The following is a 72,089-nucleotide window of genomic DNA, read 5'->3' on the forward strand; positions in this document are numbered from 1 at the left end:
TAACTACTATAAAAGAAAATACAATATAATCTTTTACATATTTTTTTTTTTCTTTCTTTTGTTACACAAAAATTTTATAACTCTCCATTATTTATTATAGGAGCAAAAATTCATTAACATTTTATTGTATACCCACGAACAGGCAATGCTTTTGTGGGATGTTTTTGTTTACTATTTTTACTATTAATATGTATTTCATTGCTATGTAATTATGCTTTATTTTTTGAATACTCTGTTTTATCATTTATGTTTATTGTAAAAAAATAAAAATTAAATAATTTTTAAAAATCAAATAATAAAACTGTCATTTAGTACTTGTTAACTATGACAATTATTATGCGTCAATTTAAAACGCATAGAATGTTCTGTTTCCGTTGGAACATCTGAATGAAAAGTATATTGAAACACTCTTCTGCTAAAATGCAATGTTCTGTAAAAAAATTGAATCAATCCATCGATTTATTTTTTTTTTTTAATACGTCGTTTTTTTTGTAAAAATAAATATTTGCATTCTTGTTATTTACCCAAATATTTAATTTTAAGGGCCATTTTCAACCAGTTGTAAATACTATTTGAAAATGGAATCAAGTTGGGGTAGAGTGGGAATCGAACCACGGTCTTTGGTCCGTGAGTCTGAGACATTAGCCATGAGACTACAACCCGATTACTTTTCGAGATTTGCGGCCACAAATACGCGGAACATAAATTTTTATATATCTAGATTAAATTAATTTTTATATAATAACTTTGTAAAGCGTCCCTAGGTATATTACAAAAATGGTTCATTACACGATAATAATAATAGTATACAGTATTACCAATTGGAACTTCTATCACGACAAAAAAAACACCCGCTGCATTCGTTTATATTATAGGTACAATTATCTTCCTTTTCAGTACATTTAAATTGCTGGAAATAATAAAGATTTTTTGGTAACCGAATTAAATTCAAAGAAAATTATAAAAACTGGGCCGGGCCTATCTTGGAATAAAAATATCGCATTACTTACAAGATTGTATCGAATAATTGCAGTACAACATTGTATGTTGGTTGGTTGGTAAATGCATGGGTACAAATCATTACTCGTAATCTGTTGATATATTATTACTTGATTAAACGAGGTACAAATAATCGTATGAGTAATCGAAATTAATGTCATATTAAATTTAAGAAATATTTAATAACCTTCAACTGGATACATTTTATTGATTTCTTAAAGTACATACTCATTTATTACATTTTTAATTGGAAGAATTTACTAGAACAGAAGAAAATTTTCTTCGTCTTCATCTTTTCTATAGATCTTATGGGTCTGTTTGTGCTGCTGTTTCCTCTTGGGACGCAGACTGCCAGCTATCGCGCTACATCCTCGGAGTCTGCCTTCGAGTAATTTTCCCTCTAAGTGCGATACATAGAAGTCTGTCCTCCGCCCATAGAATTAAGAATAGCCCTGAAGGAGCGTAGAATCGTATTTTAATACGTCGGACTGTGTGCAAAATTCCCCTCGCTTCGCCCCACTTTCACCGCGCGCCTTCGCGAAGTCAACGTGTAATGTTGCCAGATGGGAAAAAATATAATCACAACACAAATATAGGGTTAAAATGAAAACAATTTCTTTAAAATTTTATTGCACACGCGGGAACATTGATTGACACAACAGAGTAGAGATAAGTAAAGGGTCATTTAATAAGAGTAATTGAATTAATGAACTTTGAACTTAAAATATAAAACAATTTTTATTTTACATAAAACGGATTTTAAATCATGTTAAATTATATTCTATGTTTTAAAGATAATGTCGGTCAAATGTCCACCACGGCGTTGTTTAATCCAAGGTCCAATTTTCATTAGTTCCCTCATTAGATGAGCAAAGTAGGGTAAAAAAATTACTGTACTATTTTACATAATTTACGTACATTATTTATCTTCTCCTGCATGCTCTGTCTCAGGGTACAATTTAATCTCCCCCAAGCGCAGGTATGGTTTCCATCGTCTCCTATCTCTGAAGATCCTTCTACAGCTTCCGCTTTCTCCTACCATACTCCGCTCCTCGTTAACACAATCTAACCATCTCTCGCTTGATCTGCCTCTGGACTCCTTCCATAAGAACTTTTGTTGTATTATTTCTATGAAACCCGGCCATCGCAGCCTTTGTAATGTACAGAAGTCTAAATAATAATTGTTTCATTTTCTACTAAATTCTAAGTTCACGATGCTTTTTTTTCCTTTGTTCCATTTTCAAACGTAGGTACTTCTAAATATTTTACTTTGAATTTTCCGTTAAAAATATGCAAATTTGTTTCCTTCGCTTTGTTTATATTTTACGTTGATAATCTCAGTTTTTATCATGAACGTATTTTTTAAACACTTAGTCAATAAGTAAATGTAAATCTAACAGTAACCTAAAAGTTAAAAAAAAAAAAAACCTTTGTCATTTTCTATTACATTCCCTTTCGTATTAAAAACTCACGATATTAATTTTTGACCTTAAGAATTGCTTTGCAAATCTTAAAAAATATAAATATTCTGAATTATAAAATGATTAATGGAAGTGAAACCGTCTACCGATCCAAAATATTAACCATTAATTAAATTTATGAAGTGAGTGATTTTATAACTTCATAATAAAATAAAATTACTTGACTTCTTGCGATTTACCCAAATATTTCAAATTTGGTGGCCATTTTCGATGAGTTGAAAATAACTAACCGCAGGACCACAAGTCGATTCAACGTTTAGTTTTCCTATTGGACACAAAAGAATTTTTACCAAAAATACAAAATTAAAATCACTTTATTTCTTCCAACCAAACAATAAAAAAGAGGTTTTGTTTATATCATTTGAGTTTCTAAGCTTAAATGAGAAACAAAAATAGATACAAAAATAGAACTAGCAATACCCATGTGTATCTAAATTAATTAATATCTATACATGTCTTTAATGAGGAAAGGGAATAAAGAGAAAGAGAAAGATAAAGAGAAAAGATGAAGAAAAATAATGCATATGGTGTTTCAGGGGTGATTTTAACAAATATTCTGGAGAAATATCAAGCGTTGACTTTGACAATAAATAAAGAGGAAATAAAGAGGGTGCATTTCAGAATTTTCAGAAACCAAACATTCAAAAAGTAAATTTGTCTAAAGCTAGTAAAGTCCTCCAAAATCAACGTGTGCTTTGTGCTGTACATATTTTTAACTAAAAAGTTTAAAAACGCATCAATCCAAGCGTGATGATTTTTTAAAAATCTGATATAAAAAACAGAAAAAAGTATAATCGTTTTAAATTTAGTTACCATTCAACAATATTTTGAGTTTGTCCAAATTTTTGTAGACAAGGACTGGATTTGACTTCCTGGGGAGCTGTTTATATTAACATATTACAACAGAGATGAAGAACATTTAAGAGAAGGTAATATAGATGTCTAGGCATCTACAGGGCCTATGACCTGTCAATGGCTTATTTAAGTGGACAAAGCGGCTACTCAACATCCACCTGGTCCATGAAGAAGTATAGAAATTGAAAAATAACATTTTCTAGCGTTGCCTTGTATGTAGGTTAAACAATTTAATTAGATGAATCTCACTCGCATAAATAAAGGTTTTAGCTCTTCAACTTCACAAACATCGACAGATGAAAGAATTGAAGGAATATAGATGTTTAAATATAGGCAGAGTGGTGAATGTTACACAGTGCGTAAAGTGGCCACTTGAACCAGCCATTGACAGGTCATAGGCCCTGTAGATGCATAGACTTCTATACTACCTTCTCTTAAATGTTCTTCATCTCTGCTGTAATATGTTGGTTTCCATTTTTAGTTATTATACATTATCTTGTTAATCACTTTAAGGATGCAAGAAGACTTAAATAAAAAATATTTTACCTACATATATTTTAGAATATATTTGAAAATAAGTTAAATAGTTTTAATATATTTTTATACAATTAAAAATATACCACCTGCATTTAATGAAAAATGATATTCAAATTTTGTTTGAATGAATTCGATACTTTTTAAATACACCGACACTCTAAGTAGGAATGAGTCGTATAAATTAGTTTAAACCACGTTAGAATTTACAAAGAACTTATGTAAACTTCGTATGCACACTATAATAATAATACTTTGCCGCGGTAAATCTATACCTGGCTTGACTCACTACTCTGAAATCACTTGAACTTTAAAAGCTCTCCACCGTATCAAATATCAAGAACCACGATATAAAAAAATAACAAGTTTTACATGAAAAAATATTTTCAAGATGAATTTTCTAAACGCTTTCGACTCGCACGCATTGCTGACAAGATTTTTCAATACCTGAAACCAAAGCCTTACAAATGCCTGAATAGTCTCAAACTTTACACACTGTTGCTAGAAACATAAACAACCCTAGATTTTTGGTTTAAAAAAAAAGCTAAGCCCTATTATGATGATTATTTTTCTTGTAAAAGGTTCAGTAGGTACCAGCAGGTCTTCTGTTTATATAATATTTTGTGGTTCTGAAACAATACCATGAATAATTCAATTCTATTATGGATTAAGTCTTTTAAAATACTGGGTAACCTTTTAAAGAGAGTTTTTTTTTTCTATAATTTTTTAAGTGGGTGATATGTGAGATATAATCAATATGTTAACACCTTTCTAATCTTAATTATATACTTTGTTGAATAATTTATAATAAATTATTTATTTCATTATTATCATATTTTTTTAGGTATAAGCTCCTTGTTTAAATTAAATTATTAAGTACAGCAGACATGAAAAAAACATGTAAAAAAATATATAAGTCTCGGTGTTTACAAGACCTACTGTTATTGGCTGGTTTAAGTTGTCTACTACTACTAACTACTTTTTGAATCATATATCAATAAAATTACCTCCAAAGCATTGTGCATGTTAGGTTTCATAATTCGAATGAGTAAACACTTTGATAATCCAAAGACCCTAATTCCATTATATTATACGTTTGTTAGAAGCCATTTGGAATACGCATCTCAGATATGGAATCCCTAGTATTCCATATATACAACAAGAATATAAAATATTTTAAACAAATTTATAAAGTACCTAAAATACAAAACCAGTATTTCTTTTGTATCAATTCTCGCTGCCTCCAGCTACTATGGAATCACTTCTTTACAATACCGCAGAGTGTGTGCGGACCAACTACTGCTTCACTTAAAAAAAAAAATATTCTCACATCTCACAATATCTTCGAGATTTACACTGGTTAAAAAGCCCAGAGAGAATAAAATACAAACTTTGCTGGACAGTATTCAAATCCGTTTATGAAATGGCTTCGAGATACTTATCGGACCTTTGTATTAGGGAAAATACATGCCAAAGAAAATCTACTCTTAGATCAGCATTCGATTCAGGCAGAGGAAAACTTGTCGAAATCCGGCGCTCCCCAAACACTAGATTCGGAGATCGTGTTTTTGCTGTTGTCGGCCCCTCTGCCTGGAACCAATTGCCTTCGAGCTTACGAATCTTTAACAGTCTCAGTCAGTTCAGATCCCAACTAAAATCTCACTTCTTTAAATTGAAATACCCTCAATTTTAAATCAGAAAATATAATATGTCACTTTAGCTTAGTTAGAATGTAAGTTTAAGTATACAATTGTAAAGCGCCCTTGAGATTATTTTTCACAAAAATGGCGCTATATAAATTAGCCAAATATTATTATTGTAATAAAGAGCCTGTCTACAAACATTTGGATATAGGTATTCAAACCATTTTTAACTAAACTAACTGGTGTAAAAAGAAGTATTAAGGTTGTAAAATTATTTTCCGGTGTTGCCTAGTAGGTGAATTGGTTCAGCCGGATGAATCTCACCCTCATGATAAAGTTTTCAGCTCTCTTACTTCACAAAAGTCAAAAGATGGAAAAGTTGAAGAAATGTGAACGCTTAAACATAGGCAGAGTGGTGAATGTTACACTGGGTGTAAAGTGACCACTTAAACCAGCCAATGACAGGTCATAAGCCCCGTAAATGCATAGATTTCCATATTCCCTTCTCAAAAATGTTTTCCCTCTCTGTTGCAACAAAATTTAAAAAACTGTTTTTTTCACATACAATGAAAGCATCCACCCCTTTTCCGAAACTGTTCATAAAGACTTGTGTCTTTCTTCGTTTCACATTTCAATATATATTTTTTTTAAAACTAAATAAGCGAAAATTGTATATTTATTTGCAATCAAACCGCGAAAATAGTTTAAAATTAAATAGCGAAAACAAATAAACTTTAAAAGCTTTCATTGTACCCCTCACTGCAGCATTGTCAATTTGTGATCAATCAAATACACATAGTCAGCACAATCACCTTTTTCTTATTTCCCAGTATGACAGTGGAGGAATACAGTGTTAGTTCCAAATTGAGACCGCGGCCGCACGCTCCAGATCCCGCCTCGGAAAGGAAAAAGAACGTAGTAATACAAACAAATCAAACAACGACACAAAAACCCAAATATACATAAGAAACATTAGAATATTTTTTTCGCATAGGAAATCTACTGCAAAAATCATATTTTCTAATACCACATACAAGTTAAAAAGGTAATTGAATTTATTTTCCTTTTCATTTTTATGGCGAACTTACTCCAACTGACCTTAATGAATATTTACATGTTTTTGTTAAAAAGGTTTGGCAAAAAAATACAAAGGTTCTATGGCAAATTGAGTGGTTTATTAAAATATTTGTTGCAAATTACTGTATATATTTATATTTATTACGATTGTAGGTACGAGTTATTATTATTGAGTGTTTGATCTCGCAATGGGTCAGATACTTCTAGATTTTTAAAAGAAGTTCAAAAAGTAGTTTTTTCCTTTTTCGGGTTTATTGTAAAACGTGCGAAAATCAGTGACCGTAGACTAAATCTAATTGCCTACCTGTCCCAAAAATATATTCAACAATGAACCTGTTATTTTTCCCAGATAATAAAAGTATGTCACGCTGGTATATACAATGACAGGTTCATATGGCCTATGTACTGTATACCTGGGTTATTAATTGTGATTCTCCCATATTTCCCTTTCAGTCTATCGCAGGCCCTTTCTTTCTCGAGGAGAAAAAATACGCTCATTTAACGCTACAGTATTGTGAGGAAGATCAACCCTCGATATGAGAGGTAGGTATGAGATATGTATGTAGCGCATTCAGTTCTTCCTCGTAAGCCATCTGCCGCGTTAAACGCACCCACCAGAAAAACTTTCCTATCAACCCTGGGAACCTCAGATCCACAGCGTTTCCCACGATCAACCCTCCTGTATATTAAAATGAAGAGCAAAATAATACATAAGTTACCCCGCTCGGGCAAGAAGTAAAATGTGCGTCTGTCCTCGTCGCTCTCGCCGGGCCGGCGGCCCGTCTCGCTCCCTCGCGAGGCGCGGGGCGCACACGTGTGCAGCGCACCTGCCTACCACTTGTGGAGAGGTTTTTTTGTACAACTTATCTCGATGCTAAGGAGAATTCTCGCTGTTTGGCGAGGATGAGATTGAAGGCTATGAAAGTTTGGTTGGGCCGTTCAGAAACAAAGACAATATTTTAATCACCTGAATGTTTTCGTACCCGAGCATATTTTTTTTCGTTGGTAAATGTCTACTTTTTTAAACTTAAATGTAATCTTGTAAATGACTTTTTTGATAAACTCTAAATACTTGCAGTTATGTTTCTTCCCAAATATGTTCGAATATTCACAGATGCCCGCGTTACCCTCCCTACTCTGCCGTGATTGAAATCGGGTCAACTTCTGAGGGGAGATCACCCCTTCTCCGCTATTGACTTATATCCACGAGTTCGTTCCCCTATCCTGTCCGTTCCCCTAACCTGTTCCGTTCCCCCAACTCCCTACATACGTAAACTACAAACTATTGTTAAAGCTTTCACGAAAAATACACTTGTCTTAAAAATCACCTGATTCTTGTTACACTGAGGATAACAATATAAATATTAAGGTTAAAGTTTTTTTGTTGGCACGCGTTTTATATTAACAAGAAGTGTATATATTTTTTCCAATTGATTTTATCAAAATAACGTTGAATATGATAATACTGCGTACTATTAAAATTATTTACACGTTTTAAATGGTAAGTAATATTGATTATGATATATTTTATTATTCTTGTACGAATGAAACTTAGCCGGTGAAAAATAAATTAAGATGAAATATAGTTATATCGGAGCCACCCCCGACCCGTGAAGGGGTGGAGGGGGTACGGCGTGCCCTTATAAGGCCGCGACAGTGCGGGTAGTCCACATTCCGCCACCGACAGCCGCTTGTATACCTTGTCTTATCTCGCGCGCCAACCTATGAATATTCAACATGTCTACTTACGCCGCAAACGAGTTCCTCGTTTCATCGAACAACTCGATGAACGACAATATTTACAACAGCCAGAAGGCGAACAAGTCTCACAGAATTAAGTCGATTCTGAAGCCGCTCCTGAGGATGCTGAGGAAGAGTACCGGAGGGAAGAGGAGGCGAGGGTCTTTGGATTCTGATTACCGGAGCCAAGAAGAGCGCTGCCAAGAATGCGGGGACAATTCCGCCAATGAAGAGTTGGAAAATTCGCTGCTTGATGAACTTCGCGGTTGTCAGCAAGACTCCGCAATCTTCGTAGCTGACGAAGATGGACAATGGCGCCTTACTCCCGTTGCCCAAGGCACCTGTGTTCCTGTTCACTTCGCTCGCACCGAGGCCGGCACCTTCTTCTGGACCTCCGCCCGCCCCGACTGCGACGTGTCCCCCGCCCTCCACTGCTACACGGAGTGCCAGCAGCCCGCCCTGCAGACCAGGGACCGCTGGGTGCAGGCCTAAGTCGCCCTACCCAACCTCGAGCTTTTAATTTGTGATATCAATCATCGCCATTTGTTCTCCCCGAAACTCAACAAGTGCGAACGTGATTACTGTCTTCCACGATGAACTTTTTTAGATTAGAGATTTATACATATATTTTTTTACGATTTAATTTTGATAATAAGCGACCTGTGATTTAGATGTAATTAATTCTATAAAATGCCTGAAATTGCTCAAGTAATTTTCCTCTTAAAATACGATACAAAAGCTTTAATTTGAATTTGATTTATGAATAGGTGTAGGAATGTGATATTGTATAGAATTTAGTTTAGGGGAATGCCCATTTGTTATTATCATTAACTATTACTGATTGTGATTGTGATTATATGTACGCTTTAATTTTTGTATTATTATAAATCAATGTCTTCCAAACAATTGATATTTTTAAATAAAAACATGTCTAAAATACATTATCTTTTCCTTTCAAATTGACTACCCCATTATCACCTGTGTCACATAGCAAAAAATGTGATTTATAGCTATCGCAATTTAAATAAGAATCCACCTGTGATTCCTCGAACAAGGATAGCAACACTATTTAATGCACATTTTTAATTTATTATACGTATATGTACACTAAAAAATATCATACTATATATATTTCATAATAAATTAATACATTTCACTTTTGTAAATCCACGTGATAAACTTTTGATATGAATAAAATTAAATAATAACAAGCTAAAGTTCGGAATCACAAAATATGGTTGTAATTAATCAATCAATTAACTAAACGAAGTCTTCTTTTGATATAACCTGTTATTAGTATTCATTCGGTTTGGAGTAATATTTTTTCCAATTGGGGCAAATAGCCGCCAGTGGCGACCGAAGAGATTTTTTCTACCTCGCCGTCTACCTGACTGAGATTGTTTCACCTACCAGAGGTATATAAGAATATTGGTCGAAAATGCACTCTAATCTCTGGTGCATTAAGGCGGTTTATCCGTTACCGCACCCAAAAGGACTTGGGTCGTTTGTAGGTCCGTTAGTGGCGTGAGCTGAACACGTGAATCGCCCGGGGCTAAAAGCTTCTTCAATATTGCTGCCATGCTTGATTGTTACTGAGGTATTTCTATTGTACTAGCAAGATATATTGTGTAGCTTTACCTTAGTAATATAAGCTTTTCTCGCTGGGACAAGCTCAACCCTATTGTAATCCGGAATTGGAACATGTACAAAATAAGTTTTGAGTGTTCAATTGATAACAAAAATATTATTATGTGTCTGAAGAAGAATAATAACGCAACGTCACATAGAATGGTCAGGAATTTATGGGCTTTTTATTATACACAAGTACTCCCTGAAAGTTCTGAAAGATTCATGAAAAATGCTTTTTTACTTTAATACATATTTTTTTCTTTAAATATTTAGTTGGTTGAAATTAATGTCAATGGCAGTGGCGCGTATATATAGTGCCAATAAAATGATGCACTGGCCTGGTCGTCTTACATAGATTTAAGAAAGTATTTTTTTTTACATTAAAAAATGTGGTACAAATTTGTACTTTCATAGAAATGCAATAGAAAATAGTTTTTATTTTTTCAATACGATCTACTTACAAAAATAAATGTAAAATTGGCATTATATTCCAATAACAAAAATATTGGGAAAAAAAAACTTACCTGCTATCATAATTCTAATATTAAAGTTTGTAAAGAGTTGTAATAATAATAAATAACACAATTAAGCTGGAGACTGATCTACGCAAAACCGATCCCTAGAAATCATTTTTTGAAGGTAAATAATTACTTCAAAATGGCCAAAACTACTCAAAAACGTCCTAATATTATATATGGTTATGAATGCATTACAAGTGCCCCTACTCAACACGGATTTTTTAGCGAGTCGGAGCAAGTTCTCAGACATGGGTCGTTCCTGATTGTGTCGCTATAAGCTGTGTCTCTGTCCTTAACAAATATATGTATAATGTTATTAATAAATAAATAAATAAAAATACCGACAATTATAAGTTACATCAAACGCATTCTCATATAAGGGATACGAGTATATGAGTTATGTTACACCAAGAAAAAAATATACCGTTACGGAGCAAAGAGTTGAAGTAACAAAAACGAAAAAGATATGCTGTGGTTGGTGTATAAATACAGTACCCTATGCACCGTTCGGTGCAGAAATGGAATGATGAAGATGATTTTATTATCTTTTTCAAAAGCTTGCAATTTGACACATATTCCTCGAGCTGATTCTGTACAGTGCGTTATTGAGCAGTAGAAAACAACATTTGGACCAATGAATGAGCCTGCAAACAATAACCAATGAATGACTCTGACGGTAGCCTATTATTATCATTCCAAACTAAACAGCTAACAAATGGTTTGTAATATTCCAAAATAACTTTATGCCCAATAATTTTACATAAGAGTTTGGCCTTTAGAGACGAAAATCTTTTATTACAACAAATAAAGAAATATTCTCGTAATAGAAACGTGTTCAATTCGTTGAACATTCTGTATGATTTGTAACAATAAGAATATTATTGTTTAATCTCTCGTGGGTCCACAAAATGTTCTTACAGGGCAATCTTGTGTACCTAACGGCGACAGAGATCCAACTGCACAATAGCTATCTTTCCAATAAAAAAAACCCTCACAATAAAAGACTCAATTAAAATATTTCAAAGCAATTTTCAAAATGGGTTTTGCTAACTTAAAATCCGTTTAGTAAAATATTACTTTTTATTGTGCTGATTTTCATTCGTTGACTATGTATTAATAATGGTATTATATTATATTGTGATAATAGGTTATTGGGTGGGAGATTTATTTTTGATAAACTTTATTTGTATTACATAAAAGGTTGCTGTTGCTGTTCTCTATTTTTATTAATGATATTAAAAATTCGCGTTTTTTCTTATTCCCATATGACTTAGAACTATTTTAGGGGGTAAAAACTGTTAATGATTTTTGTACTCTTCAGGCGGATATAATAAACGTATCTGAATGGGGTAAACGAAATAAATTATTGTTAAATATTTCAAAATGTTCAGTTATGTCTTTCATCAGGGCCCTCAAAACGCTTTTTTCCGCTATAGAGTGAATGACAAGAATCTTTTGCGGACTTCGAAGGTTAAATAATAAAAATATTTGGCTGATTTATAGAGCGCCATTTTCGTCAAAAATCACCTCAAGGGCGCTTTACAATTGTATACCTAAACTTACATTCTAACTAAACTAAAGTGATATATTTCCAGATTTAAAATTGAGGGCATGATAGTCTTAAGAAGTGGGATTTTAGTTGGGATCTGAACTGACTGGGACTGTCGATGATTCGTAAGTTTGAAGGCAATTGGTCCAGGCAGAGGGGCCGGCAGCGGCAAAAGCACGATCTCCTAATCTAGTGTTTGGGGAGCGCCGAATTTCGACAAGTTATCATCTTTCTGAATCAAATGCTGACCTAAGAGTAGATTTTTTTTGACAAGTATTTTTCCTAATACAAAGGTCCGACAGATATTTTGGAGCCATTTCAGGAAGGCATTTGAAGATCTGGGCATTACTTTTATGAGTTCTCTGACATTTCATATTCAGGGCTAATATTATCCAAGGCTTTATCCCACTGAGTTTCTCCAGGGTATGCTTGGTTACAAAAGTTTGAAGACCAGACGGAATGTGTATTGAACTACTCATTTCTTTCGATTGTTGCGCGGTATTATTGACAACCCTGCAATTATGCAGAGCATTAGCTTTTAAGTTCCGGATAATTACCTTAGACAGCGTCATTATAGACTGCTCCACGTTCCAATATACAGGACCAACCTTCCAATGGTTATGCTTGTTGGAAAGGCTATATCCATGTTAAACAATATAACTTTGGAAATTGTAATTTTTCACGCCTCTAAAAAAGTTTTTTGTTATTATATTATCTTTATTTTTTAACATATTATTCTCAAGATATTATGCTTACTTACGTATGATTTTTAATTCCTAACTGATTTTTTATTATTATTTATATATGCATGAATTAAGATCTCTATTTTGTAACGTACATACATATGAATAAATAAAATTGAAATTTTATCAAATACACTTTTGCGATCTTATTTTTTATTTACCGTATTTATTACATTTTTACAGTGATTTTCTTTTAGTCGTTAATGGCCGTATCAAAAAATGGGAAACGAATTGTGGTAGAGTGGTTTTCGAACCTCGGACCTTCTGATCCAAAATCTACGACACTTGCAACAGGAACAGAACCCGTCTTAAAATTTGTGTAAAACCCGTTTGAAAAAGTGGACACTTTACACACTGTAACATTGACCATTCTACCTATGTTTAAACATCAACATTTCGTCAACTCTTTCATACGTAGACTTTTGTGAAGAAAAATACAATTTTTTTTATTGATATGGCTACGCCTGAAATAACTTTTCAGTTTTTTACTTATTTTCATAGCAGTTAGTTAGATCAACAATATTTTGAGCATGTTCGTAAGATCGCAGACATGGTTGGATTTCACTCCCTGGGAAATTATTTGTATGAAAATTTATTGCAAACAGAGGGGGAAAACATTAACTATGTAAATGCATATACTTCCATGTTCCCTTCTGGAAAAGGTTTTCGCTCTCTGTTACAGTAATTTTTGATCTTAATAACTCCCGGGGGAGTAAAATCCAGCCTTATCTATAAAAAAATGGACATATTAAAAATACACAGGGTGTAAAGTGGCCACTTAAACCAGCCAATGACAGGCTATAAGCACTGTAAATGCCTAGACTTTCATATTACCTTATTTAAGGTGATCCCTTTCGCTGTTGTAATTTGTTATTTGATTTAGTTAATTAATCAAAAAATATAAATGTTGGTTTATAAATAAAACCGGACAATTATTTCGTAGAACTGTATTGTGTCGTGCACACAAAACTTTAAAACATAAAAATCCATTTTTTTTTCTTGGTCTCCAAACTTTCAAATTGCGATTTCTCAAAATTATATTTTTTGGGTTAGTAACTTTCGCCTGAACGGCGATGATATGTTACTAAACTTAAAACCCACTTATTCTCTAAATCATTTGAATAAATCCGTAGCATGTGACAACAAAATAAATTGTTTTAATAAATTACAAATTTAAAAGCTTCAATTAAATTAATTTAACAATAGAATCACCATGTAAAGCGCCCTTAAGGTATTTCATTACGAAAATGGCGCTATATACGTTATCCATAAAAATAATAATAATAACAAAATCAGGAAATTAACGACTGATGCCACAAGGGAAGCTTTTGTAGATATACATAACACATCAATACATTATTACTTCGAATATTTATGAATATCATTAAAAAGTATTTTTTATTATTTTATTTTAGTATTCTTAAGCCAATTATAGTATACCACTGCCATGACTTGATCGTATTCAAGATCAATGGTTTTCAACCGCTGAAGTCTTCCATTAACACGTGGTGCTGCATTCCAGAATGCGTCTACAAAATAATAATTTAAAAAAACATTCCGGGGTTGGGATTATATTATCTATTTGGCAGATCGGGCCACATTTAAAAAAAATACAACATACCTTAATGTGTTATGTTTGTGATACTTTTGAAGAATTGAAAAACATTCTTGAGAATTTAATTATTATTGAATTTACATTATTGTTTTATGAAAAATTAAATAAGTGTATTTTTAAATAATAAAATATCCTTTATGTAAATATGTATTTTAAGCATGAAATGTTTTAATTAGAATAAATTAAAGCGTTAATTACTTAATAACAAAAATGTGAATTAAATAACATTTGATTTTGCTGAATAAATTACACACATATACGTATTTATTGTAAATGCAGTTGTTTAGTAGAATTCCATTCGAATTATTAAATTAATCTAGGTATATAGTTAACTCCATAAAGTAGAAAATGATGTTTCTTTTGAGATATCTTAATTTTAAGAAACTCTTGTTTAGAAAATACAAATGAATGTAAATCGAACACCCTCTCTAAATACAACTACGCGGCCTCTGTGGTGAAGTGGTCAAGACGCTTGATTCACGCACGGAAGGTTCTAATTTCGATTGCCGGTGAGAACTCAAAAAAATTATGTGGTTTTTCTCAAGCCTGGGTGTTGTGTGTTGTAATTCACCACTGTTATTTGGTCTCCTAGCCTATTGTGGTGTAAAAAAAATAAAATATACATATAAAATAAATATAAATATGTACAAGTTTTTACTCTATTACAGAGGTAGAAACGTTACTATAGTTTATGTATCTACATACCATATTCTGTAATTTTATTATTTATGTTTTGAACCAATTTTGATCAATAAAAAAGTCATCGTTGCTTGTTAAAATACTCCCCATAAAGTATTATAAGCAGTGTGCCCCCATAGGTATTTCAGAACAGGAATTATTTTTAGTACATAAGGAAACTTAGTTAATATTTAGGTTAGTTACATAATGAGATAGTTACATGTTAAGACGAAAGGCGTCATATTGTATACTCTTGTATATATTATATTTATTTATTCATAAAATACATACAAATTATTAAAAAAATTCAATAACGTATCCCAAACTTTATGCGGTCAAGGGTCGTGTGTTGAGTTGGGATACAACATAATGGAAAGTGGAAGCACGTACATAATTAAATAATTGCACAAATAAAAATGAAATATTATTACACAAACACACATATATTTCAAAGGGCATCTGGACAACAGGCTCAATAGTATTTAAATCTATGCAATATCTCGCAGCAGTCTCCTGCAATGGTCTCTTCCCTTAGACAAAATCCAGACTTGTACACTCCTCCTGAAAATGTCTTTCGTTTTGGAGAACTTAATATTATGTTGATCCAGTGCATTGAACGCTCATGTTGTGTAAACTATATTTTAAATATAAAAGTATAATTATAACCGATTTTTCAATTTTTTTGGATACCTGACCAATTGTTATACAGACTTACACAATTTAAAAAATTTACAAACTTGAAAAGTAATTGAATCTTATGAGATTTTTTGATATGTGATACCCATATAATTAAGAATAGTCCAGAAGGAGCGTAGAATCATATTTGAATACGTGGGACTGTGTCCAATAATTTCCCCACTATGCCTCACTTTCGCAGCGCGCATTCGTGATGCCGACGCGTAATGTTGCACGATGAGAAAAATATAATTATAACACAAATGTAAGGTAAAAAAAAGCAATCTGTTAATTTCTCTAAAATTTTATTTGCACGCGGAAATATTGATTGACCAACAGAGTAGATAAGTAAAGGGTCATTTAATAAGAGTAATTGATTTAATGAACTTTAAACTTAAAATACAAAACAAATTTTATTTGACATAAAACGGATATTTTATATCATGTTAAATAATATTTGATGTTTTAAGGATAAAGTCATTCAAATGTCCGCGATAGAGCTGTTCCAATTTTCATTAGTTTTCTCATTAGATAGGCGAATGTGCGGAAAAACAATGTATGATAGGTGCCCTAATGTCGAAATTAGAGCAGAATGCAAGGCTGAGTTAAGCATTATCGACAAAATTAAGAAAGGTCTTTTGCGATGGTTCGGTCATGTGGAGCGAATGAATGATGAAAGAACGGCTAAAAAGATTTATGATGCGAATGTGTCTGGTTGTAGAAGTCGAGGAAGGCCGAGAAAGACATGGCATGATCAAGTACAACAAATTCTTGAAAGTGGTCATGTGAAAAGTCGGAATAATCGACGTGCGTGCATGAGAAGATGTATGAATGTGAAGGAAGCAAAGGAAGTGTGCCAGGACAGAGTGGTGTGGCGTTCTATCCTCTCTGCCTACCCCCCTGGGGAAATGGCGTGATGGTTAGTTAGTTAGTTAGTTAGTATTAGATGAGCAAAGTAGGGTTAAAAATAATACTACCCTGGCAACACTAACGAAATGTTCATTTTGTTTCTTCGACAATCTGACAGATGGAAAAATAATTCCATTTTTAAGTAATCCATTTGTTACATACCCATTCATTTGCTAATTACACATGAAATGTGATTGCATCCTGTTTCTTTAAGATCCCAGCTGTATTTGTATACTTCAAAAGGACACAACACGGCATAGTTGAATTCAAATTCGAATTCAGTTGCGAACTGAGCGTCGTCTACAAAGAAACTAATGTGTCAAAACGTACACCTACTCATTTATGAGTAGTTTCGTCGCCTTCTGTTTGATGTGCGTATGCGGTTTCTGGACTGTTCTTAATTCTATGGTGATACCAATGGTTTCTCTTTTTTGTCAATCTTTTAATTTAAATTATTTTTGATATTATTATCATTATCATTATTTCCCTTTCCGCATCCAGTGATGGAAAGGGCATTGCATTGGACCACCCAATGCAGCGTATTTCGATCATCTTTTACATGAAGGTAAGTTAATCGGTCTTACGCTTCAGGTGTCCGTCCAGGTTCCGTGAAATATAGCAGCGTAACACCACCCATATAAACAAATGTTTCATGTCTATCCTCCCTGGAATCTGACCCAGTATCACGGTAAGCGAACGCGCCAACCACTACACTACGACGCGGACTTTTCTCCACTCGATTTCCTATTTCGGTATTATTATCTGTGAGTAGCTACCGAATTAAATTACACTAATCCAGGATTCTGGTTCTATTTCACAAACACAACGGCATTCTTCATCCTCCCGGACACATTCTATAGATTCACCTATATAAATCCATTGATATCCATGCGTTCTGTAGTTGCAAGACGTTTTGGGATATTTATTTATTGTACAGCCCCTTTGAGGTGATTTTCAGAAAAATGGTCAAAAGAAAATTTGAAATAATTAATTTACTACCGAGGTATAACCGCGCCGGATAAAATAATCTTATCTCAATTAAAAGTAAAATACACTAGTAGAGAACCTCAACACCTTTAACGAGGCTTAAAAAACCTCAATTTTAGCCTGAAGGGATGAGAATTGGAGAGGTACAAACCTCAATACAATCAGGATCGGGATTCAAGACCATTAGGGCAGGTAGGAGGTGCATCTTTATCTAATTGCGTAGGACTATTTCGACGTTATATTATATACACGTCATCAGAAATGCATCAATAAATCCTAATTGATTATCAATGATATTTGGAGGTTGAGCTGAGTCATGTCAATAATCACAACGTGACAGAAAATAAAACTGTTTCTGATTATCAAACAAACAAACCATCACGCCGTTTCCCCGTAATTATTACAACTTTTCACATATCCATCTTCAAGTATTTGTTAGATTCAGTCATGCCATGTCTTTCTCGGTCTTCCTCGTTTTCTGCATCCATCAACATTCGCATTATAAATATTTTTAGCCGTTCTTTCGCTTAACATGTGCGAACCAATGCATAACTCCTTTCTCGATTGTTTCGATAATGCTTATCTCAGCCTTAAATAATGTACGAATCTCGACATGTGTGCACCTATCTTATATATTTTACCACACATTCGCCTAAGAGATCGCATTTCGATAGCATTCACCTTACTTTCATGCTAGTTTTTCCAATTCTGTATTTACTCTCATACATATAAGATCTGTAAAATGTTAATATTTTGACCGCTTTTGGATAACTAAAGAACCTATTTTACGTCTGATTCTTGACTTAATCGAAATTAATTATTTATTTGAAATTCGGTTTTTTTACTACGAAATTTCATTATTATTGCAACAAATGTTCTATATACGTTGCGATTGGTATCCTAATGCAGTGCCTTATGCACCGTTCCATCAGATTTGTCAGGCAACAGGCATGTCAAATTAAATATCCAGGTTAAATGATTGACATATCAATACGAGTACATAACACCCAATGGATTAAACCAAGTAAATTTCTGAAGTGTAGGTAATGCCTTCTCGGGTGGACGAACTATCTTTCAGATTTTAACAATAATACGTATAACTCCACCGACCATCTTAATGAGTAGATGAAAAAAATGCAATTCTCGTAGAGATTTGAGCAAAGTATTGTATCGCAATTAGCTTCAAGCATGAAAAGATCTCTAATCGTACCCATTTCGACATGGTGGGTAATCGAAGCACTCCGTTTTCGCCACCTGCAATGCTTCTATTTGCTTTAAGATTGGTATGCGCAAATACTTTAAACGAGTTCATTTTAAGTATGCATCTTGAATTTAGACGCCAAAGGATGAGTGGAAAACCAATACGTGTAAAACGTTTTCTCGGAGGTTTAATAACAAATAAACATCGGGCGGTTCTGTCCTCGTTCCCAGCCATATCAGTGCCTGTCATATAGTATTATTATGTAGGTAGATATGATACACGAGTACCTACACACACGAGCACACAACGTTTGCCAAAAATAATATTTCATTTCCCTTCCTTTTAGACTGTCGTTTCAAAACTTACGCTCCACTAAAGATTCACGCATCTACGATATTCCCGGCTGGACGCAAAATACCCACGCGGGGTAAGATACGATTCGCGGCTGTCTTATTTCGTTCCTCGAGTATTTGAGCGAGACGAAGAATGAGCGGAGACGGTTCGAAGAGGAAGAAGTAGTATGAAGTTGGCAGATGGCGTGTGCACGAAGCTAGCGAGCGCACGTCAGGCAACATGTGCGCTTTTTGTGCGCACATTATGTTATAATGAATACATTTCCATGGGGAGAACCGTGGGAACGTGGGAAAGATCTCGGAGCTTCTGTTGAAAAAACTCCATTATAAGATGGCCTTTGGAATAAGGGGGAGGAGTCGTCAGACCCTTCATGGGTTCAATCTTTTTGTAAATCCCCTATTATAAGAAACATCCCTTTTTTGTAAATGGGGTTTTATTGCACCACGTGGAAATAAGTTTACGGGCCAATCTGACAAAGCGTGAAGATTTTAGGCTTGAAAAAACATTATTGATCGTGCATTCGAATTTCTTAAGAATTTAGATGAATTATTTATTATACTCCGTTTGAATACCGAATACAAACAGTTGTTCTTCTGTTACCAACCGGAATCTAGGATCGGATCACTATGGACCGTAACTTTATTCCCTTTTTTACAGTAATAAAACACACTCATGGCGTAGTCAGGTATGAGGTATGACTGCTATTTAATTCTAATCATTTCTTACTGCTCGCGGTCACTACGTTCATTTTATTATTAATCGCGTTCCCACAACTTACAGGCAACAATAAACAAATAATTAGGGAGAAAGCAACTTTTTTTTAAGTGAGTCAATAATTAGTTTGAAATATAAAACCTCCATTATTTATATTCTGTAATTTTCGTATTATTTCAATTTCTATTGACTAATACTGTATATTAATAGAAAATAATTACTGTTGACATTGATTACTTGGCACACAAATAATATACAATATTATAATATGTGCTAACTGAAAATTTATAAATTTCTGAAAATATAAAGTGGAACATGGACAGAAGCAAGCGGCACCTCAGATTCGTAAAATATGCAATGGCCTTATATTTATGAAATCAATTTGTTTGATTTATACATTAGGTACTTACTCTTTTGCGTTTTCAGCATAGTTTATTCTATGTAGTTTACGATTGCTTATTTTCATGAAAAATGCAACCAATTATTTTTCATGTCAGCAATTTTGAGCGTATCTGAAATAAGTACTAGGTATCTACTACCTTCATCAAAACCCAGCTAAGCGAAGAGGATCTTTGGGTGCTGCGGAGGAGTGAGGAGTATCGGTACATAAAGCGAGCTACTCTCTAATTGCGAAAGTACGGAGTATGGACATGGACGTGGACATATCTAGCAAGTAAGAAGTAAGAAGTAAGAAGTGGATCTACGCGCACGGCGCAGCGGAATCACTTCGATTATTACAGATACATAAGTACAGATTGAGTGCAACGCTCTGTAATTATGACGGTAGTAATGGGTTGAGCGTGTGTTTGTTCACTTTGGTAGTGTAGTGAATGGGCGTGTAGAGGCACGCATAGTATAATCTGCTCGTGCCATCTCTCTCCGTCGCCGGTCGCCGGTCGCTTCCTGCGATCCGTGGGAAAAGTGGCAGGTGCGAGTAGAGAAACATCGAAGGAGCTCGGTCCCCGCGTCCCTCGCCCCCCGCCCGCCCAGCACACATACCTCCGCATCCACCGGTACCCTACCTACTGCCTACTGCCTACTGCCTACTGCCGGCTACCCACCGAGTAGGCTGCTGCCCTAATACGTGAGACATTTTTTACTACTGAGTCACGCGAGTCCCTTTTGTATTGGTCTCGATTCCTGATTTTTTTTACATAAATTAAACGTGATGCAGGCAATAATATTGGGATATCTGACCGTTTTGTGAGGATAAAACTTTTTAGCGTCTATACAAATGAGGAAAGATGTTTTTTTTACGCAATAAAGGTTTAACGTTTTACCGCATTTCAGAATTGAGTTGGGAACTCAATTCTCTACTTACGAAAATTCGGTCCAACTCTTTTTCAAAAATAATAATTTGAGTTTTGCGGTAGTATTGATGACTCGGAATCTGAAATTTTCTAAATTAATTATGTCAAGACACGGGTTCGAATAAAACTTTTGATGTTGAAAAAAGTTGGATCCCTCCATACAAATAATAACGTTACTTCTCTTAGGAAAAAAAATATCAAAGCCGACTAGAACATGATCATAGTACCAAAGATAAGGAAAAAATCAGACTCCCATTCTAAAAAAAAAAAACGAAGTGACAAAATTCAATTTTATGTAACGCAGTATTGGAAAAAAAAATATCAAAATTCAAACTTCTTTGTATTTAAAACATATGTGTTAAACAGTTTATAAAGAATTTAATTGCATAAGAATAAGAGGTAATAATTACAGCACATATTAGAATACGTTTATGTGTGCCCTACTTTAAGATTCAAAATATAAAAATTATATATCCGATTGGTTGAACATCTTAATTAATCATAATATTTATAAGTAGATATAAGGTTATTTGCGAATCCAGAGCAACGTACATTTATATTGCTTTGAGAGAAAACGGTAGTCCAAATGTTGATCCGAACGCTAAAAATCACGATGGCAAACATCTCTAATAGGTAGGTAGTAGGTACCCCTGTGAAATGCAGGCCATTAATAATAATTGCTCCGTTTCAATGAGAAATTCTACTCAAATAAGCCAACTAATTACTGCTGTATGAACTGCAGACAGAAAGTGTTTTGTTGCATTTTGGTCGCGCGGCGACCCCTGCACCGAGTAAATAAATACTAAATTTCTGTGCATTAATAGCGACGCGTAACGCGTGTGATACGCGCGGGCCGCCGGGCACACGAATCGTAGTGCGCTGGTCACAATTCACAATACCAGGTAATTACTAACTAAATGTCACCTAGCGAGGATTGGATCACTGGCCAAGGGAGGTCATTACCAGGTGCGCCATGCGCGCATTACCGTGAGAACCGACAACGAATCATTTTTAGCTTTATTTGAAAAAACGCCTTGTTCAAAACATGCATTTTTCCCGGAATTATAGGAAAAATATTATTTTATACTCAACGTTCAGTGATTTAAAAACAATTTGCGAAATCATCTATTTTAAATCGTTACTTGTCAAGCGACTAACAATAATATGCTATGTTTGGATTTAAATATTACATGTGAAAATGAATTCAATTGGTACCTGCGTAATTTTGCATTTCAAGTTAAATATTTTAATTTATAAAAAACTGAAACTGTACTTGAAAATATTGTAAACCTAATAATAAAGATTCCGTTAATCTATCAGAATTCAAACATGGCAACATATTATGTTTATTTAATACCTATAATAAAACCACACATTAAAATGATTATACATTCCTGTTTAAACATTCAACGTGTTCCCACGAGGCTTGATCGGTTTTATCAGTAATTTTATTTAAAATTGAAAGATACCCGTGACTCACGTTTCACTGCACCCTGAAAGTAATGATTGCCGTAGAGCCGACTTATTTACACTTTAAGCTTAAACGGGAATTCTTTTAGTTCAAGTACGACCGATAGCCGAGCACCTGTCTAAATAAATTTTACGTAAAAATGATTATTACAAATGATTATTATTATTATTATTAGGGATGGTGAAATCAGCGAGAAATAGTACATACTAAAGATTTTTGACAAAAAAAGTTATTTTTCTACTAACTTATACCTACTTTAAATGGCATGATTGCCATTAAATTCATAGATCATGTTTGTCATGTAAACGATTTTACATAGCAATTAAATGGTATCTTAAGTTATTATTCAATATCAAATAATATTCATGTTATCACCTAATGACCTGAAATAATTTAGATTCACAGCCTCATTTGATATTGTAAATGCGGTATCAAATAAAATTGTTTTCTAAAACGGCCATTGTGCAGAGTGTCTGAATATTAAAAATTACTTAAAACAACTGGTATTGAAAACAGTTAAATGTAATGAGGTTTTAGCAAATATTGGTTGGCAGTTTGTTTTGAAAAGATTATTGCTTTTTGGAGACAAAAAAATATGTATTTTTAATTCACCAATAAATGTAGATAATATAAATCTATATTTAATGATAAAGCTACATTTAGCTGAATATTTTATTTACTTATATATGATACACTCATATATTTCTTCACCCATAAACGCTGAAGAAACTACTATTTAAGTGGAACACAGGCGCCGCAGTAAGCGATTTACGTTATGATTATTGACTTTTACAATGTTGCGATAAAAGTTGTCTGATATTAAAGTCAACTTGGAAGTCTCGGCACCTGTTAAAATTTCCCACGGAAGAGAAGTAGCGAACAGTCCGGTCCGCATAAAATTTCAATTAATTAAATGTGACGTCTTGTTTTTAAACTGTGAAAATATAAACGTTTAAGTGCTGATACTCATTACCATCACTCATCACTCATTACTCATTACTCATCACTCACCTACTTATGACTAAAGTATAATTAGGTGTTAGATCCAAATATGTTCCTTCATATATAATTATATTATTATTATAAATCATAATTCTCTGTGAATTTCAGCACGGTCGGTTTTGTAAGAAATCGCATTAAGAGTACGTGTAATCAAGTATCTACTTACCGATTCATCTGTGTCGATTTTAAGGCTTAAATTAGGATATTTTTTAAACAAATTTAAGTTATGGTATCATTTAAAAACTGTTTTATATACCTAGTTAAATGTCTTTTTTTTACAGAAAAATGTAGGTAGGCACGTACTTTTAGTTATTGTTTTATACAAATTAATATTATTTTACCAATATTTAATGAAAATATATTAAACTTTATTTATCTCGGCCATGCAATATATTAGTGTTGTGATATATCAACCCTTGGGTTCGATTTTTGACTGGGTAATGAACAACACATAAAAAGTGTTTTTTTTACTAAAATATAATACTAAACTTTAACCACTACTAAAATTATAAATTATTTCATAGTGCCGAGTTCATTAAAACACTATGAAATAATAATGCTAAAAAATGAAGGATTTGACTTATGTCGCATTTGGTATCAGAATTTACTAAAAGGCGAACAAAGCTGAAAAATGATTCGCCAAATTTTGATTTATAATTTAATCTTCATTTGCACCTCATTCGGGCATGATTACTAATCTTCGTTACCTCATTATCTTCAACTGGTCGTGTGGCAAGTTACTCTAGCCACCGGCAAATCAAGAAAGGCCTGCGGGCAGGTAAAATAAATAATAATCCCATGTATTATGTTGCGAATACTCAACTGTAATAACAATATGGACGGGCGGTGTCAGAAGTCACCTCGTGCCGTGGTACGGTTACCAACTACCAACTACCAACCTATCGGTGTACTGTACTGGTTCTGGGTACTTAATACACCGGTGTTCTGGTTAATATGCCCGCCAGGCGGTGCCGCATGCCGCACGGCCCGTACGCCGCGCCGTGCCGCGCCGTGCACGAGCTCCATTATATTATTATTATGCACCTATGTCTACCGTCTGCCTACTGCATTGGATCTAGGGCTTCTAGCAACCGTTTCATTGGATATACCGGCTTTAGGTTATTTTCACTTGCAGATAATTAGATTTAAATGAAAATCGGCAAATCTCACTGATATAACTAAATAATATACTCGTTAAACTAAAAACTACCCTTTCCTACCGGCTCCACACGTTGGTAATATATCCGCATTCAATTAAAATCGATAGATAATTTGTAAATTTAGATATATTTTTTCAAACCTTTATTTTTAAGGATGTGTAATATACCTACTACTGTCTCCGTCGATGATTGGCTTAATATAAAAATAATACTTTATTTGCCTGTCATGTCACTTCAAAACTTTTTACGTTTATCTTTTTTTAAATTTAGTTTATAGTTTATTTATAGGTTTAAACGTTTATGATTTTTTTAAATAATGTCTTTATTCGCCAATGTTTTTGTTTTAGTAAAAAAGAAATATTTGCATTCGTATAATTTACCCAAATATTTCATTTTAAATGTAATTTTTAACCAGTTGTAAATAACTCACTATTAGAAAATGGGAATCAAGTTAGGATAGAGTGAGATTCGAACCAAGGACTTTTGATCTGTGAGTTCGAGACACTAGCTACAGAACCGCAACCCGATTATGAAATGTGATACATACACATGTTTGTATTCTGAATGTTTGTATTTTGTATTATAGGTGAAAAATATCTCAAATGTGTTTTGTAACTAACTATATCAAAACGTTTTCTTTGATTTCAAAAAAATTGTAGATAATATATTTGGCAATCAATATGTTTTAAAGGTTTCATTGACTTCGCTGAATGTTGGTAGGTGTTACGACGAAAAGGCATATTTTTTTTACTAATAAATTAAAAGTATTTTTTTCAAATTATGATCCTTTGGCTAAGTTCTTTTCGCCCCAAGACGATATAAGTACATTTTCACTCAAAATTGGTAGGAAAGAAAATAAAAATAGCGATTTTCGGTTTAAAGCTGTTAGCAGCCCTGTTAATGGAAGTACCTAAGTTTAGTAGTGCAGTGTACGGCACGAGTATTATCAGCGTATCAGAGCCACGAGCGCCACTATTGGTCCCATAGGAGCGGGAAATACCGATTTATCACGAACAGAAGGGTTACCAAGAAATAACGCTGGAGAATTTCATATTCCTTTTTTGAAAAATACATGTAAGTATTTTTTTAAATGGTTCGTTTCGGGAGTTAATAGTATAAACTAACATTAAAAATATTTATATTCAACATTTCGATGTTTTTGTTTTTTTTTGGCGTATTAAACTAGGTGATGCAATAAATCTGATAAGTTTAATTTTAGAGGTTTCAGAACTCCAGAACGGAAAATTAAGTTTTTTAGTAATTATAATACTATACTTATATAAATAGGGATCGAGTTCGGATGGAAATATATATTTGGGATTTCTCTAAGCCCTTTCAACCCTGGTGTTCCAATAATTGTACATTTAAATATATACGTAATTTAAAATTTATTTACTCCCGTACCTACCGAAATTAAAAACCAGCGAGTTCGGTTTTTAATTACTGGTATTTTTCAATAAGGCTCTATTTTTTTCTGCTTATATTGGCCGTCGGCATTAAACAGAAAATTTGTTTGATAGCTGGCTTCGGCCGGTTTGTTTGGTTTTGAAGCGACTTTCTGCCGTCCTTTTAAATTATATTTAAGACGTATTGGAAATATATTTCACTAAAATTAAACATGTCAGATTAAACAAAAATATGATGTAAGATAAAAATCATTAAGCCTGTGTCCGTGCGGAGTAAGTATAGTTCTGTGTACACACAAAATAGAAAATAGATTCTGGTTCTATGACACCATAGAACTAGAATTCTTGACAAGTATTTCTGACTCGATGGCTGCTCTAGGTAAAAATTCTGATTAAGGAAAAACGAGTGGAGAAAAGTTCACCTCGTAGTGTAGTGGTTGGCGCATTCGTCTACCATGATCGAGGTCCCGGGTTCGATTCTTGGGAAGGTCAGCATGAAATGTTGGTTAATGGGGTGGTTTCTAAGATTTAAAAAAAATGTAAATACATAAAGAAAACCAAATATTTTTTATGTCCACAGGAATTGATTCAAGTCTGAAAAGGTAAAAGGTGGTGTTCCAATTTCCATGACTCTTATTTTCGTTTTTAAAAACATGGTACCATGATAATATTTTGAAAAAAAAGCCATAATTTTTCCGTTATTTCAAGTAAACTATTTTTAAAAAAGGTATTCTTTATTTCAACCCAAATTTTTCGCAAATGGTACAGCACTATTTTTTTATTATTATGGGTATATAGTATATATTGAGCATTACATAACATAATATCTTGTAATAAATTATCTGGGCGTTGAATATATTAATAATGATACTTATGCCCAAGCAATGGAAGCATTTTTATTGAGAATTTATTAGCGCGTGCTGTTGTGAGGTCAGATTCATTATTCACCTGTCCATTCAATAAAATTGATTGAACTTTTTTGATCCAAAGTACTGATTACTTTCGCAGGGTGATAGAATCAATAACAATTTGTATTGTTGCAACTCAAACTTTTTCAAAGGCGATTACTCCAAATCTAAATCTGTATTATTTTAACTTAAACACATGAAAAACAAAACTAACCAATAACTTTTTACTCACGGCACTAAAAATACACAATAAAAAAAAAAACAAAAACATACCTACAACAATACAGAAAGAATGATTTTAAAATCACCGATATCTTGCAAAAGATGGTAAAAATAAAACACGAATAAAAAATAACGTCAAAACAAACATTTTAATAAAATATCATTCATAAATTTATCGAGGATTTAACATTTTAATAGAATTTTTTTGTTTTTTATTTTATGATAATATAACAAACAAACAAACCATCTCGCCGTTTCCCCGTAGGAGCAGGCAGAGAGGATAGAAAGCCACATCACTCTATCTTGGCACACAGACCTCGCTTTCTCTACATTCATACATCTTCTCATGCACGCACGCCGATTATTCCTACATATATAATATATCCCAAGAGTTAAAAAAAACGAATTTTGGACGGTACATAAACAAATTTTAAACGAACAATTTGAAGGCAGTTATATTTAAAAGGTTTCAGCTTTTTCACTTTCAAAAATTAGCTTTGAAGAATTGAATAAATGCTACTGCTAATCTACCAAATCAATTTATTTCAGGAGACAGTAAAAACTGTTTTTAAAATCAATCTAACACATTATTTACTTCGATCCGCGGTACTATTATTCTTCAGAAAGCTCGCCGATTATTGGTCCCACGAGTATCGCGTGATTAGGGAACATCCAATAAGATTTAATAAGAGTTAGGTTATGTTAGGTCCGAACTGTCAGCGGGGTCACAGTGAGTCTTCTGGACGGTGTGATTCTCTTAAATGCTGCAAATGCCCGGTTGCATTCCACCGGCGACACTACTGACCAGTCCAACTCGTTAGCGTCCACGTCGCGAACCCTGGACAACGCGATCACACTCATAACGGTGTGATCATAGCAGATAACGAGAGGATGAACGGCGAGTTTCTGGCGCCTCCAAACCAGAACCCACCAGCTAATGGAAGGTAACCCCGACAGAAAAATCCACCTGAGACGGCAACGGGCAACTCTGGTCATCTTTTCTCGGGAATCACTACGGCGAGTACATCAATAAGCAGTCGTCCTGGCTGCAGAATATAACAGTAGTGCAGGACAGAAATGCTTTCGCTGCAGAGATCGCCAACGTCGAGGGGACCTGACAAGGCACCGCAAGAAGAAGATGCACTATTTATAATTTGACTTGCTTTTCAAAACTCATTTACACAAACAAACAAACCATTGCACCGTTTCTTCGCAGGAGTAGTCAAATAATAGAATGCCATTTCAAAATGTCTGACTATAGACCTCGCTTCCTCCACATTTATACATCTTCTCATGCGCCCACACCGATTATTATACTTTTGACATGTCCATCTTCTAGTGTTTATTAGATTCAGGCATGCTATGTCTTTCTCGGGCATTTTCATCGTAAATATTTAAGGATAGCCAAGGTAAGGAACCCCGACAGAAAAATCCACCAGAGAGGGCAACGGGAAACCACTCTGGTCATCTTTTCCCAGGAATCACTACGGCGAGTACATCAATAATCAGTCGTCCTGGCTGTAGAATATAAGAGAAGTGCAGAAGTATTATCTGTTTTCTCGGTTCGCAGAATAATGAACATCACACTTACATCATAATACGATAATACAATACAATATAGATGGTTTGTGAGATATTAAATGTGAGAGATATGTATTGTAATGAATGCCCTCTTCATAAGTACCATCTCGGTATGTGCTTATCATTTTTTACTCGATATCTGATGGCACAAGTCCCACGGTACGGTGCTATGCCGCGCCGCGCCGGTGCGGTAGCGCGTGTGAACTGTGAACGTCGAAGGCGTGTGGCTACGGCACGGCACAGGCACACAGCGACAGCATGACGCATGGCGGCATGAGGCATGACCCTGTCTGACTATACACACTCACTTCTCTACGGACTTGTTACGGGCATTATTACTGTGATATGGCGCATACCTCCGGACTCAGCAGACTCGATAATCCCCAACTGCATAACGTAATCACACCACAACAATTGTATAATTAGGAACAGATATTAGACGATATTCGATTCTAAGGTATCACTACTAACCGCTAAGTAATTTATATTATTTAACATGTTTAGGTAGGTATACTGATAAGGTCATATTTTTTCTGAGAATATTGTTTTAATCGCTTATTATTTTATTAGTTATATTGTTAATTTGAAAATTTAAGTTAATACGTGCATACAATTGGATCGCAGGCCCTATTATGTATATTTTTGTTTCTCTGAGTAAAATCATTGTAACCTGTAGATAAGTCTGATTGAATTTCAAATTTAATTAAATTAAATTTTAATTAATTTTCTAGCTAATTATAACAATTTTAACGTTACTACTCAAATGTCGCGGAAGTCAATTTAATAGTTACTTAAAAGCAAAAACGTTTAAACTATAAAGTGCATTTGAGGAATTTGTGTGTAAATAACATTTATTCGCATTTAGAGAGGTGCAAGAAAAAGATTATATTCGTTAACACAATTATTTAAATTATGACGCAAATAAGTCGAGTACCGAAGCGTAGCATGCAGTCCTAATCGAATTGAATGTAAAAAAAATAAACGCTAAGTTTGGCGCTATAATAATATTAGAAGATGAAAACAGAAGTGATTAGGAATATAGGCGAGATTGCGCGGTAGGTAATTAATAATTAGTGGTGGGTGACGGAATGCTGGCATTACATAAGCGTGCGGGGATCGCGGGGCGGCGGGGCGGCGGGGAGGCGGGCTCCCCGCACGGGTGCGGGCGGCAGCTGCGGCCACAGGTGGCCCGGCCGCCCTGCGCCTGGGAACTCGCCGTCCGCCACGGTTCCCACGGTGAGACCCTATATAAGGGGGACTTACGTCACTACGACTTCATTCCGTCTCACCGCGGAGCGCGCAACAGACGTGCCACACCGCGTGCAGTGCTCTATCTTGTTTGTTTATTATTATATTATTCTGTCACATCACGATGTCTTACGAAGTAGCCTACGAGACTAGCCCCGCCTTCGGGCCCGAGGGAGTTCGGCCCGTGTCCCGCACATACCAGTACCGCAAGGTCATGAAGCCCATGCTGGAGAGGAAGCGCCGGGCGCGCATCAACCGCTGCCTGGACGACCTCAAGGAGCTCATGGTGTCCGCGTTGCAGGCCGAGGGGGAGAACGTCGCCAAGCTGGAGAAGGCGGACATCCTGGAGCTGACCGTCCGCCACCTGCGCGGGCTGCGGAGGGCCGACCGCTTCCGGGCCGGCTTCACGCACGCCGCCGCCGAGGTGTCCCGCTGCCTCGCCTCCACTCCCGGCGTGGACGTGGCCCTGGGCACCCGCCTCATGACGCACCTGGGCCACCGCCTGAACCGCCTGGACGAGCCCGCCGCCCGCTGCAGCGCCCCGCCCACGCCGCCGCCCTCCGACCACCTGCCGCCCACGCCCGCCAGCTCCCCGGAGCCGCTGGACTGCGGCACGCCGCACCACATCACCAGCTACCGGCCCGAGCCGCTGTGGCGCCCTTGGTAGGCCGCCCGGCCCGCGCCCCGCCCGGACCGGCTCCGCCGCGACTCCTTCAGCGACATGTGCTTACCGCCGAAGGAGTCTACTTCTCGTTAGATGCGGTGTTCGGCTCTCGTCAGATCCGGTGCAGTTAAATCGTCCTCTTCCGTAATTTACAATGGACTGGAGCTATAAGAATAATGTTGAAGTTTTTCCTAATGTTCGTTATGACGTCATCTTCCGCGAAGACTCCTCCGAAATGAGAGATCTCAGGCTTTAATAGTTGTAATTAGATTATAAAGACTTATGTTTACTAAACCACCAGCTTTAATAGAATAGGGTTAATGTGATATAGACTTATTATGTTATTTTATACAAGAGTTAATATTGTTACTGTACCTGTGATTAAGGAAATAGCGTTTCCTCGTTATGTGAATAATGGAACCGCCAAACACTAATTTATGTATGTTGTTGATCGATAATATAATGTATCGGTCGGAAGTTTTTTTTGAATTCCGTCGAACTATATAATTGAAAAAAAGAATATTATAAAATATATGAAAATAAAAAATATATTTCAAGACATACTTTTTTGTTTACATTTACAAAATGTCAATGCCCCCCTTCCTCCTGTCAATCGCAATTTTTATTTTACTCGGTCAAGCGTGAGTCACAGCTAGAGTACCTACCTACATACGCAATATTGGTGTAGGTTACATACTGCATACATATTTATTCAAAATTACTCAAATATGAAATACACACGAGTACAATAAAATTACTCAACTGAAAAAACTTAAACTGTTAAGTACGCTATTTATAATAACATAATATCGTGAAATGTTTTTATGCGCATATTTTACCCTTGCACAGAAGGGATATTATTTGCTAAACAAAGCTTTCTATGAAGCGGATACATCCGCCGAGCTTTGGATTCCTACCTGAGACTTGAGACGTGTATTGTATTGAAAAGAATTAACACAATGTAGGCTCTGAAGGTAATACTAACAATAATAAAAAAATCTACGAACTGTTAAAAAGGTAAAATTTGCAGCATCACAAATTCTAATAAAAAAATTTAAAAAAATTATAGTTCGTTCAATAAATTCATTTCTAAAATATAGTTATATTGCTACTTTTGCATCAAATTTATTAATTATAAACGTCACAAAAATGATAATATTTTTAAATGCTTGAATAAGTTTACTCGTTAAACCTTACTTCTGGTTACTAGTAAATCGTGTACAACACTTTCATATTATTACTAGTTTAATTTCTCGATTTTGTAAGAATTATTCAAAAAATATTCATGCATTTCCACAACATCACATGAATATGTATATTTTCTAAAATCGCATTCTCAGTTATTAATTTTATCGCGTGATATATTATTTTATCTGCATGAATATTTTTTGCAATAAATTCACGTATTTAATTCAATTGAACACATAATTCGGTATGATGTGAAAAAAAACTGTATGTATCGCAAGTCTAATATTATTATTATTCAGAACAATTGGTTTTAGAAATATACTTAAACTTCCTTAAGTCTGCCTTATTTCATTTTTTTTAAATAGTTTGACAAATGTTTTCAACGGAGCACAGAGAATCTCCTCGAAAAGGGAATATAAAAACCGAATTCCATTCCCGACACGATTGTCATGAAATATTAATTTTAAAATGTGTTTTAACATTAGAATATTTCATAGTTCCTGGACTGGAACCGGAAGCGCAAGACTGATCATCTTACCTTCATGCAGCAAAAATGATCACGGTATGCTGCAATTCGTGTACCAATACAGTGCCTTATGCACCATTAGGTGCAAAAACGGAATGATGATCAAATGACTCGATTTTGGCTGGAATTTAGACGAACTCGAATTATTGTTAATTTGAAATTTATTTAGGGATTTACCTTTGAATTTTATATCAAAACTAAATTGATTTATATAAAAATCCGTAGTATAATAATTGTTAATTCAATTTCGAACTAATCCAACCGCCTAAAATGTGTTACAATATAAGTTATAATATGATACAGTTATAATAATTGCATTCTAAATACCGAATAAAAATTGAATGATGGCAACAATACTAAAATTAACGATTGACATTTTTAGAGGTTTTCCTAAAAGATATGTATTTTTGGTAATTTAAATTAAGGTTTTCCTTGTCTTTCCGGAATTTTCGCGTAAATTAAATAGACCAGAAGTATTATAAATCTGTGTGCTACTGTATACGTGCCCGGAGGCACGTCATGGCGTAATTGTTATTGATTACTAAGTCCACGATTAATCGATCCAATTATCATGGATGATAAGTGTCGCCGACCGGACCGCGATAAGTGTATTTGTGTTTACTTACTGAGAACTGAACACTGAACTTGCTACTTGCTACCATAAGATGACAGCCGTAGCACGCCTTAACCATTTATCTCAAGAAAAACGCAGAAGGAAAAAACTGCTCATTTTTTGTCGATAGTTTAAATTATTAAATGTTTTATGATGGCCCATAACATTAAATAAAAATATTATCTGGCCCTGTCTTCGGTTGGTTATATTTTTTATCCAATCCATATAAATAAAATAAAAACACATTATAACATTATTTTACAAAAAATATTGCATTTTTTTTATTTTAATACATTTTTTTATTTTATACAATCGTGTACGCCAAAGGATGCAAGAGAGACATCTATGAAACGTTAGGGAACTACTCGAACTCATGTTTTTGAAAGACAAAATTATTACAATAGCAATCATTGGTCGTGGTGAAGAACAGTTAGTAGTTTTGAATATTATTTCAAAGATGTCGCTAAAACTTTTCAACGCAGAACATTGCATATAATCAAAATCCTTCACAGTATACCTGCAGTGTATTTTCCAATAAATCCAATATTCGTTGGTTATGTCGGGCACATTTTTTATACTAATCACAGATGCATTTTTTTATGAATGTAGTCACCCTACTGGCCCATAGACGTGTTCCAGAATGGGAAATCAATTTTTTTGGTGTATATTTCTCATATCGATTACAATTTTAATAATTAAATTAGAAGTTTAAAAAAAAAGAAAACGAAAGAAAATAATGAAAAGAATAACAATTTATTATACTTCGACGAATTATTTACGTTTGTAATTTTTAAGCAATGCATCAATGTAAGCATTAAATGTAAAAACAAATTTTGTTTCCGTGTCCGGATGGATAAACAACACAGTCTGTGAGAGAAATAGAACCAGGGCTGGTATTCTGAACGGAATTGCGCGCGAAGAGATAGCTGTGTTAGCGTGTATTTAAAATACCAACCCATAGCTGGTATGAACGCAATTTTAACGCTATAAATAAATGCCGATTTTTCTTTATTCCGTCTTGATTTATGCTTTATAGTAAAATTAAGAAATAAAGTAAAATAATGTGATAAATTAAAAAATAATTTTCTAATTAAACGTTGAACGGAGATGCACTTATATGCGTTTTCAAAATATTTAATGTGACACCTCTCTTGCAAACAGTTATTTTTTTATGCTCCCAACCGTGTGCTCAGAAGTTGAAATCTGATATTTATCAAATATTTTAAGAGAAACTTTTGTTTTTATGCCCCCATGTGTAGATAAGTCAATTCGTCACACAACTAGGAATTATTTAGGATAAATCATCCCAATTTCATAAACGTGTTTATGAATTGTAAACCATTATTTTATTGCCCTTGTTTGTCTTTGCTACATACATTTCTTGTACATACATTGCTTCGGGAATAAATATATAATATCGACGCCGTCTTCTTTATTGTTCATATACGTATATATGTATTTCATCATTGAATAAACTTAATAGTGATGCATAATTATTTGTAAATATATATATTTTAACTTTATTATTATGCTTTTTAAATTACATATTCTACCATATATGTAGATGTGTTACTATTATTACTTTATTGTATTTATTTTTACTATCAATTAATTACCTAGTTGAATTATAAAATTACTATAAATTACTAATAACATATTGCCATGTATTATTATATAACTTTTCTACATTCCATTTTTTGACATGTATAAATTTTTATTATTTATATTTTTCCATTATTATTTTGTATATTGTTTTTATTATTTTGTATACTGTTTAATATGCTTATAAATGTTTTTGATTTATAAATAGAAAAGTCCCGACACAGAATTTTCTAACAAGTCGGGACACAAAAAAAAAATTGTGCTCTATGATAAAATTGTGAATTTTGTGCATTAAATAAATAAATTATGTTTCTTCATATAACTGCTGTAATTGGATTAGGCCGTATATATAATAAATAAAATAAATGTGTTCCGATGAAGATAGCCATTGTAATACATAGCTGCCCAGAACCCCGGACAAGTGCTATTAATTCGATGTATATTCAGGTAAAAATCCCAATAAAGAAAATTGAGTGGAAGTAAGTCTGCTTCTTAGTCACTTCTCTTAGTAGTTATATTTCACCTACCGGGCTTTAAGTTACGGGTTCGGCAACCGAATGAACGTGAAAAAACGTGGTTCTATTGCAATATTTCACTGTCTCCATGAACTAATGCTCTTATTAATGCTTGGCAATCGCGATGGGAATCTTCCCCTTCAGGGAGGGTTACCTTTCTTTTTTTTCCTTCAATCCGTCAGCGCTTAGAATCTTCTTGGGTTATCCCCGATCACTGGACTACGCAGTTTTTATCAGGTCATGGTAAATTTAATGAAAAATTATTTGTTTTTAATATTATTGACTCCCCTTCGTGCTGCTGCGGATATCCTAACCAGTCTTCTGAACACATCCTTTGGTCTTGTCCCTTTCCCCTTCTTTATGATTACCGAATGGAGCTTCTCGCTACTATCCGTGGCCCTGTTATAGGTCCTGTCGGATATACAGATCTGGTGGCTATAAAAAGAATTTCAAGGCTTTTAAAAAGTATTGTAATCATTTCGGCGAATTGATCATGTCCGATCAATTTAATCCCAGTCAGTGAAGAATTCACTTCCCTCTCTTCTCAATCCGATGAAGTACATATTATGTACTTCTGGATTATTTTCTTTCAGCACAAATATGCTAAGGCTACCAGATTTCAGAGAGCTCCTTCGGGCAGCTTTTCTCGTTTGACAACGAGCAAATTTTCCGTGTATGTGGGCACCGCCAAGGAGACTTATGTCCTCAGATGTGGTGTGCGGTATGTGGTGGGCAAGCTGCCTCCCTGAACTAGCACTGAAGCGCAAGAATAATCACTTACCTTTATGTAACAGATGATCGAGATACGCAGCATTAGGCGAAACAATGCAGTGGCCTTTCCACCATTGGTTGCGCATCGGGAAACAAAATATTAAATGAATTTTTATTCATAAAATTATAAATACTACTAATTTCCTCGGTTTTGATTTCCTTTAATAGGTGAATAAATGAAATATTGTACATTAATTTTATGCATATTTTACCTGCATATTTTTTCAAATTTGTATGCATTCGTATTTTTTCGTTGTATAGAAATAAATAGGGGACGGACGGGCAAGACGGATATGCTAAGTTTGACCTCAAATAAAAGCCAATCGTTCAAAGATTTTTTTTTATTATATTATTTAATTTTGACATCACAAAATATTTTGAAAACAAAAAATGAAAAATATTCCTATGTAATATTTTTTCAAATGATAAAAACGTCATTTTAAAAAAAAACGATCTTTCTCCGTTTTGCCCGACTAGGGCATTGGAATTATTCGTTTTGTCTGCCCTCTACGTCTCGCCCGTCCGTCCCCAATTGTATACCTTAACCATAACTGTATACGGATGTATATCAATTAGTATTTTAATATTCATCCCCACGTAAAACAAAGCAATCTTTTTTCATTTAGTTGTGATTTTTTCAAGAAATATTTTCTTTATTTGTTATTTTCAGAAACCCCATAAGTCATTAACTAAATGGCACAAATCAAACCACTTATTTTTTTTTTAAAGATGAAATTCCCGTCAGCCGTCTAAATTTTTGATAAAATAATAATGCTCATTATTTTTTATGAAAAGGCATCAAAAGCATCAAAGCATCAAAATTTGTAAATAGTTTTTTTTTAGCCCCTGTTAGAAAAATACTTTTTTTTTACTTATGGGGAAATATTATGATTATAATACGATCGAGTTTTTATATGCAATGATGGCGCTCCTCGATAGCACTTATTAGGTTAATTAATGTATATTAACTTAAAAATAAATTTGTCCTGTCGTGTTCTCCTCTCCCCAGAGACTGTTTGCTCCATGGGAAAATTCTGCGTAAATGTTAATAATTTATAACCCGTAGACTGTCATAAAATTATACCCAGACATCGTTTGACACTATTAGTAAAATAGAAAAGAGGGTTTCAGAATAACCAACAGAGGAAGGTGCGGCCATACATCACTTTATAAATTTTGTTTTAGCATTTGATCAATTAACACAGAAAATATTAATTTGACAGTTGAGGTGTTTCCAACTATATTAACGTTGTGATGAGATGAATTTACAAAATTACAATATATACTCATTCCGGAACAAAATTCCTTGAATAATTATTCTTGCTCCGTCGAAACAAATGTGACCTTTAGATCGTAGTCACAAAATTTGCACGTCATATTTTTATAAAGAAGTATAATTAACGTATAAACAAGATTTGGATAACGATAAAAGAGTAGGTGTTTTGTAAAAAAATAAACACAAAAATAAATATAAATTTGTATTATTTTGAAGCTAAAAATTTACAACATACAAACAAGGAATAAAAAGGATTTTTAAGAACGAATTGTCCCATTTTCTCTGTAAATAAAATTACATGTCGCGTCTTAATCTCCCTGCAAGAATTCATAATACATATAACTTGTTTATTTTTACTGGAGTATTATATATATACGTTTTGTGGCGTACCTAGGAGTCAACACGGACATACAGTTAAAATAGACGAAAGACACAGACAATTCACTAAAGTAATGCCATCATTACATAACATTTTCTACAAAATGCAGGACCGCATTACCAAAAAAAATCGTGATGTACAAAACTTATGTCAAAAGCAAACTGAGCTACATGATCGCCTTCTGGGGAATCGGTAAGAAGACAGTCATAACAAGAATAGAAAAACAACAAAATAAACCATAAAACTAATAATACTCGCTTACAGATTCAAAAACTATTCTTACTCAAATGAAAGACATAACCCTAACAATACAATACAACACATACAAATAATACAATCACTAGATCCTCAACACATAGACAACTTAAACAAATGCATACATTACTACTTTCGGATAAGGGGATTTTGAATATTATGCAATTAAAATCTATAACCTGCTTCCACTGTCTATTAAAACAATTAGAAATGAGAAAATGTTCAAAAGGGCTATAAAAAATGGATAGTGGAGCTGGGTAGAAGTAAAATGGAGTGTCTTATTCACCTAAACCAATATTTAATAAACTGCTCCACAAATGTATAGTTTATGTTATATTTTTGTTATTTTATTGTACGATTTATAATACTCAGAAAATAGTACAGGTGTACATAAATTAAATATAAACTAAAATATGTAGTGTTAAAAACTTTCTAAACATAAATAACATTTCTTTTGTTAAGTATCTTTATATATTAAGTCTTCTTTGTTTATTTTCACATGTAAAATATTTTTTTAAAAAGTGTATTGTTGTGTCCTCGGCACGGGTAACACAAGTGAGGTCAAATTATTTTATTGTTAATCTTAGTTTATTATGGAAAAAAATAATAAACAAATAAAATAAAAAAAATATATACCTACAACGTACCCTACGTTATCTCTGTGACTGAACTGTAAGAAAAAACACACTAGGGGCGATATTCCAAACTCTCTTGCGGCCGTAGAAAACACTTTTATCTCGCGTATTTTGTATGTACACAAGATAAAGTGTTTTCTACGGCCGCGAGGGCGGCTCAGAATAGCACCGCAGTTTGACATAAAATACTTGACGAACATCGAGAATCGCGTTGGGAAACATACAAGACACGATGACTTCGCTAACCAGAAGAGATATAACATAAATTCACCTCATAATAATCCAAATGATTAACATATTACAACAGAAATGAAGAACATTTTAAAGAAGGCAATATAGATGTCTAGGCATCTTCAGGGCTTATGACCTGTCATTGGCTCGTTTAAGTGGCCACTTTACACACTGGGTAACATTCACCATTCTGCCCATATTTTAACATCTATATTGCTTCAATTCTTTCATCTGTTGATGTTTGTGAAGTTAAAGAGCTGAAACCTTTATTAATGCAAGTGAGATTCATCTAATTGAATTATTTCACCTACATACTAGGCAACGCCTGAAATTTTTATTTTTTCAATTTCTATACTTCTTCATGGACCAGGTGGATTTATCAACAATATTTTGAGTTTGTCCAAATTTTTGTACACAAGGACTGGATTCAACTCCCCGGGGAGCTGTTAACATTAACATATTACAACAGAGATGAAGCACATTTTAAAGAAGGCAATATAGATGTCTAGGCATCTACAGGGCTTATGAACAATCATCAAAAATTTGGACAAACTTAAAATATTGTTGATAAATCTAAATGAGTTAAAAAAATTATAAATATAAATAAATTTTTTAAAAGAAATAAATTTTAATGTTTTTTTATCGCTAAGCCTTCAACTTTCCGGTTCTTTACTGTTTTTTTTTTCATTTTTTTAATTTAAAAAATCCGCTTGAAACAATTGTTTATATCAGATAATTAATATTATTGTTATTTGTATTACGCTGTCTTGATTTACTACATATATTTTCATTATTTTATGCACAAAATACACAATTTTATCATAAAGCACAATTACATATTTTTTTAAATTTTATGTCCCGACTTGTTAGAAAATTCCGTGTTAAGTCGAGACTTCCTACTATATTATCTTTTATATTTTGTAAACGCCCTCTAAAAATAAAAGAAAAGATGAATACCTAACAAATGGGTATTGACATATGTTTCAACAGAAACAAAGTATTTAATAATAATATTTGGCTGATTTATATAACGCCATTTTTGTAAAAAATCACCTCAAGGGCGCTTTACAATTGTATATCTAAACTTACATCTAACTAAACTTAAGTGATATATTATATTTCCAGATTTAAAATTGAGGGTATGATAGTTTAAAGAAGTGGGATTTTAGTTGGGATCTAAGTATTTAGATGAATTATTTAGACAAGGCATATATAAGCTTAGACATTTACTTGTAAACTAGTCAATGACAACAATATTTTGAGTAGATATATTTCAATGTTTGTAAACACGGCTGGATTTCATAAACAACCAATGACAGGTCATAAGCCCTGTAAATATCTAGACTTACATATTCCCATCTCAAATATGTTTTCGTTATCTGTTGCAATACATTTAAACATACCTAACAATATGTCAAAAGTCCTCTTAATGCCCTGACATATTTCTATTGGCCTAAAAAATAAACATTTATAGAATAGATTTATTAAAGTTATCTAATATACATTATTATATAATAAACTAATTTTCACTCTAAAAGCCCGCTGGCTCAAAAAATATGTGCTTGGCGGTATTGTTCAAATACGACCCAGTTTTAAATGTCGCCTTTTAGGCATTTTTGTGGGTTTCACAGTATTATTATTTCATCACAATACGCTCTGAATCATGAAAAGACGTGTGGTAAAGTTTTATATACATTTTTATATGATTTATGTCGATCATTTACAATGGGTCTAATCGGACCCATTTCCGGTAGGGATAAGTTTAAAAAACCCCTCTGTACTTAGGTTATACGAGTATAATAGAGAAATGAGACATTTCGTTCTATTGGCTTGTGCCTACATTATTCATCTGAGTTTTGTATATTGTTTTTATAATTAAGATTATTATATTTAAAATATTAATATCTAAACAGTCATCAACATTGCATAATATACTAGTACAAATTATGTGCCGGTATACAATAGGTACATATATTATTATAATGACATTTTCAATAAAAAGAGGTAAAATTTTAGACTATTTTAGATTAGATATTTTCATAAGCAGAGATTAGAGATCTTACAATTTACAATAGGCATATGTATTCGGAACACGAAAATAGTAACATGAAATCTAATGTGTACTGATGGTGGGTTTATTGCGTCAGTTCGCATTGATTTTATGTCCGTTATCATGAATATTCCTCGCGGGACTAGACACAGATGTATCGAACCCTTCCACTATAGTTCCATTAGCGGAAGAACGGCTGGTCATCTTTTTAATGTTGCACATAACTCTGAAATAGAAAACAAATATTTAATATAAAAAAATGGATAGTGGAGCTAGGTAGAAGTAAAATGGATTGTCTCATTCGCCCATACCAATGCTGAATCAACTGCTCCACAACTGTATGGCTTATGTTAGGTTTTTGTTGTTTTCATTGTGTGTTTTGTAATATAAATAATATAGATGTATATAAATACCTTGTTTTTAAAACTGTCTGAATATTTGTTAATTATGTTTGTTTTTTAAGTGAGTCTTCTTTGTTTATTCTCAAATGTAATAAAAAAAAACTAAATTGTTAAGTGTCCTCGGCACGGGAAACCCCAGTGAGGTCACATTATTTTTATTATTAATTTATAGTTTGTAAGCGAAAAATATGAATAAATAAAATAAATAAATAACTATATTGATAAAAAAGGCGGCCTCCGTGATGCAACATCTAAGACAATTGACTCACGCACGGCAGGTTCCGAGTTCGATTCCCGACGAGAACACAAAAATTAAATGTGTTTTTTCTCAAGCCTGAATGTTATGAGCTGTTATTCGCTACACTTTTGGTGCTTTTTTTTCATGAGATGAATGAACATTTTAAGGGGATGAAAATAATGAGGGCGTGGTATAAGGAGTTGCTATTTTTTTGCCTCGCTTATTATGTACAATTGTAAAAGGCTTATTGCTATTTATTGCAAAAGATATTTTCCTTCTAACTGCTATAACTATTATGTGAGGATATGGCAAAATAGTAGGCTGTGCCCTTGATTAGGAATTTTTACGCATTTGCTAATTGAAGAGGAAACCACTGAAAACTTATTCAGGAGAAGCCAGACTATTAACTGGCATCAACAGATCTTTCGTTCCATTTAGACAGAATTCGGAATTTTTGTGTCCTTCATTGGTTTATTTCAATAATTGCCATGACTATTTTTACCGTGTATGAAAATATAACCGCAAAGATACATCTATCTTTGCGGTTATTTACATTAACTTGGAAAGAAAGGTAAGAAACTAACGAGTTTTCGAAAAACTACTTGTGCTCCAGTTCATGGGTATCTTACCTTAACGTTATGAAGTAGATAATCTCGATAAGGCTGAGGAAGGAAAAGCCGAGGAAGAGCCCCAGAAGTCCCCCGCAGTTGGCGAGGAAATCCGTCTGCCCATAGAGCTCCGAGCGGCGCGAGGTAATGAATTGAGACTCCTTGAAAAACAGCACCGCTCTTGCCAAGTTGACGCTGGAGACAAATAGAGAAAGAAAGAAATAGTGATGAAAAAAAATCAAACAATTTACTTCTAATCCTGGAATTACTATCCCGCCAAATATTGCGAGTAACACAACAAGTTTCACTCACTCGGGCATCTCGCTGAAGTTAGCCTTGTAGGCAATGAAGAGCTTCTGCCAGTTGAAGTCAGCTTGGGAAGTCTCCGCATCGTACGTGATGGAAGTACAGGCTGGTAAACAGTCACACTGGGCTGCTACTTCATCTAGTCCTCTGGAGGAACGTGGAGACTTGTCCCTTTGCGCCAGCCCTTCCTGTATCTCTCGGGTTAGTAGATTGTCTAAAGTGCAATACAAAATGTTTTTAAAAACTATTTTCAAATCTTCAAATTATTCAGAAAGCTTTTAAAAGTAGTTGTAGATACTTCTCCATGAAAACTGACAACCATACCTAATTAATCGAGAAACGAATTTGACTATTGATGGTTGGCTGATATTATATCTGGTTTTTGGATAAGCAGTTTTCATTGAATTTAATTTGTTCAAAGTTTTGATATTAATTGAAATCTGGAAAAGGTACTAAAAGCACATTACTCACCTTGAGCTTCTGACATGCACGGGACTCTACCGGCTGAACAAATTTCGGTTGAGTCATTCCCTGGAAATATTTGTGAAATCATTAATCATCTTTCATAATACCTACTATTATTTCATACTGATATTTGCAGATACCAAAATAAACTGTCGGATCTCTATAGTACGACTTTCAATCATAATTTTACATATTACATTACACAATATTTACATTACAAAGTAACAACAATGAAAACAATTATCAAATTTTGGAAATCTTACGGGGCATAGAAAGAGAGACACAGCCACAAGCAGCGAGAGTGTAGTTGGTAAGACACTCTAGGTCACAGTTCTGTTGGGTGTATACTTTGTAGAACATCAGTCTTCTCTCCGAAGGAAAATAACATTGTCTCCTAAACAGTTTACAATACCATTTGTCAGTTCTCTAACGTTCAAACATAAAAATCGTCTACATTTTTTAAAAGATAAAATGGTAACCTTTGAGCATCGTAATTCCGGAGTCCCTCAGAAGTGGTCATCATATTGGGCTTGATGGCTGCAATCACTTCTTGACTCAAAGGTACCCTGAAGTACTGCTGAGATACCCGGGGGATTTCTGACGGTGTGTGCAGTAAAATCTAAAATGTACATTATGTATTATTGTATAAAATACAAACACCTGATCTACAAGGATGACCACCGCAAATAAAAAGGACACATATTCCTTTCCCACGGGTTGGAAATAGTATGTCAATAGACACCTGCATTTGAAATATTTCCTGGGTTTTATCATTGTTCTTTTATCCTATTCTGTCTCCGCAGAAACGTTGTATATTGCGTAAATTTTCATAGTAGGTAGTCAGTCCGACTTACTATTGTACATACCAGCTAGAAATATCTTAGTTCTCACGCCTGGGAAACACCTGCTTACCTATTTTTGGGCAATTTATCGTTTTACATAAAACGGTCATCGATTTTTTCAGGCATATGTGCCTATTATAATTAGGAATAATAGATGGAATATTCGCAAAGCTATTTTAAGGTACCCAAATATAATATTATGGTCAAGTTTTTGTCGATAGTTTGTATAATCTATAATTAAATAAGGTAGGCAAATATTTTTATAAATACCAACTACTGTAACTAGAACATAATATAAAAATAATGTAAATGAATGCTTTGACACGGGTTATGCCCAGATTGCCCATTGAGGTATTCATATAGAAAATAAAAAAATTAAATTTTTTTGATCAAATAATAAATAAATTCTATTTAGGTAATTTTACGATGAATAGATACGGTTGAGTAAAGACATTGCTCTTTATACTAGCATTACTATTGGCAGGCTGGTTGTACAAGCAGGAAGATAAAACAGCTGAAGCTGCTTATGTCTAAGATAGTTATTAGGAACGCAAAGAAAAATACTCTTCGTTACACAAGTTAATCGTAATACCACGGATCAATCGGAAAAAATACAGAAGTAAATATGCTTTTCTTCTTTTCTCCAAACTACAGAAGCCAAGCATACCCAGTATGAAGTCTAATGGGTACAACCGCGGATAATATCCGTACTCCCTTGAGTAAAAGTTCCTGGACTGGCGCGAATCCCGAGTGAAGCGTTATCTTACTTTGTTAATTGAATCGGCATTCACTTCGTAACACTTCATTATAATTTTTTTATGAAAATAAAACTTTGTTATTTGTGTTACACAATTTTTATTATTTTACAAGAACACTACTACAGTTTCGGGAGAGCACTCCTACCATCGACGGATGATATAAAACTAATATAGTAAACACAGAATATTGTTCACAATGTCATAGAATTTAAACAAAAATAAACAAATGAATCAGTAAAACTTGGAGCAGGAGTTTTTTTTTGGTGCAGGAGTGTTTCCTGCACCAAGTAAATTACAAAGGCAGTAATATGAATAATCTAGAAATAATAGAAATTCACAAAAATTCAAAGTCTGAGAACAACCTAATTGATAATCACACTTTTGTCCACCCATCGCCCTTATTGACCGTGTTCCCTTTGCGACCTCCCTCACTCCACTTACCTACTGTCTGTTAACACTCTCTTAGCCGAGCGGTGTCTTCCCACGTATTAAATCTTAGGCTTAATTATTGTAACTTCCACTTATGTCCTTTCCTCTCCATCATTTATCATGTATTCATATATGTACTTTAGACATCTATCCATTTATATACTAACACCTTAGATAAGTGGAAAAAAAAACCCCTGCTCCAAGTTTCACTGATTGATTTGTTTGTTTTTGTTTAAATTGTATGACATTGTGAACAATATTATGTGTTTACTATATTAGTTTTATATCACCCGTCGATGGGAGGAGTGCTCTCCCAAAACTGTAGTAGTGTTCTAGTAAAATAATAAAAATTGTGTAACACTAATAACAAAGTTTTATTTTCATAATAAGTTATCTTACTTCTTTGAAACAAAAATGTTCAAGATACTATGCGATTAGAGCATTTATGCATGTCCCTTATGCGGATTAAAGTTGCTTATGTTTAATCCACTCTATTATTAATCAAACAAAAAGCTATATATATATATATATATAATAAATATACTTGTTTCAAAGAACTTACCTTGAATCCTTGTACCGGTCCGCGACAAATATAGTCCAAATCATAATTGTAAGCTCTCATCAGTATAGTGAGACCGGCTTTAGTACCCGAGCCCTATATGGACAAGACAATGATTATTAGATTATCATTTTCATTGTATACGTAAATTAACTACTATAAGCTATCAGGAGTCGCCCATAGAAGGAAAAGGGTGTATGTTAAAGGGCGTCATTGAATAAAAGAAAAAAAACGGAGCGAGATCAAAAAAGATCGTCGATTGTCTATTAGGTAAGAACAAATGAATATTATTTCTATACTCTATTATTTAGAAGTGCTTTATTATTGTGTTCGATTAGAAGCGTTTCATTAGAAGTGCTACATTATAATAAAACTGATGAGAAAATTCCTCAAACTGCGAGTAAATTAATGACTATGTCATTTTTATTCTATTATCAGGGTAGGTCTGTCCATAACGTGATAAAATAATTTAACTTATTAATATTTCACAGGTGCAGCGATAATTAAACATATGCATGTACTAAGTATACACAAATGTATTTTCTATATAAAGTTGACCATCTAAAGTCTAAAAGTTCAGTAGAATTTTTTACTTAATTAACATTATTTTTGAAGTCATTGAAATATTTACAATAATCATTATCATCACCATTCCTTTTGAGCAACTAATGGTGCTACTACTACTACTACTACTACTACTACCATCACGCCATTTCCCCGTAGGGGTAGGCAGAGAGAATGGACCGCCACACACGTCCATCCTGGCATACATTCCTAGCTTCCTCCACATTCATACATCTTGTCATACATGCCCTTCGGTTCTGTCTGCTTTTGACATGACCAGACTTAAGATTTTGGTTTATCTGATCATGCCCCGTCTTCTTTGGTCGTCCTCGTCTCACGTTGCCGTTCATTTTCGCCATATATACTTGTTTTACCATTGTTTTGTCGTCCATTCGTTCTACGTGACCCAACCATCTCAGAGACCCTTTCTTAATCTTATCAATTATACTTGACTCAGATTTACACTCTCCCTGATTTCATCATTCGTAACCCTGTCACACATTGATTTCCCACACATTCGTCTAAGAGATCGCATTTCAACCGCGTTCACTTGGCTTTCATCCTTCCTCTGCCAGTTCCATGTTTCACTTCCATACATAAGTGTTGAGACTAAAACTCCGTTGTGCACTGCCAGTTTAGCTTCGATTGACATATTTTTATTAGAAATTACTGTGCTTAGTGCTCCGTTCATTTTGTTGCCCGCATTCACTCTTCTTTCAACATCTTTTTCTACTCTTCCATCTCTTGAAAACATGCTTCCCAGATACACAAATTCTTCTACTTGCTCGAGACATTCGTTGTTTACATTTATTATGCAGTCAGTAACCTCACTATCCCTTTCGAATACCATCACTTTCGACTTACTTTCGTTCATTGCCAATTCGTTCTCCAGTTACTCTATATTTGGTGTACCAATTCAATGCCCTATGAATCGGTGCGGATAAGGGGATGGTGTTTTTTATTCATGTTTTAATAATACTCGCGATATTTATACTGGATATTTATTTGTAGCGCATTTTCAATATTTAAAAAAAAATTGTTACCGACAGATAGGTCGCATACTCTAAGGCCACACTATATTTTTTTTATTACTGTTTCAGATTTTTTCCGGAAATTCCGCGTTATATCAATGTTATTACCGTTCCTCTGACAGGATACGTATCCAAAGGAACATCGGAAGGATATCCTCCGTCCAAAGTCCATCCTTCTGAATGTTTATTGTGATCGAGATATTGGTATTGCGAATGCAATCTGCAAATAATTAAACATCATTCGTTGAATTAGTGTATCAGGTAAACGATGCATAAAAAAACTAGTAGGTCCTGTAGTTAGTATTTTTATAGAGCTAGGATTTGAAATTGCTTTACAAATCAATTAGATAGTCTGACCATCATAAAAACATGCACGGAAATGTAAATAAGTTACACCGAATAGGGTATTATCACGTTTTTTTTTTTTTTTAAATAAAGAAAAAAATTACAATGATAACTGTAGATTTTTTTTTTATGTCCACGCGTTAATATTTCGTATATATATAATAAACGTATACTTTGAATTGGCGTCAAACGACCATTAGGATGCCGAATGGTCTTGTGACGTCACGCGTTACGATTCCGACTGACCGTTCAAACAAGTTCATACGAATTTGTATAGCCTGTGTGTTGTTTTTATTGCAATCGGTTTTTTTACACTGTTTTAACTAATTAACGCGCATAAAATATATTTAGTTATTAGATACAAGTACTGTTTAGTTCCGATGTGCACAAACACTACGGTGAAGACCCCAAAATAAAGATTTTTTATTCCTAATGAAAAAATGCGGAAAAATGGTTGAACGCATTTGAACGTTATAAAACGAGATGTTAAAAAAAAACAAACTAATATACTTTTTTTCGCAGGTCTTGTTCAGTACATAATACTAAATTTAATAATGTAGACTGTAGACCAGGGGTGCTCAAACGGTCGATCGCGATCGACCAGTCGATCGCGATCGACCGTGCGGAAAGCTAATATCTATATATGCTACGGTACACCCTACCTAGGTAGGTAGGGTGTATCGTGTATGTACGACAACCCTGCATCACACATACTTGCAGCCTCTCAAGTCGATCGTAAGTAGTCTAAAAATATTGAGGTAGATCGCCAGCAGTTCAAGTTTGAGCACCCCTGCTGTAGACTATACAAGTATGAAGACTGTCTAGCATCTCAAGGTCAGTTGCCATTTTGTAAATTCAATAAATTTCACATATATATAAAATTACTAAAAAATTGCAGTATGAAAACCTACCTTTTTTATTTGTGAAATTTATTGCATTTACAAAATGGCAACTGACCTTGAGACGCTGGACAGTCTTCACACTTGCGGTAATCTATTATTTCCTGAATTTCATCGCAAATTAACGTCACCGAGTACGCTTTGGTTCTAACTTTATGTTCTGGGGTGGCTCGACTTTTGACCATTCAAATATCACCCGTCCGTTATTGTAGCCTATGGCATTGTCTCCGTAATTTTCCCTGGCTGAAATGTTAATATGTAAATCGCATTTAATAAAAAAAATGGCATTAACACGCACTCGCGCAACAGAGATGTTTACAAGCAATGGTATTTTATGGGTTATGTTGTATCAAAGTCACGTTACTTCCCTTTTGCATTAAATGTACGCGAAACAATATATTTATAGTACATGCAAATACCACAACTATTCGAATAAAGACATCCTGAAAGCAAACATTATATATTTCCTTACTTAGCGGCCTTTACATTTATATACTCGAAACTTAAAAAGTTTTTATTGGATGATAATACCCATCATGATTATATCTATTTTGGGCAAGTTATCGAATTTTCCTTGTAAATAAACTAATGTCAGTCATAATGCTATGGAAGTTTATAAATGGAAACAAAAAATAAGCAAAGGAAAAGACGAAATTTAACTATAAAAAACAAATAAAAAGCTCCAAGCCGCCCGCGTCAGACGATCTCAGTATGGGATTTGAGTGAACGTAGAATCCGTAAGTCACGCGTGACGTCATCAACCTTTTGGCCAGTTACGAGCCGCTTTATTTTTTTCAAACTTTAAATAGGAAATTATAAATGAAAACATTAGTTTCAGATGTTTATAGTAAAATGCTCGCAATCATAAAAATATTTTTTAAATACTCGATACATTTAAAATCATATCCCCAGTTTATGAAAATACCCTTCGTAGTGATAATATATCCTCTTAATTAGAATATGTAAAAAACTATTGTCATTTTTTCATGAATCTATTTTCAATGAAAACTTACACGTCTTTCCTAAAAAGTTCATTGGCGTTAAGCATGTTAAATGTGAAACACAATCCCTCTTCGGTCAGTATAGGACTAAACATGGTACTGCAGTTTTCTATAGAAGTTTTCCATTTGCAGTGCCACATTGTTTCTGACAGTTCTGGAGCGATCTGTAAAATTCATTGTAAAAATAAAATAGTAACGAAAATAAAAATCAAAATGAAGCATGTCGCACTTAACATTTATGCATATTATACGTATCCTTAAAATCTAAGCTTCATTAGAAATTTGGTATCAAAGTCGCCACTGATTACTAGAATAATTAAATAAATATAATACGTTAAGCGGTGTTTGTAGTTTTTTTTTTAAATATTTTTTTTAACCTATCGACAGGTTTACAAAAGTCCTAATCCATAAGATGGGCATTAAAGCTTTATATACATTGACTGAACGTAACCTAAACAATCTCACAAACTATTTCGAATTAAAGTTGATATGGTATTAGCTTGCTCTATGCGGACATGGCAAGTGTGTCATCTTTAGCCAGGAATGATAACACCGCTTGCTTCTTGAATAGTTTTTTTTACTGTAGGAACACATCGACAATGCTGTTTAGGGCGATTTTGTTCAATGTTCTGAGGATCCTTGTCAGATGTGAAAAGAATGCGATGTTTTGCAACACGCTCTCAATGTGTCCGGATTTCAGTGAGAAGTTAACGGAGTCATCTTTAATTGTCTGTAAAGTAAAATCAAAGTTTCTTGAAGAAAAATTTAATATTACTTTATATTGTTCAAATATGTTCAATTACAAATATACTCATTTCCACATTTAATATCATTGTATCCGTTCTTCCATAGCATACACGCAACTAACAATAATTCACAGGCAGTTATAAGTTAAGATTATTTTTCCACGTATACTTACTGTTATATCGTATACGCGTGCTTATGAGATAACTATCAGTAAATTGATGGTTCGAAAGTACCTACATTATTAACGATTTCGGAAAAGCTGTAGATAGGTAATAATACTACCACCTAATTTAATAGATGTACGCGTCAAGCGTCTAGACTTATGTACATGTATGTATAATAATCAAAATGTATCATTTCCTGAAAGAAAACAACTTGGAAACCATCGATCGTTTGTTAAAGTAGATACCTACATTATAGGTTTATTGCATGAGTGTTATTGTCAATATTTTAATGGTGTCATGACGATTATTTTGTATTTTTCAACAACAAGCATTTCGTTTAATGTTGTATTTGCATAATTTTATAATGAATTATTTAAGCTTTTCGCTTGCAAACTGTATGCAATTAAATATCACGTGTGGATAGATTCATAAATTGAATATGACGACGGTATTATACGATTAAAATAAACTCGTTCAAGTTTTGATAAAACGGTAGATATACATTGTAAATTATCATAGTAAAAAATAATGCAACTGTATAAAATGCAAATAATAAAATCTTACGCTAATAAGTAGATCCAAGCTTTGGTGATCGGTGAAGTTGTTACCTTCGGTCAAAAGGTGATTGTCGCAGAGTAGAGATACAGCTTCAAAATCTTTTTGCCTGTACATAAACAAAAATACACCGAAAATTTCAAACAAACATGATTTAAAGACATTGTACGTACACAGTCGGTAACAATTTACACCGATAAAATCAGATATTCACTTACTACAAATACCCGTATATAGAAAACTTACTCGGTCTCTGTGAAATTTCCTTTATCCCGGTGAAATAATTCTGTAAAGTTATATATTGACTGACGAGCTTTTGTTTCAGAACAAATTGTTACGGCGGGAAATGGTACCTGAAAAAAAAAATAAAAATCCATTTCTCAAACGTTAAAAAATAATGACCACGATATGTAAAATATCATTGAATATATTTGGTAAATACGAAAGTTTATTTTTGATATACTCGTAAATAATACTAACCTGCCATACTGGTGTAGATGATTCGGCAAAACTCACAATAACTGGACTCTGTTGCCATTTGTTCCAGATCTTCCATATCAAATGACCACAAGCAGCTACACTCAGAATAAGCATTATACTCCACCAAATTCTTAAAATAATAAACATACATGAATTGTTTTATTTGATTTGTGTGACTGATAATAACAACATTACAAAAAACATTTTGATAACAGCATCATACATTTTCTGATTTCTGGCCAAGAAGATAATTCTTAAAACTGTTTATATGTACGTAAATATTATATGTTCGCTGTAATAATATTCGGGGGGCGAAGATTAAATTAGTCCCGAGCTGATAAAACATAGTTTGGATGCAATTGTTTAGCTTCTCCGCACTTTATTATCAAAAATCTGGAATGAAGAAAGTTGACCGAGGGGTTGGATTAATGGTACGATCTCTACTTTACGAGAAGGGCGATCCTTTAGAGTGCTATAATTGCCGCGGAATACCTTTGCTAAGCGTTCCAGGAAAAGTTTTTGCACACATAATCTTGAGCAGTATACGAGCTCCTGGACTGCAGATTCTGAGAGTCAACCGAACTGGTTTTATTCCTAATAAGTCGTGTGTGGACCAAATCCACAATGCATTCTCCAACAGAGCAATGAAATGAACTTGCGTGTTGCTTCATTGACTACGAGAAAGCATTTGATAGTCCGCATCGACCATCTCTTTGGAAAATTCTCGATGCGTGTGGTATTCCTCCCAAGATTATTGATGTTATAAAAGCACTCCACATAGACTGCTATTGTCGTGTGAGAATCGGCAGCTTTTTGACTGATTGGTTCGGGGTCTCCACTGGAGTAAGGCGAGGCTGCGTCCTTGCACCGTTCTTATTCATCATATTGATGGATTTTATCTCATGCCGACTTGGCTTATGCAGACGACGAGGTTCTTCTTGAAAAGTCCGTTGGAAATTGAAATTTTCAGGAAATTGTTGAAAAACTGCAGGAAAACTCTACTCGTCTCGGTCTCAATATTAATACCAAAAAGACTCAGATAATGTGCAAAAAATTCTGTTCTGACCCTTATCAGCCTCTTTCTACTGATGGACAAAGGATTGAGAAAGTTGACAGCTTTTAATACTTGGGAGTTTACATAACTGAGGATAAAAGCATGCTAAAAAAACTCACAACCCGTCAAGGAATTGCTGGAGCAACTTTTAACGTGATGTTTGTTGTCTTGAACTCTAGTCTATACTCGGTCAAAACAAAATGCTGATTATTCAACTCAACTTTTGTATAATGCCAGCACTCCTATATGAGTGGGAATTTTGGCGCCTCACCAAAGCTCAGAACGCCAAACTTCTGAGTTTTGAGAGTAAGTGCTTGAGAAGAATATTAGGCATAAGGTGGTTCGATTTTATAAATAACATCGAAGTACGAGAACGAACGCAGCAGCCTCCTATAACGAGCGTCTTGAGGAACTGGCTTGGACACTGCTGCGCATACCTCAGGAGAACCTAAACTCAAGTTGCCTCTTCTTTAAACCTGCGGGCTCACGCCTTCCTGGAAGGCCGTCGTTGACGATCTTTCGAATTTATTCGGTGGAACTAAGGGGCGCTGCATTGACTTGGGAGGAGGCGAGAATGCTGGCTGGTGAAAGGGCCTTCTTGAGGGAACTGGTGATGTCCACATGCTCCTCTTAGGAGCGAATGTGGAAAAAAAAGAAGATGATAATACCCTGAAGCATGGTTATAATATTACACATGTGAGGCAGAAATACAAATAAAGTAATTACACGATTGATATGTATAAATTACGTAACGTATTTCACATTTTTAGAATTCATTTTTTTCACAAAATAAAAATAACACGGTTCACAAATTAAATGCATTTTCAAAATATTTTAGGGGTTAACCTACTCCGAAATTTTAACCCGCCCGACAGTCTTTGAAGTCAACAAGGAAGGAAGAAGAAGAGGACACTGTTCATCTGAAAAGCCAAATGTATGGTGCTGGTATTACAGATTAAAGGTTAATCGAAGATATTTGTTATCAAATGTTAATTCAAAGATTAATCTTTGTGTTCGCGTTTAAACGCGTTTTCTCGTAACATGTTTTTTGAAAAAAAAATTGGCCGGAAATGTAACCAAGCCAAAAAAGCACTCCTTAAAAATACCTCCTTAGATACATTTTCTATCGAACAACGGACGGAATTTGCGATTGGTAATTAACTTATTTAGTTTTAAACAAAAAATCATGTGATTTTTACTGCCTTTTTTTAATACTTTTTTATTTCGATTTTATTTTAATTTCCGTACAAAGTTCTATAGCTTTTTGTATACATTCATGAAATAAAAAAAGTTGTAGGTTAAGAAAACTACAGGAAAAATCTTTCCGGCTGCGGAACGCTTTGCACAAAAGATCCTCTGCGGTTTTGGACTCTGACGGTGGAATTTAAAAATGACAAAAAAAATAAATTAGGAATATGAGCAAACTAGAATACTTTTACATAAGAAAGTTAATTAAAGATTTGTATGGACGGCACTTGACATTTGATCGAGAAAAATGCATCATAGTTGGGCTTATTTTAAATATTATCACTTCAGGGGTGCTATTATGGATCTTATTGCGGGGTAGAGAAAAAGTAAATTTGAAGTTTTTTTTAATGGATATACTTATGGCCACACTGATGATCAAACGTCAAATGTTATATTAAATTGTTTGAAAAAGGGAAAAAAAAATATTTTGTCAATTCAACCTTATAAGGTGTTTCGAGTAATGTTTAAGCTCGCAATAATTTTCTAAATGAAAATCGTCATGTTTGATTTCACATGTTTATATTTATTTGACGTTTAATCATCAGTGTGGCCATATATGACGCAAAGTGTAAATGCACGCAAAAAATAAATATCGCCAAATTACTCCCTCTCTTTATCACAAGGACAAGGATTCAACGCGTTTGTATGTATTTTTGCACATTTTATAACAGTGCCAAATACAAAATCTTGATAATAATAATTATTGAAATTTCACCGGGAACCCTGCGTCCGTTGCGTCACCAAATCGTTTAGAACTATTCATTTTTATATCCAAAATAAAAATAACAGTTTTTATGCATATGTTTGAACTGAGATACATAACATGTTTGAGAAAGGAATATAATAATCAGGAGCGTGCGGTGAAGTTTTCGATTAGAAACCACTTGACACTAGGTACTATGTATGTTGGTAAAATTTGTGCCTACTACTAACACAAAAATTCAAATTAAGTGCTGTGAAATAAACCAAAAAACAATTTTATGCCATAATTTGAGCATAAAAGATATTTTATGGTTTTTTTTATAATGCCATCGTGTCAACTGGTTTAAGTGCTAAATTTGTCATAAAACCGTCACAATACATAAAAAATCCTCCTGGATGTGTTTGTTATAATTGGTTCCACAGATATTGAAGATTTATATTTGTCGTGCAATTCTATACCGAAGGACCGCCTTAAAGGAACTAAAGCACTTACGCAGTTCCATAATCCAGAATCGCGCATGGCGCATAACTGCGCAGTCGAAATGTTGTGAGTGAGGTCGTTGCAATTTTTTGGAAGTTTTTAACGAATGAACATCGAACCCATCTCAGATCGCTACGATTAAAACGATTATATAAATCTATGCATTTACAAGGCGTACGTCCTGTCATTACCTGGTTTATGTGATTGCTTTAGATGCCATTCTATTTATCTTTAAACATACGTATTTCTTTAATGTTTTATCTGTTGATTAAGAGCTGAAACCTTTATTGATGTGGGTGAGTTGTGTAAAAAACGTTCTCTATCTCTAGTAATATCGAAAAGATTTGATGTATTTTATCGAGGAAGATAAATTGAACGTAGTTATGCAGAAATCAGTCAGTCCACAATTTTGAAAAAATGAGATATTGGTGATATCGGGTGCAAAATTAAGGTCAATTCCATGTTCTGCTAAAAACAGCCAGACCGCATTGATACAAAAAATTGTAAAATCATTTTCTGAAAATAGTGTCGATCACTAAAACGGCATTTCTCAATTTACAGAAAAAACCCAAAATACTAGAAAAATCTTAGGGCACTTAAAAAAACATTAAAACTGGTAAAATACATAATTAGATTCTTGTTTGTAATATTTTTAAAAACTAATTTTTTCATTGTTTATCATTTGTCAAAGTCAAAAACATTGCAAATATTGTGTAGATTTGATCATTCACTCTTTTCATAAAAGTGCTATTAACTCAGTTTCACTTTTCTATGGCTGGCTGCTTTCTAGATAACTATGTTTAATTAAATCATCAATCTAGCCGAGAGATATATAATTTTTTTATGTAACATCTGTTGTTTTCCCTAATAGTAATAAAATAAAATAAATGCTTACTTTTCAGCTACAGAGCGCCTACTCTCCCCTAAATATTTCAGCCCGTGTAAGCTAGTATTCTCCGTAAATTCCTTAAAGTAATTCAAAATCCTCTTTTCCCTCCTTCCACGTCTCTTGTCAGGAAGCACGTTATGTTCCTTTCTCTCCACTCCATCAGACTCTGAAACCGCTTTCGTCTTCGAAGGACTTCCGACGGGGTCACTTTCAATCCTGAAAGAAGTTTGTCGTGACCTGATTAGAAAAATAATAAAACCCAATTACGTGTAACTGACAGGGACACAATCGTAAAGAAAATGGGAATTCAAATCTTGCCTTCATTCTTTGCAAGCCTATATCATAATTAGACTTGACGCTATGTAGAAAAATCACAATAAGTAATGAGAAAATACTTTAACCACACATTAACTAAAAAACAAAACAGATATTTTATTTATTTATATTTTATTAATTTTTCACGCTCATAAGGCTTTTACATACATAGAAGTTAAATAAAACATGAGGATATTAAACAACATAAAATTTAAAAAATACAATTTAAAACAATAAAAGATAGAACAGTTTTTAGAAGTAAAGTTGGTATAAAAAAAGAAGATGAGTATATAAACAACATAAAATAAAAAAAATCAAAATAAAGAAACAAAAGATAGGAACAGTGCTAAGAAGTATATAGTTGGTATAAAAATAAGAATAAAAATAAAAATAATTTCATTCGTAAATACAATCCAATTTATTGAGTTAATTATGTAATGAGAAATTTCATTGATAATAAACTATCAAACTAAGTAAAAAAAAATCCTTTTAAAAAAAAATATTTTATGTATCGTATTATCAGCGCCATGACGTTTTGGTTTTGTAATTTTAATATTACTCTGTGTGTGACATTACAAGGTCTCTTCGGTGAGTACTGCTGATTGGTGAGTTGGCTTCCCGTAAACCGGAAATCTATCACGACACTCTATCATTGGTTGATTCGGAAGAACTAGTGACGCCGTTCTAAGTAGTTCGTCTTTATTAAAATCTTTTTTTTTCATACATTTTCAAGAAACCTCGCCGTTCAATTTAATGCTCGAATTTTTACCGCACGTAAGAAAACTTTTTTTTACATCCAATTTCCTGTAGCACTTAACTTCCTCATGTCAATTAAATTGATTTTATTTTTTGAAAAATCGAATAAATGAAATATTTTAAGTTTACCAAAAAACATAAGAAAAAACATTTATTTATTTTAAATAAATAATTTATTCTTTCTAGCATAATAATTTAATTTTAAATCCTTTTTAATCTTTATAGGTAAAATATGGATGAAAGGGATTTTTATCAATATTATTATTAATTATAAAAACAGAACAGAGATATCGTTTCATTCGCTTATACAATTAAATTTTTTGAGTTTGTAGATTATTAGTCGTATTTTTAAAGAACATTATATGGGCCTTACTTGCCTTGATTCCCTAACGGACTTTCGTCGTGATCAGACGTAAAGCTGTGAAGAATAATGCCGACGTGTGTGATGAAGAAATGCTTTTTTTACACTGTAACAACTATGAAAAACAGTACATATATACCTTTTCATTTCTAAATACATTCAAATTTAAAGAATAAGTGAAAATTTTGTTTTATTTTTCAAAATTTCGACAGCTACTAGCTAGTGTCGTATCTGTGGTAACGAGTTACACAGAAATAAATTCATATAAATAAAGGATATGTTTATATTTTTCTTATGTGAATGATAACGATGATGTCCGTTATGTTTGTCAATGCTTATTTTATTATTTTTCAATGTTTTTTTAATTTTTTTATTGTAATATTTATCCCTATGAATTGTATAAATTAATGGACAATGTCCGTGAATAAATAAATAACGTAATTTTTTTCAAATTATTGAGGACTACCCCAATATAAATAAGCTAAATTTAATATTGGAATAACGGGTCTATTTATTTTATTTGGAACGTTTTTGACCCAAACAATATCACATCATAAAAATCATTCTCAATGTACCTACCAATAAAAACCCCATCTACGGATTTTTTAAAGCCTTTGATGTGCCTGAGACATACTTAATATACGCTAAAATTATACTACTAGACAGATAAGGAGATGGACATCGTCATCCCCCTGCTCATCAACAAGAATATATAGCACAAGCGCCAGAAATAATATTATTGTCAATATTACATCTAGACAAGGGTCTAAGAAATTTTTTCTGCCAAATTGTTTGATATTCTTCCACGAAAAAATCAATTAATTGAAAACAAACAATATTTCAAAAGAAAAAAAAAATCTGGCTGATCTTCAGCTTTATCTTAATTAAGATGGAAAAAATAAAAAAAATATTTTAATGACATTTGAAATATATATTTCAAAAACAATTTAACAATGTACAGTTCTCCTTAGAACAGCTTTCCCTGTTTAAAAGAAAACTTAAACTAATATTGTCTAAAAATATATTTTTATAGTTTATTAATTAAAAAAATATGGAAATCTTTCAGCATCAATTGTTTTTAAGGGAGGAAAATATTACCTATATTTGTATAGGAAGAAATTGCAATCTTTGCAATCAATTGCAAATCCTTAAGGCAATATGCCCTTTCTTAGATATACATAAAATGTATATGTATATAAAGTGTTCAGTAAATAAATAAAAAGAAACATAACTATGTGTAACTACTTAACACGAATCTTCGTTCTGATGAACTGTACAGTTGATATATTCATTCGATTTTTAAAAGAAAACTTCCAAAATAACGTAGATCGTATTTTAGAGCATACCGTAACAGACACCTTAAGATACTTGCACTTTATTCTGGAAATGGCATTTATCATATAAAATAAAACGAAATGAATCGTTTAAATATTTCGTGTTTTTCGATTTTTTTTGTTTATATTGAAAATTACTAAGCATCAACTTATCTTCAAAATTTACTAGGAATTTTAAATTTACAAGTAATTGCAGAACAATTACGTCAAATAAACAAAGCTGGTACTTGCTGTATTCAATAAATTATTTCGTCACAAAATTAATAAATTTATTAATAATAAATTCAACTGGATGCTCACGTTTGGGTACATGTCCCGGATGTCGTATTAAATACTACACAAAAAAATACACATTGAAATTATTGAAATGACGGGCATCAATCCATGGCATTCTACAGTAGATGATGAAGAAAGTTTAATTTAGCCTTTGTGTTTTGCTTTTATTTATCAATGTTACAGCTTTGATTGAATTATTGTTAACCATTTATATAACAAATCTATTTGGATTTCAAGAAACCTAAAAAACGAGTCTACTAAAGTTTTGATCTGACATCAATTATAAACTTACCACACAAGATTATTTCGTCTCATGGTAAAAGTAGCAATGCTCTCTCTTCTTGTGACAATCGCGATATATTTGTATTTATTGTAATAATTAAGCGGCCACGTGCATCACCTACGGCTTTGTTAGTACTACTGGACGTAGAAGACGCGCACTTCGACATTTAAATGCGTGAAAATATAAATATACCCCTTCTCCGATACTATTATCAACAAACAGGGTTGAACTTTTAATTATAATTAATTAACCATTAACCTAATCAACGAACAATTTAAGTTTAAATGATGGGTGGGAGACTTACATGACAGTCTAAAATACAATGAATTAATAGAAAAATAATGTACCTTTTTGGTAATGACTCTTTCAATACGCGAACTGACATAAACGTAACATCATAATAATAATGATGAAAGTAAAAAACATATAAGTGTATTGTAATGTATTTATTTAGATAGTTGTGAAAAATACTCAAGTAATTATAACTTAACAATGTTTAAATATGTCCAAATGCTTGCAGACTGGCTAGATTTCCTCCCTAGGGAGTTGTTCATATAATTTATTGCAACAGAGAGGGAAAACATTATTGAGATGGGAATATCGAAGTCTAGGCATTTACATGGCTTGTGGCCTGTCATTGGCTGGTTTAAGTGGCCACTTTACCCACAGTGTAATTCCATATTCCCTTCTCAATAATTTTTTCCCTCTCTGTTGCAATAAATTTAAGTTATAACTTACATTAAACTGTACAAAAATAATTTCAATTTTATTTACTATCCATATTATATTACATACACAAAATTATAATTTGTACTAAGTTGCTTTGACTATCTAACTAGATTTATTTACTCCGTTCTAAGACAGTAAAAAAAACAGTAATCAATATATAAAAACAGTTATAAAGATAGTGGAAAAAGTGAGAAATAATGTAAAAAATGAAGTAAAAACACGGTAAAAAAGGTTGTTAAAACACAATAAAAACATGGTAAACAATAAAGCATGATGTTACAATATTTCAAGTTATTAAATTCAGACGCATTGCGTTTCTTATTATTTTTTTCGAAAACGGAGACTGAACCATGCAAATTTTTTTAGTATCCTCTTTTCTCACACAAAGTAAAAAATTTACCATTTATTCTCTATTTGTGTTAATTTTGAGCAAACCATCCAGTTTATTCAAATTCTGCCATTGCAGTAGCTGACTATCGAGTTACAATAAAGAATACTTTTCAATGGTCTACAACCCCTGTATTGAATTACTTGTCGCTAGAAAGGCTCCTTAGGCTTGTCGCGTGATTAGCAGGACACTGAGGACACCCAAACGCTTGGTCGGCCGCCCAGTTACCCTGGACGAACACTTGAAGCGTCGCAGTATAGATAGATGTGGAATCCTATCCTAACCTATATTTAATTATTCTTTTTGCATAATCCTATTGTAGGTATTTCCGTCAACTTCCATAATACATAAATATATACATAAATATATACTATTTACCTAAGTATTAGTTTTAAATAATAATACTTTTTTTTTTTTTAATGTTATTCAAAATTGTTTTCTTAATTTTTTTTAACTGGTTCAAAGTATTTCTAATACCAAATTATCTTTTTTTTATCGATAATTCTATAACTGGTAATATTTTATATAGTTTATCTTTTTTAGACTTTCTTAATTTGTTGATTAATAATATTGTTTTAAATGCTCTGTATTACTTATGCTTACATGTGTGTATATTTAATTGTATTTGTAACTAATATGTAAAAGGCACTAAGTGCCGTTTATTTCAATAAAAAAAAAACAAAAAATTTAAAAAAAACATATGACCAAATCAATTTAATGGTTATTTTTAACATTTAACATACTTTACTGTAATATGAATATCGTCTGTTAATTATTATCTGTCATTTTGTATTTTTATTTTCCCTTCAATTTCTTTTGTGGTCATTTTTTCCGTTAGACGGAAAAAATGCTGGTTATCCATACTGGTCTTTTTTTAGTAAAATATATATAAAATTTGTCTCCAAATTTTCGTTTTACTTCTTCCTGTAAAATTAGACTTTCTTCGGGTCCTTTGCATGAAATAATTACACATCCCTTTTTTAAATTTTTCATCCCTGAAACTCCAATCTCAACTGGATCTAATTATTTTTTTATGTCGTCCGATATAATTTAGTTCTTACATTTGATTAGCTATGCATTTTTAATTAAGTAATTTTAGTTTTTTTTTTGTTATTGTTATGTTAATACTTTAAAACATAAAAAATCTCCATCTTAGAACAGGCTGAGCCATGTTAGATGGAGACTATCCTAACCAGAGGACGCTCCTTATTCATTTTCTAATCCACTTAATGTATATAGATTCCCTAACATAGATTTTTTTTATAGATTTTTTTATAGATTTTTTTATAGACTTTATATAGATTTTTTTTTGATAATAATAATTACAGTTGATTATTGTTTTTTTTTGGTTTAATTATAACCACCGAACGACTATTTCTCACGAATTCCTTCCCCCCCTCCTCACAGATCACAATGATCACCAAATGGAAGGATTGAAGGAATATAGATGTTCATTAGGCAAAATGGTGAATGTTACACAACGTAAAAAGAAGCCCCTTAAACCAGCCGATGACAGGCCATAAGCCCGTAGATGCCTAGATTTCGATATTACTTTCTCTAAAGTGTTCTTCATCTCAGCTGTAATATGTTACAACACTAGGGCTAGGTTGTCATCATGCCAGTCTTTCTCGAAAAAATAAAAAAATAATAAAACAAACATCGTACATTTTAATGAAAACAAAAACAAAAAAACACTTTGCTGGAGTCGAACTCCGAATTTTATTAGTCGACAAACATGCTTACCACTACATCACGAGAATGTCACTCGAACGATAAGATGGAAACAATGTATTTTTTGTTGGACAAATTAACAGAAAATAAATATTTTACAAAATATGCTTTTCTTACTTCATCAATTTGGCTGTTTGCTGAAGACGCTAAAATTCTCAAACAGATTGACAGCCCTTCTGGTTGTTCACTATTATAATCTGATTTACTGTCTTTTACCACATGGTGCGCATCCAATAATCTACATCTCAACTTAAGTAAGTGCAAGGTTATGAGATTTTTTCGTCTGGAAAATCCAATCATATACGACTACTCACTGAACGATGAAATATTACCATCTGTGTCTAGTATACGAGACTTAGGTATTATACTTGACAGTAAACTTTCTTTTACAATTCATATTGAACATGTTATCAATAAAACCTTTAAACTCCTTGGATTTATTAACAGAAGCACAACTGACGTCAAAAATATCAATACCCTCAAAACTCTCTTCTGTTCCCTAGTTCGCCCGCACCTAGAGTATTCCTCTGTTATCTGGTATCCATATTATGATGTTCACATTAAGAATGTTGAATCAGTTCAACATCGATTTTCAGCTGGAGGTTGGGCTTATTCAGAGACCAATATACTTATAATGAGTTAGAAACTACCTTAAATATATCTTCTCTTTAAGACCGTCGAAATAAATCCGACCTTATAGTCCTATTTAAAATTCTCAACTCACTCTTCTCAATAATATTAAATATCCCAACTAGAAACCTCAGACAAAAATTACTCTTTCATACCGATAACCATAGAACTAACTTATAACACCTCTCTCCCGCTTCCACTCCCACAAAGTCTTTTATATACCATTGAGTCTTTGTACTTTTTTATAATAATTTTCTATGTATAAATATGTCTTTAAAAATGGCCATTGGGCGTATATATAAATAAATAAAATAAAATAAAATAAACAAAAATTTAATTTTAAAAAAAAATAATTTTCGTTCTTACAACTTACCCAAATATTTCATTTTGAGGGCCATTTTCAAGGAGTTGTAAATAACTCACTATTAGAAAACGTGAAGCAAGTGCGATAGAGTGGAATTCGAACCACGGACCTTTGATCTGTAAGTCCGAGACACTAGACACAATACCATAACCAGATTCGAATATATGTATATGTGTTACGTGTTAGCTTCGTAGTGTAGTGGTCAGCGCGATTGCCTATCATGCAATAGGTCCCATTACGTGACAGATGTGAAATATTTATTAAAAAAGGTGTTACTTTAGAATATTTAATAGTCCTAGAGCTGACCCTCGAAGCGTAAGACTGATCATCTATGATCTTTACCATCTTTATGTAACAAAAATGATCAAGATATGCTGCGATTGGTGTACCCACGCAGTGCCCTATGCACCAATATTGCGGAAAGGGAATGATGATGATGATGAAAATAAATATTCGCGTTCTTGTGATTTACCCAAATATTTTTACTTTAGGGGGCATTTTCAACAAGTGAATAACTCACTGTTAGAAAATGGGAACCAAGTTGTGGCAGAGCTGGGTGCGAGCCTCGGACATCTGATCCGTGAGACCGCGACACTAGCCACAAGACCACAACCTGGTTCAATATATAAATTAGATCTAATAGGTAGGTATACATTTTTAAGGTATGTCAAATTTTGAATTATTTTTAGAAAATTTTAATTAAGCTATATTTTCTTACCGCTTTAGGTAAAAAGTATATGATATTGGGGAACGTAAAATAAATTAATCAATTAAAGAAACGAATTAATTATTAATCAATAACCTGTAAAAAGTATATATCTTTATGTATATAATTCCTCTGTACGTGTGATGTCACTGAACTCCTCCTAAATGGCTAAACCGATTTACGTGTGGTTTTCAGAGAAATATAGATCTTTGCGCTGTGCGTGTTCGTAGATATTAAAATCTTCAATCTAATATGTGAAAAAAGTAAGGAGCATAAATGTTTTATTCATCGATCTACCAGGGTTGTTCTCCTCGAATGCATTTATAAAAAAATGGAAAGATGTTGTTTTTTGTGGATCTTAATCAGATCCTTTCCTTTTCCTTATAATTTCTACCCATTTATTTATTTTTACTTGATTTATGGTAATACTAAAATAATATTAAATTCAATATATTTTTATAAATCGTTTTCCTACATAAGTACACCCCTCTGCTGGTGAGAAGACCGGAGTTTGAAGTTTGCAAAAAGAATGCCTTATTTGAAAAAAATATTTATTTTATCTACATAAATTCAATATTTGAATATTAACAATTTTTAGTTTTTAAATTTAATCACATACAAGTACCTAAGTACCTACTTATCAATGGAAGCATTTAGTCTTTCTCTAATAGCAGGCAACCCAACGTTCTCCCAGTACAACGTCTGTCGGGTCCGCTAGTTTTTTAATATATAATGAAGATTGACATAGAGGCATCAATGAAAAATATTATATTTTACTGTTAGAGACTAGCGACATCTATTAATAAAGAAATGCGTGACAATAATTATTAAAATCAAATTATTTTGGAATATTTTACATACAATTTATAAATTTACAAATATTTTGAGAATAGATAAATAAATCTGATGGAAAAACTGTTTTAGATTAATTTACAATAAAACTTACGATCTTATAAAAAAGTTTTTTTCGAGTTGAAATTTTTTTTTTCAAATAAATATTCTTATGTTTTTAACTAGCAAACTTACCCTTCTTTCTGCTGCCGGTGGTTTCGCTTACCACTTTATAAATGTTTTTTTCCAAAGCTAAAAAACATTACAAAATATTATGACGTAAGTAAATAAATATAGCTAGAAATGTGCTAGAAAATAATCCGAAGAAAATATTTTTTGTTATGGATTTTTATTTCATTCTGACAACGGCTGTTCCAATCACCATTTACATTTAAACTGTTTTTTAGGGGAAAAAAAACATTAAGAACCTAACCTACCTATTTACTATTTAAGTTTGTTAAAATCTTTATGATTTCTTAAACTACGTATATATTGAGGCTTTTACTGACAGAATGCATTAAATTATTAAAATAAGTTCGGAGATAATCACTTTTAAAGCATTTTTATTCTTTCAACGCATTATTTCTTCCACGATCTTCTTTTTTTTAAAGCTTTGAAAGAGAATTTTTTTTTCTAGGCATTCCATAAAATTTGAAATTAACATCTTGCACAAATGTTTAAACATATTTTAAATGTATAAAGACTGTTGACTTAATGCATTCTGTCAATACTGACTATATTATATACTATACTGACTAAATAATGCTGACTATACAGCCTCGATATGTTTGGGTAGAATTAGGCTGGTGATTAATTTAATAAAATAATGACACAATTCTTTATTTAAAAGCATACAAGTACATAGAACTATAAAAAAAATGTCGGTTAATTTGAAAAAATACGAAATCATATAAAAAGCGGATATTTTTTTAGGTAAGCAGAAAATTTTTCATTTGAAATATCTTATATTTTTTTCATATTTTCCTTGTCGTAAGTAACAATTCTTGGAGGTGAACCATCTGTTATTTCTTCCACTTTCGAGTTTCTTCCCATCATATTATTTAAGTTACACAAAAGTCTGTAAACACAAATAAAGACATTCAATTAATAAAGTATATGGGTATTTAGAGTGATCTGTTAAGGACGATTTAGTGAATCAATCGATTTCATGAAACAATAGTAAATATTTGAGTGCGTATTAAGTATGTCTATTTTAAAAATGACCCGCTTAAAAAAAATAAATGAAAAATCCAACTGAATGATGAAGTTGAAAAAATATGGAAAAACATCAACCATCTAATTCGTATTGCTATGGAACTTTTTCTACTATTATTTTTTTATTTGAAATCAATTTACTTTTTTTATATAGTTGAAATCAATAACCCTTACTGATTATTACATTCATTTAACAAAGTAATCTGGTGTTGATGTTAATATCAACGAATGCGAACTCCTGGATTTAATCAATATTAATATACCAATACGTTACCAATATGTTATTGTCACCCTTCTCAAACCAACTATTTTTGTCACTCACCTATACCGCGCATACACAGACTAGGAACAAATGTACCTCTCATATGGACATTTTTAACTCGAGTCTCTGTGAATTCAAATCATCTCTTTATAAATATTTTATGATGTTCTATAGTAACGATTAACGTATTATTTGCAAAAGCTGATATTTGCTAAATATTTGGTGTTTATTAATTTTATCTTTTTTTGCTGACATACACACATTTATAGGATATAAATATATGTATTTCGTGCGACTTTTCTTTTTCTTTTTATACCCATGTTTAAATACTTTTTTTTAGTTTTTGATTTTTAATTTTTGTATTTCTAACAAACTCATTATATTTTATATTGTAAAAGGTACTTGTGCCGTATAATAAATAAACAAATAAATATTTTCAACGTCTTTTGAAAAGGTTGTCTAAGTCTATTGTTTAGTTTTGTTTGGTAGCTTATAGTATAATTTTAGTCCCTGGTTTATTAGTCCCGACTGTCCTTTTAGAATTTTGTATGTGTTATCGTGTCCGTGTTTATATTTTAAAAAAAACAAGTTTTAGTTCTTTGTCTACAATGACATCAGTGGCTAATTAATAAATATTTTTTTAAGTCTCTAGGTGAAAATGTTCAGTTACATTTAATTATTTAGTTTTTTAAAAGTGTTAGATGGGAGGTCATATACGAACTTCAATATTTTATTTTGATAAAGTTGATCTCGATAATCTGATGAAGAGGCCCATAAGTCCCCCGCGGCTGGTGTTACTTAAGTTAAAATTTATGGTAATCTTACCTTAACGTGAAGAAGTAGATAATCTCGATAAGGCTGAGGAAGGAGAAGCCGAGGAAAAGGCCCAGAAGTCCCCCACAGTTGGCGAGGAAGTCTGTCTGCCCATAAAGCTCCGAACGGCGCGAGGTGATAAATTGGGGCTCCTTGAAATAGAGTACGACTCTCGCCATGTTGACACTGAAGAAAATAAGAAATACGAATTCATAATGGGACCACTCTTTGAAATACAAGAAGAATCTGCTGAATATTTGGTATTTCCTAGATGAAGCCAATTCTGACTGTCCTGTTAGATCCTCACAGTCCATCAGCTGCAAGGGAAAAATAATAACGAAGCAAAAATACAACTAAAGTATTTATGTCCTGTTATAATGCGCTTAGGGAAATTGGAAATAAAAATGGATTCTTGAAAATTATGAAAAAAGTAATAAAAATTATTTCAATAAAAACGAACTACTTTGAACGACGTCACTAGTCCTTCCGAATCAACCAATGATAGAGGGTTGTGATAGATTTCCGTTTTACTGAAAGTCAATTCACCAATCAGCGGAACTCACCGAAGAAAACTTGTGGCGTGATACGCGGAGTTCTTTTTCCAAGTACGTATTTCCTAATTTATTTAAGGGAGATGAATTTTACTCATAATTTTATTATTTTCTTTCGTTCTTAATTTGTTTTAATGAGTAAAGACTTAACTAGAGACTAACTTAACCAAGGAAAGTTAACTACTAGAAAAGTAAATCATTTGCATGAAAAGTTTGGCTACCACGCTTGAGGTCCTAGGTTCGATTTCTGGGAGGGTCAACATGAAATATACCTGAGGCATATAACTGATCAACTTACCTTCCTGTAAAAGACGATCGAGATACGCTGCATTTATTTAACAAATAAAGTACCATATACACCATCAGGTGTGGGTAAAAGTTTGATGATGACGGCGATAATTTTTAAGTTATTTGATAGGTACAAATTGACTCACTCGGGCATCGCGTCCAGGCTAATGTTATAGGCAGTGAAGAGTTTCTGCCAGTTAAAGTCAGCTTGGGAAGTCTCCGCATCGTACGTGATGGAAGTACAGGCTGGTAAACAGTCGCACTGGGCTGCTACTTCATCCAGTCCTCTGGAGGAACGAGGAGACTTGTCCCTCTGTGCTATTCCTTCCTGTATCTCCCGGGTCAGCAGATTGTCTTAAATGTCATAAAATAAATTACTGATAAAAACTTTTTTTTTTTCAAATTTCGTTTTTAAAATCCCCGCTAAAATTTGGTACAAGTGAGTCCTCGTTTTTACTAAAAGAATTATCAATGCTTGTGTTCTTGTAAAATAATTGAAAAAACAGGCGAATTGCGATATCTTCTGACAGTTTTAATTATTTAAAGTTGTAATCACACATTTTTTAAAAAGTTAACCATGTTTAAACTATGTTAGTGAAAAATTTAGATAAAGGTTTTAATATAAGTGTTTTATAAATAGGTGTCATTAATGTACAATCAATAATCTCCTCCATTATCCTGGCAGAGACGCACCAAACTCTTTGTACGTATAATAGATAATTAGTTTGCTTTTGTGTAAAATCACCTAAATAAATTTAATATCCCAACCGGTTTCGTTTTTTTGTAAATGAATAAAAATAAACGGAATTACTTAGTTGTATAATTTATCATGGTAAATCATAAAGTTAGTGCTTCAAATATTAATTTGATTACTTAGATTCCCCTTTAGATAGATTATTTAAAAATAATATCGCACATTGATTTCATACCTTGAGCTTCAGCCATACACGTGACTTTTCCGACGGAACAAATTTTCGTTTTATCGTTTCCTAAAAAAAAAAACAAATTATCCCATTTAAATTATCATAACTATGTCCACTTCAGTAAATCAATTTTTCGTTTCTGCAAATTTAAATCACAAAGACTGCGAAGAGCGGGTGAAAGCATGTTCGAGGATAGGGCAATAAAAGTTCTAACACTTCTAATCAAATTGGGAGCGGCCTTGAAGCAGACTATGGAAGAGATGGAATGATGTGGAAGAGGGCTGGAGTAGGGTAAAAGGGAGTAGAAAGTAGAAAGGGTGGGCAGAGACATTACATGATGGAAATGTTTCGTAAAGAAGGCCAAACAATAAAGCCGAGGACGAGAAGAAGAAAAGTTTATATTTAATGACAATAATCGAAATATGTCCATCTTACGAGGCATTGAAAATGAGACACAGCCACAAGAAGCAAGGGTGTAGTTGGTAAGGCACTCTAGGTCACAGTTCTGTTGGGTGTATAGTTTGTAGAACATCAGTCTTCTCTCCGAAGGGAAATAACATTGTCTCCTGAACAGAATACAATACCATTTGTTACTTCACTAAAATTAAAGGATAATAATTCACTGATAATAATTCTGATATCTCAGATAGTTACCTGTGAGGATCGTAATTCCGGAGCCCCTCAGAAGTGGTCATCATATTGGGTTTGATGGCTGCAATCACTTCTTGACTCAAAGGTACCCTGAAGTACTGTTTAGATACTCGGGGGATTTCTGACGGCGTATGCAGTAATATCTAAAACACGTAATTAAATCCACGAAAACGATGTAAACAAAATTTATTTAAGGGTCATCATAACAAGGTAACCTGCTCTGAGGAGGACTGTGCTGTGCAGTATTTCATTTTTGTTTTATTTGTTTACATGCCACTGAAATATATTTATTAATTTCTATTTTTAATATGAAAATTTTGAATTTTTCGTTGTTACTCTGTGTGTAAAGTGATCACATAAATCAGCAAATGGCAGTTCGTGAACCCAGTAATGCCCAGACTTCCATATCCTCCTGTTATGTATTGAAATAAATACATACATATATGCTATATATATTTGTTTGAATATGTAATAGTTACAAAAATAACACCTGAGTATCGCAGAATATCACTGAAGTTATTTGCAGGACGGAAAATAGAATTTACTACTAATTAGTTAAAAAAAATAAACCCACCTTGAATCCTTGCACAGGTCCACGACAAATATAATCCAAATCATCATTGTAAGCTCTCATTAGTATCCGAAGTCCAGCTCTTGTTCCCGAGCCCTAGATACAAATGTATTTTCAAAAATCTCAAACATTCAGTATGTATTTACAGACTTATGCGCGTTTTTTACACAGGTTGGTCAGACACTCGAGGCAAAAAAAAGTGGTGATAGAAGATAGTTGATCATGTTTAGTAAAATGTTTAACGTTTGTAAGATATTAATTCTTTACGGTTTTTTCCATTGATTTTCCTTTTTTGTTTTTAAGTAAAAACAATTATTTGCGTTTGCATAATTTATTTAAATATTTCAATTTTGGGGCCATTTTCAACAAGTTTCAAATAACTCACTATTGGAAAATGGGAATCAAGTCGGGGTATAGTGGGGTTCGAACCTCGGACCTCTGATGCGTGAGTCCGCAACACTTGCCACTTGACCATAACCTGATTTACCGAAAATTTTATTTTAGTCGATAAATATTAATATCGATGGCCCATATGACCACCAAGTTTTTGAAATACTCACGCGACACACTTGCTAATGAATATAATTTTCATGCTAAGAAGCATTAATTAAAAATACTTTTCGAATGTGATAGATCTCATTAATTTTTATGTGATAATGTTTTTGGTGTATTTGATACATTATGATTATTAAAAATAGAGGAAAATAAGAGAAAAAAAAATACTCGTTGACTAAAATATAATTATATAAAACAAAATTAAAATCAATGGAAAGAAGAGTAAAATATCAATATATTTTCTTCTTTATCATCTTTCAAGAGATCCTAAGATCTGTGTTACAGAAAACTAGTTGTTTTAAGTTGTTGAGGTCCAACTTTTCCTCCATCTCTCGGGTGGTCTTCCAGGCGGACGTTGACCAGGTAGGATTTCATTAACTGTAGTGGACACAAATCTGTCGCTGCTCATTCTGTCCACGTGCCCCCCCCCAGTATCTTCGTCTGGGTCTGCTCCATCGTACGATATCCGCTATTTCACACGTATCTCTAATTATAGTATTACGGATTCGGTCTCGGGGCGTTTTCCAGTAATGGGCCTTAAGACCTTCATTTCGATGGATCGTTACGATGAATCTCACACACGTCTCGTATATTTTGACCTTACTATCGGTAAGCGTTTCCTTATTTCTTCATATTAAACTCCTCAGACATCCCGACGCAGTTGATGCCACTGAATAGATATATATCTGTGGTTGATGCTTTGTCGATCTGTTCTCGGACTTCGGTGTACAAATCGCTACGACTTGAGATTTCTACTCCCAGATATCTGAAGCTCTTGACCTGTTTCACTAGCTCGTTGTCAATAGTCAGCTTACACCTTATAAGTTGTCCGATTTCTGGAAGACTTGATTAATATCTCGAAATCGGGAAACATTTAATTGAAAATGATTAACCTTTATTTTACGGGTCTATAGGTGTTATGGAACGGCGATGGCGCCACATTATTTTTTACCTCTATGGAGGATTTATAGAGTCTGCAGACGTAAACGTAAGCAATATAATCTAACAATATGTATCAGCGCCGTTGGGGTGATTTTCATAAAAATAGCGCTATATAAATTATCCAACTATAATAACAATACATTGCATGCACAATTGCACAATAGGTATGCGCCCCATTGAGTCAGAAATCAAATGGATTCCAATGGGTATCCACAGTCTAAAAAATGGCGTAACAGCTCTTTTTATAATACAAAACAGATACATATTACAAAAAAGTATCTTTTACACTATTTCTAATTATTATAGTAATAAACTGTTAAATTTTATTACCGTTCCCCTGACAGGATACGTATCCAAAGGAATATCGGAAGAATATCCTCCGTCTAAAGTCCATCCATCTGAATATTTATTATGATCCAAAAATGTGTAGTCGGAATGCATCCTATGGAAATAAAAAGTTATCACTGAATATTCTAAAAGTTATTTCTACTCCAAAGTCTATAAACATAGCGATATAAAAACCCATTTTATCAATCACGCAGGCCATGCACTACGAGATGGAACTATCTTCTCGATTTTTACCTGAGAGTAGCCGTCCATTCGAAAACACTCCCCCAGGTTCTATTACGCACACAGAACCGAACTGTACTTTTTTTATAATAAGAGATTAAATCAAATTTTTCACATACTTACTCCTCTTTTCTAAATAATTCATTGGCATTGAGCATGTTGAATGTAAAACACATGCCTTCTTCGGTAAGTATAGGAGTGAAAAGGGCACTGCAGTTTGTCTTTGCCTCTTTCCACGTGCATCTGTACATCGCTTCTTTCATATCTGGAGCTATCTAGAAATCAATAAAAATACATATCAATTCAAATGATATATTCTTTCAAATAAAATTCGTACAAATTAGGACGCTCAAATGAATGGTAA

At 33.3% G+C, this 72,089-nt stretch overlaps 4 protein-coding genes across 4 annotated transcripts in view; 2 read left to right on the forward strand and 2 right to left on the reverse strand.

Annotated features, from left to right (window-relative positions):
• The first annotated feature begins 8,271 nt into the window (after window positions 1–8,271).
• LOC148281214 (enhancer of split m4 protein-like) lies at window positions 8,272–9,268 on the forward strand. Its single transcript, XM_088227061.1, has one exon. The coding sequence runs from the start codon at window positions 8,327–8,329 to the stop codon at window positions 8,819–8,821; it is 495 nt and encodes a 164-aa protein (XP_088083187.1). The 5' UTR covers window positions 8,272–8,326; the 3' UTR covers window positions 8,822–9,268.
• A 20,954-nt stretch (window positions 9,269–30,222) lies between these two features.
• On the forward strand, window positions 30,223–31,436 carry LOC148281215 (enhancer of split mbeta protein-like). The gene has a single exon (XM_088227063.1). It carries the CDS (start codon window positions 30,334–30,336, stop codon window positions 30,874–30,876), a length of 543 nt encoding a protein of 180 aa, XP_088083189.1. The 5' UTR covers window positions 30,223–30,333; the 3' UTR covers window positions 30,877–31,436.
• Window positions 31,437–41,007: 9,571 nt separating this feature from the next.
• Window positions 41,008–51,426, reverse strand: LOC148281216 (pickpocket protein 28-like). The gene is made up of 12 exons (XM_088227126.1): window positions 51,307–51,426; window positions 51,073–51,179; window positions 50,836–50,935; window positions 49,373–49,524; window positions 47,224–47,335; window positions 45,524–45,616; window positions 43,412–43,551; window positions 43,196–43,326; window positions 42,939–42,998; window positions 42,474–42,681; window positions 42,183–42,356; window positions 41,008–41,140 (listed from the first exon to the last, which is right to left on the reverse strand). Exons 1-12 carry the CDS (start codon window positions 51,418–51,420, stop codon window positions 41,008–41,010), a joined length of 1,524 nt encoding a protein of 507 aa, XP_088083252.1. The 5' UTR covers window positions 51,421–51,426.
• A 13,782-nt stretch (window positions 51,427–65,208) lies between these two features.
• LOC148281217 (pickpocket protein 28-like) overlaps window positions 65,209–72,089 on the reverse strand; it is an 11,476-nt gene continuing 4,595 nt past the window's right edge. The window contains exons 5-13 of the mRNA XM_088227064.1: window positions 71,849–72,000; window positions 71,486–71,597; window positions 69,662–69,754; window positions 69,091–69,230; window positions 68,872–69,002; window positions 68,443–68,502; window positions 67,660–67,867; window positions 66,687–66,860; window positions 65,209–65,462 (exon numbers count right to left, since the gene is read on the reverse strand). Coding sequence (XP_088083190.1) covers window positions 65,348–65,462; window positions 66,687–66,860; window positions 67,660–67,867; window positions 68,443–68,502; window positions 68,872–69,002; window positions 69,091–69,230; window positions 69,662–69,754; window positions 71,486–71,597; window positions 71,849–72,000 — 1,185 coding nt within the window. The 3' untranslated portion in view covers window positions 65,209–65,347. The remainder of the gene's footprint in view (window positions 65,463–66,686; window positions 66,861–67,659; window positions 67,868–68,442; window positions 68,503–68,871; window positions 69,003–69,090; window positions 69,231–69,661; window positions 69,755–71,485; window positions 71,598–71,848; window positions 72,001–72,089) is intronic.

This window comes from Micrasema longulum, unplaced genomic scaffold (assembly GCF_059751315.1).
Source record: "Micrasema longulum isolate JH-2025_06_02 unplaced genomic scaffold, ASM5975131v1 h1tg000487l, whole genome shotgun sequence".
Classification (NCBI taxonomy): Eukaryota; Metazoa; Arthropoda; class Insecta; order Trichoptera; family Brachycentridae; genus Micrasema; species Micrasema longulum.

What these genes read in the sequence shown, in the direction of transcription:
- LOC148281214 (XM_088227061.1), top strand. Translation starts at nt 8,327, where the DNA reads ATGTCTACTTACGCCGCAAACGAGTTCCTCGTTTCATCGAACAACTCG.
- LOC148281215 (XM_088227063.1), top strand. Translation starts at nt 30,334, where the DNA reads ATGTCTTACGAAGTAGCCTACGAGACTAGCCCCGCCTTCGGGCCCGAG.
- LOC148281216 (XM_088227126.1), bottom strand. Translation starts at nt 51,420, where the DNA reads ATGCTTATTCTGAGTGTAGCTGCTTGTGGTCATTTGATATGGAAGATC. An exon ending in GACCGGTACAAGGATTCAAG is followed by an intron (nt 43,552 to 45,523) that starts GTAAGTTCTTTG and finishes TGTACATTTTAG; the next exon opens with ATTTTACTGCACACACCGTC. An exon ending in ATCTACTTCATAACGTTAAG is followed by an intron (nt 41,141 to 42,182) that starts GTAAGATACCCA and finishes TTTCTATTTCAG; the next exon opens with AGTTATGTGCAACATTAAAA.